A 72,089-nucleotide genomic window follows, 5' to 3' on the forward strand; every position below is an offset into this window, starting at 1 on the left:
GGTCATAATACCTGTACCTCATAATACCTGTACCTCATAATACCTGAACCACATAATACCTGTACCTGGTCATAATACCTGTACCTCATAATACCTGTACCTCATAATACCTGTACCTCATAATTCCTGTACCTCATAATACCTGTACCTCATAATACCTGAACCACATAATACCTGTACCTGCTCATAATACCTGTACCTCATAATACCTGTACCTCATAATACCTGTACCTGCTCATAATACATGTACCTGCTCATAATACCTGTACCTGCTCATAATGAACTGTACCTGCTCATAATACCTGTACCTGGTCATAATACCTGTACCTCATAATACCTGTACCTGCTCATAATACATGTACCTGGTCATAATACCTGTACCTGCTCATAATGAACTGTACCTGCTCATAATACCTGTACCTGGTCATAATACCTGTACCTCATAATACCTGTACCTGCTCATAATACCTGTACCTGCTCATAATACCTGTACCTGGTCATAATACCTGTAGCTCATAATACCTGTACCTGGTCATAATACCTGAACCTGCTCATAATACCTGTACCTGCTCATAATACCTGTACCTGGTCATAATACCTGTAGCTCATAATACCTGTACCTGGTCATAATACCTGAACCTCATAATACCTGTACCTGCTCATAATGAACTGTACCTGCTCATAATACCTGTACCTGGTCATAATACCTGTACCTGCATAATACCTGTACCTGCTCATAATACCTGTACCTGATCATAATACCTGTACCTGCTCATAATACCTGTACCTCATAATACCTGTACCTGCTCATAATACCTGTACCTGCTCATAATACCTGTACCTGCTCATAATATCTGTCCCTGGTCATAATACCTCTAACTGCTCATAATAACTGAACCTCATAATACCTGTACCTGCTCATAATACCTGTACCTGCTCATAAAACTGTACCTCATAATACCTGTACCTCATAATACCTGTACCTCATAATACCTGTACCTCATAATACCTGTACCTCATAATACCTGAACCACATAATACCTGTACCTGCTCATAATACCTGTACCTCATAATACCTGTACCTCATAATACCTGTACCTCATAATACCCAAACCACATAATACCTGTACCTGCTCATAATACCTGTACCTCATAATACCTGTACCTCATAATACCTGTACCTGCTCATAATACCTGTACCTCATAATACCTGTACCTGCTCATAATGAACTGTACCTGCTCATAATACCTGTACCTGGTCATAATACCTGTACCTGCATAATACCTGTACCTGCTCATAATACCTGTACCTGGTCATAATACCTGTAGCTCATAATACCTGTACCTGGTCATAATACCTGAACCTCATAATACCTGTACCTGCTCATAATACCTGCACCTCATAATACCTGTACCTGCTCATAATACCTGTACCTGCTCATAATACCTGTACCTGCTCATAATACCTGAACCTCATAATACCTGTACCTGGTCATAAAACCTGTACCTCATAATACCTGTACCTCATAATACCTGTACCTCATAATACCTGTACCTCATAATACCTGTACCTCATAATACCTGTACCTGGTCATAATACCTGTACCTGGTCATAAAACCTGTACCTCATAATACTTGTACCTCATAATACCTGAACCACATAATACCTGTACCTACTCATAATACCTGTATCTCATAAAACCTGTACCTCATAATACCTGTACCTGCTCATAATGAACTGTACCTGCTCATAATACCTGTACCTGCTCATAATACCTGTACCTGCTCATAATATCTGTCCCTGGTCATAATACCTCTAACTGCTCATAATACCCGAACCTCATAATACCTGTACCTGCTCATAATACCTGTACCTGCTCATAATACCTGTACCTGGTCATAAAACCTGTACCTCATAATACTTGTACCTCATAATACATGTACCTGGTCATAATACCTGTACCTCATAAATACCTGTACCTGCATAATACCTGTACCTGCTCATAATACCTGTACCTCATAATACATGAACCACATAATACCTGTACCTACTCATAATACCTGTATCTCATAAAACCTGTACCTCATAATACCTGTACCTGCTCATAATGAACTGTACCTGCTCATAATACCTGTACCTGCTCATAATACCTGTACCTGCTCATAATATCTGTCCCTGGTCATAATACCTCTAACTGCTCATAATACCGGAACCTCATAATACCTGTACCTGGTCATAATACCTGAACCTCATAATACCTGTACCTGCTCATAATGAACTGTACCTGCTCATAATACCTGTACCTGGTCATAATACCTGTACCTCATAATACCTGTACCTGCTCATAATGAACTGTACCTGCTCATAATACCTGTACCTCATAATACCTGTACCTGCTCATAATGAACTGTACCTGCTCATAATACCTGTACCTGGTCATAATACCTGAACCTCATAATACCTGTACCTGCTCATAATACCTGTACATGTTCATAATACCTGTACCTGCTCATAATACCTGTACCTGCTCATAATACCTGTACCTGCTCATAATACCTGTACCTGCTCATAATACCTGTACCTGGTCATAATACCTGTACCTGCATAATACCTGTACCTGCTCATAATACCTGTACCTGCTCATAATACCTGTACGTGTCATAATACCTGTACCTCATAATACCTGTACCTGCTCATAATACCTGTACCTGGTCATAATACCTGTAGCTCATAATACCTGTACCTGGTCATAATACCTGTACCTGGTCATAATACCTGTACCTCATAATACCTGTACCTGCTCATAATACATGTACCTGGTCATAATGAACTGTACCTGCTCATAATACCTGTACCTGGTCATAATACCTGTACCGCATAATACCTGTACCTGCTCATAATACATGTACCTGCTCATAATACCTGTACGTGTTCATAATACCTGTACCTCATAATACCTGTACCTGCTCATAATACCTGTACCTGCTCATAATACCTGTACCTGCTCATAATATCTGTCCCTGGTCATAATACCTCTAACTGCTCATAATAACTGAACCTCATAATACCTGTACCTGCTCATAATACCTGTAAAACCTGTACCTCATAATACCTGTACCTGGTCATAATACCTGTACCTCATAATACCTGTACCTCATAATACCTGAACCATAATACCTGTACCTGGTCATAATACCTGTACCTCATAATACCTGTACCTCATAATACCTGTACCTCATAATTCCTGTACCTGCTCATAATACCTGTACCTCATAATACCTGAACCACATAATACCTGTACCTGCTCATAATACCTGTACCTCATAATACCTGTACCTCATAATACCTGTACCTGCTCATAATACCTGTACCTGCTCATAATACCTGTACCTGCTCATAATGAACTGTACCTGCTCATAATACCTGTACCTGGTCATAATACCTGTACCTCATAATACCTGTACCTGCTCATAATACATGTACCTGCTCATAATACCTGTACCTGCTCATAATGAACTGTACCTGCTCATAATACCTGTACCTGGTCATAATACCTGTACCTCATAATACCTGTACCTGCTCATAATACCTGTACCTGCTCATAATACCTGTACGTGTTCATAATACCTGTACCTGCTCATAATACCTGTACCTCATAATACCTGTACCTCATAATACCCGAACCACATAATACCTGTACCTGCTCATAATACCTGTACCTCATAATACCTGTACCTGGTCATAATACCTGTACCTGCTCATAATACCTGTACCTCATAATACCTGTACCTGCTCATAATGAACTGTACCTGCTCATAATACCTGTACCTGGTCATAATACCTGTACCGCATAATACCTGTACTGCATAATACCTGTACCTGCTCATAATACCTGTAACTGCTTCATAATACCTGTACCTCATAATACCTGTACCTGCTCATAATACCTGTACCTGCTCATAATATCTGTCCCTGGTCATAATACCTCTAACTGCTCATAATAACTGAACCTCATAATACCTGTACCTGCTCATAATACCTGTACCTCATAATACCTGTACCTCATAATACCTGTACCTCTCATAATACCTGTACCTGGTCATAATACCTGTACCTGGTCATAATACCTGTACCTCATAATACCTGTACCTCATAATACCTGTACCTCATAATACCTGTACCTCATAAAACCTGTACCTCATAATACCTGTACCTGCTCATAATGAACTGTACCTGCTCATAATACCTGTACCTGCTCATAATACCTGTACCTGCTCATAATATCTGTCCCTGGTCATAATACCTCTAACTGCTCATAATACCCGAACCTCATAATACCTGTACCTGCTCATAATACCTGTACCTGCTCATAATACCTGTACCTGGTCATAAAACCTGTACCTCATAATACTTGTACCTCATAATACATGTACCTGGTCATAAAACCTGTACCTCATAATACCTGTACCTCATAATACCTGTACCTCATAATACCTGTACCTGCTCATAATACCTGTACCTGCTCATAATACCTGTACCTCATAATACATGAACCACATAATACCTGTACCTGCTCATAATACCTGTATCTCATAAAATCTGTACCTCATAATACCTGTACCTGCTCATAATGAACTGTACCTGCTCATAATACCTGTACCTGCTCATAATACCTGTACCTGCTCATAATACCTGTCCCTGGTCATAATACCTCTAACTGCTCATAATACCGGAACCTCATAATACCTGTACCTGCTCATAATACCTGTACCTCATAATACCTGTACCTGCTCATAATGAACTGTACCTGCTCATAATACCTGTACCTGCTCATAAAACCTGTACCTCATAATACCTGCACCTGCTCATAATGAACTGTACCTGCTCATAATACCTGTACCTGGTCATAATACCTGTACCTCATAATACCTGTACCTGCTCATAATGAACTGTACCTGCTCATAATACCTGTACCTGGTCATAATACCTGAACCTCATAATACCTGTACCTGCTCATAATACCTGTACGTGTTCATAATACCTGTACCTCATAATACCTGTACCTGCTCATAATACCTGTACCTGCTCATAATACCTGTACCTGCTCATAATACCTGTCCCTGGTCATAATACCTGTAGCTCATAATACCTGTACCTGGTCATAATACCTCTACCTCATAATACCTGTACCTGCTCATAATGAACTGTACCTGCTCATAATACCTGTACCTGGTCATAATACCTGTACCTCATAATACCTGTACCTGCTCTTAATACCTGTACGTGTTCATAATACCTGTACCTCATAATACCTGTACCTGCTCATAATACCTGTACCTGCTCATAATACCTGTACCTGGTCATAATACCTGTAGCTCATAATACCTGTACCTGGTCATAATACCTCTACCTCATAATACCTGTACCTGCTCATAATGAACTGTACCTGCTCATAATACCTGTACCTGGTCATAATACCTGTACCTCATAATACCTGTACCTGCTCATAATACCTGTACTGCTCATAATGTACCTGGTCATAATACCTGTACCTCATAATACCTGTACCTGCTCATAATGAACCCTGCTCATAATACCTGTACCTGCTCATAATACCTGTACCTGCTCATAATACCTGTACCTGCTCATAATACCTGTACCTGGTCATAATACCTGTACCTCACCTCCTCATAATACCTGTACCTGCATAATACCTGTACCTCATAAAACCTGTACCTCATAATACCTGTACCTGCTCATAATGAACTGTACCTGCTCATAATACCTGTACCTGCTCATAATACCTGTACCTGCTCATAATATCTGTCCCTGGTCATAATACCTGTAACTGCTCATAATACCCGAACCTCATAATACCTGTACCTGCTCATAATACCTGTACCTGCTCATAATACCTGTACCTGGTCATAAAACCTGTACCTCATAATACTTGTACCTCATAATACATGTACCTGGTCATAATACCTGTACCTCATAATACCTGTACCTCATAATACCTGTACCTGCTCATAATACCTGTACCTGCTCATAATACCTGTACCTCATAATACATGAACCACATAATACCTGTACCTACTCATAATACCTGTACCTCATAAAACCTGTACCTCATAATACCTGTACCTGCTCATAATGAACTGTACCTGCTCATAATACCTGTACCTGCTCATAATGAACTGTACCTGCTCATAATACCTGTACCTGGTCATAATACCTGAACCTCATAATACCTGTACCTGCTCATAATACCTGTACCTGTTCATAATACCTGTACCTGCTCATAATACCTGTACCTCTCATAATACCTGTACCTGCTCATAATACCTGTACCTGCTCATAATACCTGTACCTGGTCATAATACCTGTAGCTCATAATACCTGTACCTGGTCATAATACCTGTACCTCATAATACCTGTACCTGCTCATAATGAACTGTACCTGCTCATAATACCTGTACCTGGTCATAATACCTGTACCTCATAATACCTGTACCTGCTCATAATACCTGTACCTAATACCTGCTCATAATACCTGTACCTGCTCATAATACCTGTACCTGGTCATAATACCTGTACCTGCTCATAATACCTGTACCTGCTCATAATACCTGTACCTCATAATACCTGTACCTGCTCATAATGAACTGTACCTGCTCATAATACCTGTACCTGGTCATAATACCTGTACCTGCTCATAATACCTGTACCTGCTCATAATACCTGTACCTGCTCATAATACCTGTACCTGGTCATAATACCTGTACCTCATAATACCTGTACCTGCTCATAATGAACGATTCCTGCTCATAATACCTGTACCTGCTCATAATACCTGTACCTGCTCATAATACCTGTACCTGCTCATAATACCTGTACCTGGTCATAATACCTGTACCTCATAATACCTGTACCTCATAATACCTGTACCTCATAATACCTGTACCTCATAAAACCTGTACCTCATAATACCTGTACCTGCTCATAATGAACTGTACCTGCTCATAATACCTGTACCTGCTCATAATACCTGTACCTGCTCATAATATCTGTCCCTGGTCATAATACCTCTAACTGCTCATAATACCCGAACCTCATAATACCTGTACCTGCTCATAATACCTGTACCTGCTCATAATACCTGTACCTGGTCATAAAACCTGTACCTCATAATACTTGTACCTCATAATACATGTACCTGGTCATAATACCTGTACCTCATAATACCTGTACCTCATAATACCTGTACCTGCTCATAATACCTGTACCTGCTCATAATACCTGTACCTCATAATACATGAACCACATAATACCTGTACCTACTCATAATACCTGTATCTCATAAAATCTGTACCTCATAATACCTGTACCTGCTCATAATGAACTGTACCTGCTCATAATACCTGTACCTGCTCATAATACCTGTACCTGCTCATAATACCTGTCCCTGGTCATAATACCTCTAACTGCTCATAATACCGGAACCTCATAATACCTGTACCTGGTCATAATACCTGAACCTCATAATACCTGTACCTGCTCATAAAACCTGTACCTCATAATACCTGTACCTGGTCATAATACCTGTACCTCTCATAATACCTGTACCTGCTCATAATGAACTGTACCTGCTCATAATACCTGTACCTCATAATACCTGTACCTGTTCATAATGAACTGTACCTGCTCATAATACCTGTACCTGGTCATAATACCTGAACCTCATAATACCTGTACCTGCTCATAATACCTGTACGTGTTCATAATACCTGTACCTGCTCATAATACCTGTACCTGCTCATAATACCTGTACCTGCTCATAATACCTGTACCTGCTCATAATACCTGTACCTGGTCATAATACCTGTAGCTCATAATACCTGTACCTGGTCATAATACCTCTACCTCATAATACCTGTACCTGCTCATAATGAACTGTACCTGCTCATAATACCTGTACCTGGTCATAATACCTGTACCTCATAATACCTGTACCTGCTCATAATACCTGTACGTGTTCTAATACCTGTACCTCATAATACCTGTACCTGCTCATAATACCTGTACCTGCTCATAATACCTGTACCTGGTCATAATACCTGTAGCTCATAATACCTGTACCTGGTCATAATACCTCTACCTCATAATACCTGTACCTGCTCATAATGAACTGTACCTGCTCATAATACCTGTACCTGGTCATAATACCTGTACCTGCTCATAATACCTGTACCTGCTCATAATACCTGTACCTGCTCATAATACCTGTACCTGGTCATAATACCTGTACCTCATAATACCTGTACCTGCTCATAATGAACGATTCCTGCTCATAATACCTGTACCTGCTCATAATACCTGTACCTGCTCATACCTGTCCCTGGTCATAATACCTCTAACTGCTCATAATACCTGAACCTCATAATACCTGTACCTGCTCATAATACCTGTACCTCATAATACACCTGGTCATAATACCTGTACCTTCTCATAAAACCTGTACCTGGTCATAATACCTGTAGCTCATAATACCTGTACCTGCTCATAATGAACTATACCTGCTCATAATACCTGTACCTGCTCATAATACCTGTACCTGGTCATAATACCTGTACCTGGTCATAATACCTGTACCTGCTCATAATACCTGTACCTCATAATACCTGTACCTGCTCATAATGAACTGTACCTGCTCATAATACCTGTACCTGGTCATAATACCTGTACCTCATAATACCTGTACCTGCTCATAATGAACGATTCCTGCTCATAATACCTGTACCTGCTCATAATACCTGTACCTGCTCATACCTGTCCCTGGTCATAATACCTCTAACTGCTCATAATACCTGAACCTCATAATACCTGTACCTGCTCATAATACCTCTACCTGCTCATAATACCTGTACCTGCTCATAATACCTGTACCTCATAATACCTGTACCTGCTCATAATACCTGTACCTCATAATACCTGTACCTGCTCATAATACCTGTACCTCATAATACCTGTACCTGCTCATAATGAACTGTACCTGCTCATAATACCTGTACCTGGTCATAATACCTGAACCTCATAATACCTGTACCTGCTCATAATACCTGTACGTGTTCATAATACCTGTACCTCATAATACCTGTACCTGCTCATAATACCTGTACCTGCTCATAATACCTGTACCTGGTCATAATACCTCTCACTGCTCATAATACCTGAACCTCATAATACCTGTACCTGGTCATAATACCTGAACCTCATAATACACCTGGTCATAATACCTGTACCTTCTCATAAAACCTGTACCTGGTCATAATACCTGTAGCTCATAATACCTGTACCTGCTCATAATGAACTATACCTGCTCATAATACCTGTACCTGGTCATAATACCTGTACCTCATAATACCTGTACCTGGTCATAATACCTGTACCTGGTCATAATACATGTACCTGCTCATAATACCTGTACCTGCTCATAATGAACTGTACCTGCTCATAATACCTGTACCTCATAATACCTGTACCTGCTCATAATACCTGTACCTGCTCATAATACCTGTACCTGGTCATAATACCTCTCACTGCTCATAATACCTGAACCTCATAATACCTGTACCTGCTCATAAAACCTGGACCTCATAATACCTGTACCTGCTCATAATACCTGTACCTGCTCATAATACCTGTACCTTCTCATAAAACCTGTACCTGGTCATAATACCTGTAGCTCATAATACCTGTACCTGGTCATAATACCTCTACCTCATAATACCTGTACCTGCTCATAATGAACTGTACCTGCTCATAATACCTGTACCTGGTCATAATACCTGAACCTCATAATACCTGTACCTGCTCATAATGCCTGTACGTGTTCATAATACCTGTACCTGCTCATAATACCTGTACCTGCTCATAATACCTGTACCTGGTCATAATACCTGTACCTCATAATACCTGTACCTGCTCATAATAACTCTACCTCATAATACCTGTACCTGCTCATAATGAACTGTACCTGCTCATAATACCTGTACCTGGTCATAATACCTGTACCTCATAATACCTGTACCTGCTCATAATACCTGTACCTGCTCATAATACCTGTACCTGGTCATAATACCTGTACCTCATAATACCTGTACCTGCTCATAATGCCTGTACCTGCTCATAATACCTGTACCTCATAATACCTGTACCTGCTCATAATACCTGTACCTCATAATACCTGTACCTGCTCATAATACCTGTACCTGCTCATAATAAACGATTCCTGCTCATAATACCTGTACCTGGTCATAATACCTGTACCTCATAATACCTGTACCTGCTCATAATACCTGTACCTGGTCATAATACCTGTACCTCATAATACCTGTACCTGCTCATAATGAACTGTACCTGCTCATAATACCTGTACCTGGTCATAATACCTGTACCTCATAATACCTGTACCTGCTCATAATGAACGATTCCTGCTCATAATACCTGTACCTGCTCATAATACCTGTACCTGCTCATAATACCTGTACCTGCTCATACCTGTCCCTGGTCATAATACCTCTAACTGCTCATAATACCTGAACCTCATAATACCTGTACCTGCTCATAATACCTGTACCTGCTCATAATACCTGTACCTGCTCATAATGAACTGTACCTGGTCATAATACCTGAACCTCATAATACCTGTACCTGCTCATAATACCTGTACCTGCTCATAATACCTGTACCTGGTCATAATACCTGTACCTCATAATACCTGTACCTGCTCATAATACCTGTACCTCATAATACCTGTACCTGCTCATAATGAACTGTACCTGGTCATAATACCTGTACCTGCTCATAATACCTGAACCTCATAATGCCTGTACCTGGTCATAATACCTGAACCTCATAATACCTGTACCTGCTCATAATGACCTGTACCTGGTCATAATACCTGTCACCTCATAATACCTGTAACCTCATAATACCTGTACCTGGTCATAATACCTGGACCTCAGAATACCTGTACCTGCTCATAATACCTGTACCTGGTCATAATACCTGTAGCTCATAATACCTGTACCTGGTCATAATACCTCTACCTCATAATACCTGTACCTGCTCATAATGAACTGTACCTGCTCATAATACCTGTACCTGGTCATAATACCTGTACCTCATAATACCTGAACCTCATAATACCTGTACCTGCTCATAAAACCTGTACCTCATAATACCTGTACCTGCTCATAATGAACTGTACCTGCTCATAATACCTGTACCTGGTCATAATACCTGTACCTCATAATACCTGTACCTGCTCATAATGAACTGTACCTGCTCATAATACCTGTACCTGCTCATAAAACCTGTACCTCATAATACCTGCACCTGCTCATAATGAACTGTACCTGCTCATAATACCTGTACCTGGTCATAATACCTGTACCTCATAATACCTGTACCTGCTCATAATGAACTGTACCTGCTCATAATACCTGTACCTGGTCATAATACCTGTACCTCATAATACCTGTACCTGCTCATAATACCTGTCCCTGGTCATAATACCTCTAACTGCTCATAATACCTGAACCTCATAATACCTGTACCTGGTCATAATACCTGAACCTGCTCATAAACCTGTACCTGCTCATAATACCTGTACCTGGTCATAATACCTGTACCTGCTCATAATACCTGTACCTGCTCATAATACCTGTACCTCATAATACCTGTACCTGGTCATAATACCTGTACCTCATAATACCTGTACCTGCTCATAATACCTGTACCTGCTCATAATGCCTGTACCTCATAATACCTGTACCTGCTCATAATGAACTGTACCTGCTCATAATACCTGTACCTGGTCATAATACCTGTACCTGCTCATAATACCTGTACCTGCTCATAATACCTGTACCTGGTCATAATACCTGTACCTCATAATACCTGTACCTGCTCATAATGAACTGTACCTGCTCATAATACCTGTACCTGCTCATAATACCTGTACCTGGTCATAATACCTGTACCTGCTCATAATACCTGTACCTGCTCATAATACCTGTACCTGCTCATAATACCTGTACCTCATAATACCTGTACCTGCTCATAATGAACTGTGCCTGCTCATAATACCTGTACCTGGTCATAATACCTGTACCTCATAATACCTGTACCTGCTCATAATACCTGTACCTCATAATACCTGTACCTGCTCATAATGAACTGTGCCTGCTCATAATACCTGTACCTGGTCATAATACCTGTACCTCATAATACCTGTACCTGCTCATAATACCTGTACCTCATAATACCTGTACCTGCTCATAATACCTGTACCTGCTCATAATACCTGTACCTGCTCATAATACCTGCACCTGCTCATAATACCTGTACCTGCTCATAATACCTGTACCTCATAATACCTGTACCTGCTCATAATGAACTGTGCCTGCTCATAATACCTGTACCTGGTCATAATACCTGTACCTCATAATACCTGTACCTGCTCATAATACCTGTACCTGCTCATAATACCTGTACCTGGTCATAATACCTGTACCTCATAATACCTGTACCTGCTCATAATACCTGTCCCTGGTCATAATACCTCTAACTGCTCATAATACCTGAACCTCATAATACCTGTACCTGGTCATAATACCTGAACCTGCTCATAAAACCTGTACCTGCTCATAATACCTGTACCTGGTCATAATACCTGTACCTGCTCATAATACCTGTACCTGCTCATAATACCTGTACCTCATAATACCTGTACCTGGTCATAATACCTGTACCTCATAATACCTGTACCTCATAATACCTGTACCTGCTCATAATACCTGTACCTCATAATACCTGTACCTGCTCATAATACCTGTACCTGCTCATAATACCTGTACCTGGTCATAATACCTGTACCTGCTCATAATACCTGTACCTGCTCATAATACCTGTACCTGGTCATAATACCTGTACCTCATAATACCTGTACCTGCTCATAATGAACTGTACCTGCTCATAATACCTGTACCTGCTCATAATACCTGTACCTGGTCATAATACCTGTACCTGGTCATAATACCTGTGCCTGGTCATAATACCTGTGCCTCATAATACCTGTACCTGCTCATAATACCTGTACCTCATAATACCTGTACCTGCTCATAATACCTGTACCTGCTCATAATACCTGTACCTGCTCATAATGAACAATTCCTGCTCATAATACCTGTCCCTGGTCATAATACCTCTAACTGCTTATAATACCTGAACCTCATAATACCTGTACCTGCTCATAATACCTGTACCTCATAATACCTGTACCTGCTCATAATACCTGTACCTGCTCATAATACCTGTACCTGGTCATAATACCTGTACCTGCTCATAATACCTGTACCTGCTCATAATACCTGTACCTGGTCATAATACCTGTACCTCATAATACCTGTACCTGCTCATAATGAACTGTACCTGCTCATAATACCTGTACCTGCTCATAATACCTGTACCTGCTCATAATACCTGTACCTGGTCATAATACCTGTACCTGGTCATAATACCTGTACCTCATAATACCTGTACCTGCTCATAATACCTGTACCTCATAATACCTGTACCTGCTCATAATACCTGTACCTGCTCATAATACCTGTACCTGCTCATAATGAACAATTCCTGCTCATAATACCTGTCCCTGGTCATAATACCTCTAACTGCTCATAATACCTGAACCTCATAATACCTGTACCTGCTCATAATACCTGTACCTCATAATACCTGTACCTGCTCATAATACCTGTACCTGCTCATAATACCTGTACGTGTTCATAATACCTGTACCTCATAATACCTGTACCTGCTCATAATACCTGTACCTGCTCATAATGAACTGTACCTGCTCATAATACCTGTACCTGCTCATAATACCTGTACCTGCTCATAATACCTGTACCTGGTCATAATACCTGTACCTGGTCATAATACCTGTACCTCATAATACCTGTACCTGCTCATAATGAACTGTACCTGCTCATAATACCTGTACCTGCTCATAATACCTGTACCTGCTCATAATACCTGTACCTGGTCATAATACCTGTACCTGGTCATAATACCTGTACCTCATAATACCTGTACCTGCTCATAATACCTGTACCTCATAATACATGTACCTGCTCATAATGAACTGTACCTGCTCATAATACCTGTACCTGCTCATAATACCTGTACCTGCTCATACCTGTCCCTGGTCATAATACCTCTAACTGCTCATAATACCTGAACCTCATAATACCTGTACCTGCTCATAATACCTGTACCTGGTCATAATACCTGTACCTCATAATACCTGTACCTGCTCATAATACCTGTACCTCATAATACCTGTACCTGCTCATAATGAACTGTACCTGCTCATAATACCTGTACCTGGTCATAATACCTGAACCTCATAATACCTGTACCTGCTCATAATACCTGTACCTGGTCATAATACCTGTACCTCATAATACCTGTACCTGCTCATAATGAACGATTCCTGCTCATAATACCTGTACCTGCTCATAATACCTGTACCTGCTCATAATACCTGTACCTGCTCATAATACCTGTCCCTGGTCATAATACCTCTAACTGCTCATAATACCGGAACCTCATAATACCTGTACCTGGTCATAATACCTGAACCTCATAATACCTGTACCTGCTCATAAAACCTGTACCTCATAATACCTGTACCTGCTCATAATGAACTGTACCTGCTCATAATACCTGTACCTGGTCATAATACCTGTACCTCATAATACCTGTACCTGCTCATAATGAACTGTACCTGCTCATAATACCTGTACCTGCTCATAAAACCTGTACCTCATAATACCTGTACCTGCTCATAATACCTGTACCTCATAATACCTGTACCTGCTCATAATGAACTGTACCTGCTCATAATACCTGTACCTGGTCATAATACCTGAACCTCATAATACCTGTACCTGCTCATAATACCTGTACCTCATAATACCTGTACCTGCTCATAATACCTGTACCTGCTCATAATACCTGTACCTGGTCATAATACCTCTCACTGCTCATAATACCTGAACCTCATAATACCTGTACCTGGTCATAATACCTGAACCTCATAATACCTGTACCTGCTCATAATACCTGTACGTGTTCATAAAACCTGGACCTCATAATACCTGTACCTGCTCATAATACCTGTACCTGGTCATAATACCTGTAGCTCATAATACCTGTACCTGGTCATAATACCTCTACCTCATAATACCTGTACCTGCTCATAATGAACTGTACCTGCTCATAATACCTGTACCTGGTCATAATACCTGTACCTCATAATACCTGTACCTGCTCATAATACCTGTACCTGGTCATAATACCTGTACCTCATAATACCTGTACCTGCTCATAATGAACTGTACCTGCTCATAATACCTGTACCTGGTCATAATACCTGTACCTGCTCATAATACCTGTACCTGCTCATAATACCTGTACCTGGTCATAATACCTGTACCTGGTCATAATACCTGTACCTGCTCATAATGAACTGTACCTGCTCATAATACCTGTATCTGGTCATAATACCTGTACCTCATAATACCTGTACCTGCTCATAATGAACTGTACCTGCTCATAATACCTGTACCTGCTCATAATACCTGTACCTCATAATACCTGTACCTGCTCATAATGAACTGTACCTGCTCATAATACCTGTACCTGGTCATAATACCTGTACCTCATAATACCTGTACCTGGTCATAATACCTGAACCTGCTCATAATACCTGTACCTGCTCATAATACCTGTACCTGCTCATAATACCTGTAGCTCATAATACCTGTACCTGGTCATAATACCTGAACCTCATAATACCTGTACCTGGTCATAATACCTGTACCTCATAATACCTGTACCTGCTCATAATACCTGTACCTGCTCATAATACCTGTACCTCATAATACCTGTACCTGCTCATAATGAACTGTACCTGCTCATAATACCTGTACCTGGTCATAATACCTGTACCTGCTCATAATACCTGTACCTGGTCATAATACCTGTACCTCATAATACCTGTACCTGCTCATAATGAACTGTACCTGCTCATAATACCTGTACCTGCTCATAATACCTGTACCTGCTCATAATACCTGTACCTGGTCATAATACCTGTACCTGGTCATAATACCTGTACCTCATAATACCTGTACCTGCTCATAATACCTGTACCTCATAATACCTGTACCTGCTCATAATACCTGTACCTGCTCATAATACCTGTACCTGCTCATAATGAACAATTCCTGCTCATAATACCTGTCCCTGGTCATAATACCTCTAACTGCTCATAATACCTGAACCTCATAATACCTGTACCTGCTCATAATACCTGTACCTCATAATACCTGTACCTGCTCATAATACCTGTACCTGCTCATAATACCTGTACGTGTTCATAATACCTGTACCTCATAATACCTGTACCTGCTCATAATACCTGTACCTGCTCATAATACCTGTACCTCATAATACCTGTACCTGCTCATAATACCTGTACCTGGTCATAATACCTGTACCTCATAATACCTGTACCTGCTCATAATGAACTGTACCTGCTCATAATACCTGTACCTGGTCATAATACCTGTACCTCATAATACCTGTACCTGCTCATAATACCTGTACCTCATAATACCTGTACCTGCTCATAATACCTGTACCTGCTCATAATACCTGTACCTGGTCATAATACCTGAACCTCATAATACCTGTACCTGCTCATAATACCTGTACCTGTTCATAATACCTGTACCTCATAATACCTGTACCTGCTCATAATACCTGTACCTGCTCATAATACCTGTACCTGGTCATAATACCTCTCACTGCTCATAATACCTGAACCTCATAATACCTGTACCTGGTCATAATACCTGAACCTCATAATACCTGTACCTGCTCATAATACCTGTACGTGTTCATAAAACCTGGACCTCATAATACCTGTACCTGCTCATAATACCTGTACCTGGTCATAATACCTGTAGCTCATAATACCTATACCTGGTCATAATACCTGTACCTCATAATACCTGTACCTGCTCATAATACCTGTACCTGGTCATAATACCTGTACCTCATAATACCTGTACCTGCTCATAATACCTGTACCTGCTCATAATACCTGTACCTGCTCATAATACCTGTACCTCATAATACCTGTACCTGCTCATAATGAACTGTGCCTGCTCATAATACCTGTACCTGGTCATAATACCTGTACCTCATAATACCTGTACCTGGTCATAATACCTGTACCTCATAATACCTGTACCTGCTCATAATACCTGTACCTGCTCATAATACCTGTACCTGGTCATAATACCTGAACCTCATAATACCTGTACCTGCTCATAATACCTGTACGTGTTCATAATACCTGTACCTCATAATACCTGTACCTGCTCATAATACCTGTACCTGCTCATAATACCTGTACCTGCTCATAATACCTGTACCTCATAATACCTGTACCTGCTCATAATACCTGTACCTGGTCATAATACCTGTACCTCATAATACCTGTACCTGCTCATAATGAACTGTACCTGCTCATAATACCTGTACCTGGTCATAATACCTGTACCTCATAATACCTGTACCTGCTCATAATACCTGTACCTCATAATACCTGTACCTGCTCATAATACCTGTACCTGCTCATAATACCTGTACCTGGTCATAATACCTGAACCTCATAATACCTGTACCTGCTCATAATACCTGTACGTGTTCATAATACCTGTACCTCATAATACCTGTACCTGCTCATACATAATACCTGTACCTGCTCATAATACCTGTACCTGGTCATAATACCTCTCACTGCTCATAATACCTGAACCTCATAATACCTGTACCTGGTCATAATACCTGAACCTCATAATACCTGTACCTGCTCATAATACCTGTACGTGTTCATAAAACCTGGACCTCATAATACCTGTACCTGCTCATAATACCTGTACCTGGTCATAATACCTGTAGCTCATAATACCTATACCTGGTCATAATACCTGTACCTCATAATACCTGTACCTGCTCATAATACCTGTACCTGGTCATAATACCTGTACCTGCTCATAATGAACAATTCCTGCTCATAATACCTGTCCCTGGTCATAATACCTCTAACTGCTCATAATACCTGAACCTCATAATACCTGTACCTGCTCATAATACCTGTACCTCATAATACCTGTACCTCTCATAATACCTGTACCTGCTCATAATACCTGTACGTGTTCATAATACCTGTACCTCATAATACCTGTACCTGCTCATAATACCTGTACCTGCTCATAATACCTGTACCTCATAATACCTGTACCTGCTCATAATACCTGTACCTGGTCATAATACCTGTACCTCATAATACCTGTACCTGCTCATAATGAACTGTACCTGTACCTCATAATACCTGTACCTGGTCATAATACCTGTACCTCATAATACCTGTACCTGCTCATAATACCTGTACCTCATAATACCTGTACCTGCTCATAATACCTGTACCTGCTCATAATACCTGTACCTGGTCATAATACCTGAACCTCATAATACCTGTACCTGCTCATAATACCTGTACGTGTTCATAATACCTGTACCTCATAATACCTGTACCTGCTCATAATACCTGTACCTGCTCATAATACCTGTACCTGGTCATAATACCTCTCACTGCTCATAATACCTGAACCTCATAATACCTGTACCTGGTCATAATACCTGAACCTCATAATACCTGTACCTGCTCATAATACCTGTACGTGTTCATAAAACCTGGACCTCATAATACCTGTACCTGCTCATAATACCTGTACCTGGTCATAATACCTGTAGCTCATAATACCTGTACCTGGTCATAATACCTCTACCTCATAATACCTGTACCTGCTCATAATGAACTGTACCTGCTCATAATACCTGTACCTGGTCATAATACCTGTACCTCATAATACCTGTACCTGCTCATAATACCTGTACCTGGTCATAATACCTGTACCTCATAATACCTGTACCTGCTCATAATGAACTGTACCTGCTCATAATACCTGTACCTGGTCATAATACCTGTACCTCATAATACCTGTACCTGGTCATAATACCTGTACCTCATAATACCTGTACCTGCTCATAATACCTGTACCTGCTCATAATACCTGTACCTGGTCATAATACCTGAACCTCATAATACCTGTACCTGCTCATAATACCTGTACGTGTTCATAATACCTGTACCTCATAATACCTGTACCTGCTCATAATACCTGTACCTGCTCATAATACCTGTACCTGCTCATAATACCTGTACCTCATAATACCTGTACCTGCTCATAATACCTGTACCTGGTCATAATACCTGTACCTATAATACCTGTACCTGCTCATAATGAACTGTACCTGCTCATAATACCTGTACCTGGTCATAATACCTGTACCTCATAATACCTGTACCTGCTCATAATACCTGTACCTCATAATACCTGTACCTGCTCATAATACCTGTACCTGCTCATAATACCTGTACCTGGTCATAATACCTGAACCTCATAATACCTGTACCTGCTCATAATACCTGTACGTGTTCATAATACCTGTACCTCATAATACCTGTACCTGCTCATAATACCTGTACCTGCTCATAATACCTGTACCTGGTCATAATACCTCTCACCTAATACCTGAACCTCATAATACCTGTACCTGGTCATAATACCTGAACCTCATAATACCTGTACCTGCTCATAATACCTGTACGTGTTCATAAAACCTGGACCTCATAATACCTGTACCTGCTCATAATACCTGTACCTGGTCATAATACCTGTAGCTCATAATACCTGTACCTGGTCATAATACCTCTACCTCATAATAACTGTACCTGCTCATAATGAACTGTACCTGCTCATAATACCTGTACCTGGTCATAATACCTGTACCTCATAATACCTGTACCTGCTCATAATACCTGTACCTGGTCATAATACCTGTACCTCATAATACCTGTACCTGCTCATAATGAACTGTACCTGCTCATAATACCTGTACCTGGTCATAATACCTGTACCTCATAATACCTGTACCTGGTCATAATACCTGTACCTCATAATACCTGTACCTGCTCATAATACCTGTACCTGCTCATAATACCTGTACCTGGTCATAATACCTGAACCTCATAATACCTGTACCTGCTCATAATACCTGTACGTGTTCATAATACCTGTACCTCATAATACCTGTACCTGCTCATAATACCTGTACCTGCTCATAATACCTGTACCTGGTCATAATACCTGTCACTGCTCATAATACCTGAACCTCATAATACCTGTACCTGGTCATAATACCTGAACCTCATAATACCTGTACCTGCTCATAATACCTGTACTGCTCATAATACCTGAACCTCATAATACCTGTACCTGGTCATAATACCTGAACCTCATAATACCTGTACCTGCTCATAATACCTGTACGTGTTCATAAAACCTGGACCTCATAATACCTGTACCTGCTCATAATACCTGTACCTGGTCATAATACCTGTAGCTCATAATACCTGTACCTGGTCATAATACCTCTACCTCATAATACCTGTACCTGCTCATAATGAACTGTACCTGCTCATAATACCTGTACCTGGTCATAATACCTGTACCTCATAATACCTGTACCTGCTCATAATACCTGTACCTGGTCATAATACCTGTACCTCATAATACCTGTACCTGCTCATAATGAACTGTACCTGCTCATAATACCTGTACCTGGTCATAATACCTGTACCTCATAATACCTGTACCTGGTCATAATACCTGTACCTCATAATACCTGTACCTGCTCATAATACCTGTACCTGCTCATAATACCTGTACCTGGTCATAATACCTGAACCTCATAATACCTGTACCTGCTCATAATACCTGTACGTGTTCATAATACCTGTACTCATAATACCTGTACCTGCTCATAATACCTGTACCTGCTCATAATACCTGTACCTGGTCATAATACCTCTCACTGCTCATAATACCTGAACCTCATAATACCTGTACCTGGTCATAATACCTGAACCTCATAATACCTGTACCTGCTCATAATACCTGTACGTGTTCATAAAACCTGGACCTCATAATACCTGTACCTGCTCATAATACCTGTACCTGATAATACCTGTACCTGCTCATAATACCTGTACCTGGTCATAATACCTCTACCTCATAATACCTGTACCTGCTCATAATGAACTGTACCTGCTCATAATACCTGTACCTGGTCATAATACCTGTACCTCATAATACCTGTACCTGCTCATAATACCTGTACCTGGTCATAATACCTGTACCTCATAATACCTGTACCTGCTCATAATGAACTGTACCTGCTCATAATACCTGTACCTGGTCATAATACCTGTACCTGCTCATAATACCTGTACCTGCTCATAATACCTGTACCTCATAATACCTGTACCTGCTCATAATGAACTGTACCTGCTCATAATACCTGTACCTGGTCATAATACCTGTACCTGCTCATAATACCTGTACCTGCTCATAATACCTGTACCTGCTCATAATACCTGTACCTGGTCATAATACCTGTACCTCTCATAATACCTGTACCTGCTCATAATGAACTGTACCTGGTCATAATACCTGTACCTGGTCATAATACCTGTACCTGCTCATAATACCTGTACCTGGTCATAATACCTGTACCTCATAATACCTGTACCTGCTCATAATGAACTGTACCTGCTCATAATACCTGTACCTGCTCATAATACCGGTACCTCATAATACCTGTACCTGCTCATAATGAACTGTACCTGCTCATAATGAACTGTACCTGCTCATAATACCTGTACCTCATAATACCTGTACCTGGTCATAATACCTGAACCTGCTCATAAAACCTGTACCTGCTCATAATACCTGTACCTGGTCATAATACCTGTACCTGCTCATAATACCTGTACCTGGTCATAATACCTGTACCTCATAATACCTGTACCTGGTCATAATACCTGTACCTCATAATACCTGTACCTGGTCATAATACATGTACCTGCTCATAATACCTGTACCTCATAATACCTGTACCTGCTCATAATGAACTGTACCTGCTCATAATACCTGTACCTGCTCATAATACCCGTACCTGGTCATAATACCTGTACCTGGTCATAATACCTGTACCTCATAATACCTGTACCTGCTCATAATGAACTGTACCTGCTCATAATACCTGTACCTGCTCATAATACCTGTACCTGCTCATAATACCTGTACCTGGTCATAATACCTGTACCTGGTCATAATACCTGTACCTCATAATACCTGTACCTGCTCATAATACCTGTACCTCATAATACCTGTACCTGCTCATAATACCTGTACCTGCTCATAATACCTGTACCTGCTCATAATGAACAATTCCTGCTCATAATACCTGTCCCTGGTCATAATACCTCTAACTGCTCATAATACCTGAACCTCATAATACCTGTACCTGCTCATAATACCTGTACCTCATAATACCTGTACCTGCTCATAATACCTGTACCTGCTCATAATACCTGTACGTGTTCATAATACCTGTACCTCATAATACCTGTACCTGCTCATAATACCTGTACCTGCTCATAATACCTGTACCTGCTCATAATACCTGTACCTCATAATACCTGTACCTGCTCATAATACCTGTACCTGGTCATAATACCTGTACCTCATAATACCTGTACCTGCTCATAATGAACTGTACCTGCTCATAATACCTGTACCTGGTCATAATACCTGTACCTCATAATACCTGTACCTGCTCATAATACCTGTACCTGCTCATAATACCTGTACCTGGTCATAATACCTGTACCTCATAATACCTGTACCTGCTCATAATGAACGATTCCTGCTCATAATACCTGTACCTGCTCATAATACCTGTACCTGCTCATAATACCTGTACCTGCTCATACCTGTCCCTGGTCATAATACCTCTAACTGCTCATAATACCTGAACCTCATAATACCTGTACCTGGTCATAATACCTGAAACTCATAATACCTGTACCTGCTCATAATACCTGTACCTGCTCATAATACCTGTACCTGGTCATAATGAACTGTACCTGCTCATAATACCTGTACCTGGTCATAATACCTGTACCTGCTCATAATACCTGTACCTGGTCATAATACCTGTACCTCATAATACCTGTACCTGCTCATAATGAACTGTACCTGCTCATAATACCTGTACCTGCTCATAATACCTGTACCTGCTCATAATACCTGTACCTGGTCATAATACCTGTACCTGGTCATAATACCTGTACCTCATAATACCTGTACCTGCTCATAATACCTGTACCTCATAATACCTGTACCTGCTCATAATACCTGTACCTGCTCATAATACCTGTACCTGCTCATAATGAACAATTCCTGCTCATAATACCTGTCCCTGGTCATAATACCTCTAACTGCTCATAATACCTGAACCTCATAATACCTGTACCTGCTCATAATACCTGTACCTCATAATACCTGTACCTGCTCATAATACCTGTACCTGCTCATAATACCTGTACGTGTTCATAATACCTGTACCTCATAATACCTGTACCTGCTCATAATACCTGTACCTGCTCATAATACCTGTACCTGCTCATAATACCTGTACCTCATAATACCTGTACCTGCTCATAATACCTGTACCTGGTCATAATACCTGTACCTCATAATACCTGCCTGCTCATAATGAACTGTACCTGCTCATAATACCTGTACCTGGTCATAATACCTGTACCTCATAATACCTGTACCTGCTCATAATACCTGTACCTGCTCATAATACCTGTACCTGGTCATAATACCTGTACCTCATAATACCTGTACCTGCTCATAATGAACGATTCCTGCTCATAATACCTGTACCTGCTCATAATACCTGTACCTGCTCATAATACCTGTACCTGCTCATAATACCTGTACCTGGTCATAATACCTGTACCTGGTCATAATACCTGTACCTCATAATACCTGTACCTGCTCATAATACCTGTACCTCATAATACCTGTACCTGCTCATAATACCTGTACCTGCTCATAATACCTGTACCTGCTCATAATGAACAATTCCTGCTCATAATACCTGTCCCTGGTCATAATACCTCTAACTGCTCATAATACCTGAACCTCATAATACCTGTACCTGCTCATAATACCTGTACCTCATAATACCTGTACCTGCTCATAATACCTGTACCTGCTCATAATACCTGTACGTGTTCATAATACCTGTACCTCATAATACCTGTACCTGCTCATAATACCTGTACCTGCTCATAATACCTGTACCTGCTCATAATACCTGTACCTCATAATACCTGTACCTGCTCATAATACCTGTACCTGGTCATAATACCTGTACCTCATAATACCTGTACCTGCTCATAATGAACTGTACCTGCTCGTAATACCTGTACCTGGTCATAATACCTGTACCTCATAATACCTGTACCTGCTCATAATACCTGTACCTGCTCATAATACCTGTACCTGGTCATAATACCTGTACCTCATAATACCTGTACCTGCTCATAATGAACGATTCCTGCTCATAATACCTGTACCTGCTCATAATACCTGTACCTGCTCATAATACCTGTACCTGCTCATACCTGTCCCTGGTCATAATACCTCTAACTGCTCATAATACCTGAACCTCATAATACCTGTACCTGCTCATAATACCTGTACCTGGTCATAATACCTGTACCTCATAATACCTGTACCTGCTCATAATACCTGTACCTCATAATACCTGTACCTGCTCATAATGAACTGTACCTGCTCATAATACCTGTACCTGGTCATAATACCTGAACCTCATAATACCTGTACCTGCTCATAATACCTGTACCTGGTCATAATACCTGTACCTCATAATACCTGTACCTCATAATACCTGTACCTGGTCATAATACCTGTACCTCATAATACCTGTACCTGCTCATAATACCTGTACCTCATAATACCTGTACCTGCTCATAATGAACTGTACCTGCTCATAATACCTGTACCTGGTCATAATACCTGAACCTCATAATACCTGTACCTGCTCATAATACCTGTACGTGTTCATAATACCTGTACCTCATAATACCTGTACCTGCTCATACATAATACCTGTACCTGCTCATAATACCTGTACCTGGTCATAATACCTCTCACTGCTCATAATACCTGAACCTCATAATACCTGTACCTGGTCATAATACCTGAACCTCATAATACCTGTACCTGCTCATAATACCTGTACGTGTTCATAAAACCTGGACCTCATAATACCTGTACCTGCTCATAATACCTGTACCTGGTCATAATACCTGTAGCTCATAATACCTGTACCTGGTCATAATACCTCTACCTCATAATACCTGTACCTGCTCATAATGAACTGTACCTGCTCATAATACCTGTACCTGGTCATAATACCTGTACCTCATAATACCTGTACCTGCTCATAATACCTGTACCTGGTCATAATACCTGTACCTCATAATACCTGTACCTGCTCATAATACCTGTACCTGGTCATAATACCTGTACCTCATAATACCTGTACCTGCTCATAATACCTGTACCTGCTCATAATACCTGTACCTGCTCATAATACCTGTACCTCATAATACCTGTACCTGCTCATAATGAACTGTGCCTGCTCATAATACCTGTACCTGGTCATAATACCTGTACATCATAATACCTGTACCTGCTCATAATACCTGTACCTGCTCATAATACCTGTCTGTACCTGCTCATAATACCTGTACCTCATAATACCTGTACCTGCTCATAATGAACTGTACCTGCTCATAATACCTGTACCTGGTCATAATACCTGTACCTCATAATACCTGTACCTGCTCATAATACCTGTCCCTGGTCATAATACCTCTAACTGCTCATAATACCTGAACCTCATAATACCTGTACCTGGTCATAATACCTGAACCTGTACCTGCTCATAAACCTGTACCTGGTCATAATACCTGTACCTGGTCATAATACCTGTACCTGCTCATAATACCTGTACCTGCTCATAATACCTGTACCTCATAATACCTGTACCTGGTCATAATACCTGTACCTCATAATACCTGTACCTGCTCATAATACCTGTACCTCATAATACCTGTACCTGCTCATAATGAACTGTACCTGCTCATAATACCTGTACCTGGTCATAATACCTGTACCTGCTCATAATACCTGTACCTGGTCATAATACCTGTACCTGGTCATAATACCTGTACCTCATAATACCTGTACCTGCTCATAATGAACTGTACCTGCTCATAATACCTGTATCTGCTCATAATACCTGTACCTGCTCATAATACCTGTACCTGGTCATAATACCTGTACCTGGTCATAATACCTGTACCTGGTCATAATACCTGTACCTGCTCATAATACCTGTACCTCATAATACCTGTACCTGCTCATAATACCTGTACCTGCTCATAATACCTGTACCTGCTCATAATGAACAATTCCTGCTCATAATACCTGTCCCTGGTCATAATACCTCTAACTGCTCATAATACCTGAACCTCATAATACCTGTACCTGCTCATAATACCTGTACCTCATAATACCTGTACCTGGTCATAATACCTCTACCTCATAATACCTGTACCTGCTCATAATGAACTGTACCTGCTCATAATACCTGTACCTGGTCATAATACCTGTACCTCATAATACCTGTACCTGCTCATAATGACCTGTACCTGGTCATAATACCTGTACCTCATAATACCTGTACCTGCTCATAATGAACTGTACCTGCTCATAATACCTGTACCTGGTCATAATACCTGTACCTCATAATACCTGTACCTGCTCATAATACCTGTACCTGCTCATAATACCTGTACCTGCTCATAATACCTGTACCTCATAATACCTGTACCTGCTCATAATGAACTGTGCCTGCTCATAATACCTGTACCTGGTCATAATACCTGTACATCATAATACCTGTACCTGCTCATAATACCTGTACCTGCTCATAATACCTGTCTGTACCTGCTCATAATACCTGTACCTCATAATACCTGTACCTGCTCATAATGAACTGTACCTGCTCATAATACCTGTACCTGGTCATAATACCTGTACCTCATAATACCTGTACCTGCTCATAATACCTGTCCCTGGTCATAATACCTCTAACTGCTCATAATACCTGAACCTCATAATACCTGTACCTGGTCATAATACCTGAACCTGCTCATAAAACCTGTACCTGCTCATAATACCTGTACCTGCTCATAATACCTGTACCTGCTCATAATACCTGTACCTGCTCATAATACCTGTACCTGCTCATAAAACCTGTACCTGGTCATAATACCTGCCTCATAATACCTGTACCTGCTCATAATACCTGTACCTGCTCATAATACCTGTACCTCATAATACCTGTACCTGCTCATAATGAACTGTACCTGCTCATAATACCTGTACCTGCTCATAATACCTGTACCTGCTCATAATACCTGTACCTGGTCATAATACCTGTACCTGGTCATAATACCTGTACTGCTCATAATACCTGTACCTCATAATACCTGTACCTGCTCATAATACCTGTACCTGGTCATAATACCTGTACCTGCTCATAATGAACAATTCCTGCTCATAATACCTGTACCTGCTCATAATACCTGTACCTGCTCATAATACCTGTATCTGTTCATAATACCTGTATCTGTTCATAAAACCTGGACCTCATAATACCTGTACCTGGTCATAATACCTGTATCTGCTCATAATACCTGTACCTGGTCATAATACCTGTACCTGCTCATAATACCTGTACCTGCTCATAATACCTGTACCTGCTCATAATACCTGTACCTGGTCATAATACCTCTCACTGCTCATAATACCTGAACCTCATAATACCTGTACCTGCTCATAATACTTGAACCTCATAATACCTGTACCTGGTCATAATACCTGTATCTGTTCATAATACCTGTACCTCATAATACCTGTACCTGCTCATAATACCTGTCCCTGGTCATAATACCTCTAACTGCTCATAATACCTGAACCTCATAATACCTGTACCTGCTCATAATACCTCTACCTGCTCATAATACCTGTACCTGCTCATAATACCTGTACCTCATAATACCTGTACCTGCTCATAATACCTGTACCTCATAATACATGTACCTGCTCATAATGAACTGTACCTGCTCATAATACCTGTACCTGCTCATAATACCTGTACCTGCTCATACCTGTCCCTGGTCATAATACCTCTAACTGCTCATAATACCTGAACCTCATAATACCTGTACCTGGTCATAATACCTGAACCTGCTCATAAAACCTGTACCTGCTCATAATACCTGTACCTGCTCATAATACCTGTACCTGCTCATAATACCTGTACCTGCTCATAATACCTGTACCTGCTCATAAAACCTGTACCTCATAATACCTGTACCTGCTCATAATGAACTGTACCTGCTCATAATACCTGTATCTGCTCATAAAACCTGTACCTCATAATACCTGTACCTGCTCATAATGAACTGTACCTGCTCATAATACCTGTACCTGGTCATAATACCTGTACCTGCTCATAATACCTGTACCTGCTCATAATACCTGTACCTGCTCATAATACCTGTATCTGTTCATAATACCTGTATCTGTTCATAAAACCTGGACCTCATAATACCTGTACCTGGTCATAATACCTGTATCTGCTCATAATACCTGTATCTGTTCATAAAACCTGGACCTCATAATACCTGTACCTGCTCATAATACCTGTACCTGCTCATAATACCTGTACCTTCTCATAAAACCTGTACCTGGTCATAATACCTGTAGCTCATAATACCTGTACCTGGTCATAATACCTGTACCTGCTCATAATGAACTGTACTTGCTCATAATAGCTCTATCTGCTCATAATACCTGTACCTGCTTATAATACCTGAACCTGCTCATAATACCTGTACCTGGTCATAATACCTGAAACTGATAATACCTGAACCTGCTCATAATACCTGTACCTCATAATACCTGTACCTCATAATACCTGTACCTGCTCTTAATGACCTGTACCTGCTCATAATTACCTGTTCCTCGTAGTAATACCTGAATCTCATAATACATGTACCTGCTCATAATACCTGAAACTGATCATAATACCTGAAACTGATAATACCTGAACCTTCTCATAAAACCTGAACCTCATAATACCTGAAACTGCTCATAATACCTGAACCTCATGATACCTGTACCTGTTCATAATTACCTGTACCTTCTCATAATACCTGAACATCATAATATCTTAAACTGCTCATAATTACCTGTACCTTCTCATAATACCTGAACCTTCTCATAATACCTGAACCTCATAATATCTTAAACTGCTCATAAGCCACCCATCATCAGGTGCATAAAAAGTCAGCTCTGTCTCAGACACACTTGCGGTGAATAACCAATGGCGATATCCTCCAAGCCCAATGCAACCATGGGTTTTGGATGCAACTCGTCTATAACGCACATGGCTCTATTTATATGGATAAGAGCGTCTGCTAAATGACTTAAATGTAAATGTTTATATGAACATAGACCATTTGAAGTAATTGCTTGCACCAGTGCAGTGAAATGCATCAATGGTAAAATGTACAATGTTAAAGAGTGATAATTGATTAACCTATAAGAAGTAGTCTAGGCCCAAGTGAAATATTTGATATAACCTATAGTGTAATAAGAATAACAATGACAATGATAAGAATAAGTACAAATAATAACATACCCTACATGTACAGTACATGAGAAACCTACAGTGCCTTCAGAATGTATTCACACCCTTTGACTTTTCCCTAATTTTGTTGCGTTACAAATTGAATTAAAAATATATACATTTAGATTTTTTCAGTCACTTGCCTACAAACAATACACCATAATGTAAAGGTGTAATTCTGTTTTTTTTTTTTTTTCTCAAAAAAATGAAAATCTGAAATGTCTTGAGTCAGTAAGTATTCAACCCCTTTGTTATGGCAAGCCTCAATTAGTTCAGAAGTAAACATTTTATTAAAAAGTAAAGTAAGTTGCATGGACTGTGTGCAATAATAGTGTTTAATATGATTTTTTTTTATTGACTCCCTCATCTCTGTACCCCACACATACAATCATCAAAAGGAGGAGATCACAGGAGTTGCTTGCCAAGAAGACAGTGAATGTTCCTGAGTGGTCTATTTACAGTTTTAACTTAAATCTTTAACTTAAATCAAGGCCTGAAAATGGCAAGGCCTGAAAATGACTGTCTGAGCAACAAATCAAATCAAATTTTATTTGTCACATACACATGGTTAGCAGATGTTAATGAGAGTGTAGCGAAATGCTTGTGCTTCTAGTTCCGACAATGCAGTAATAACCAACAAGTAATCTAACTAACAATTCCAAAACGACTGTCTTATACACAGTGTAAGGGGATAAAGAATATGTACATAAGGATATATGAATGAGTGATGGTACAGAGCAGCATACAGTAGATGGTATCGAGTACAGTATATACATATGAGATGAGTATGTAAACAAGGTGGCATAGTTAAAGTGGCTAGTGATACATGTATTACATAAGGATGCAGTCGATGATATAGAGTACAGTATATACGTATGCGTGTGTGACGGCCCTGAATTTTTCTGAACCGTCTCAGTGCAGCTCCTTCCAATAGGGCGCTTTCCCTTTAATTCCCAATTAAATAGCCAGCATCAGCTGCGCGAAAGGGGGGTTCCGAAGCTTCTCTATTCCGTTTGTTTTGTTGCTGTTACACGTGTGTTTTGTAGCCTAAGAGAGTTTACCCAGGATCGGATCCACTCTTTGCGTCCCTGGACTACACCTCTCCGTTCTTCGTGGCCTTTCTCCGCTGGAGATCTGTTGGCGGATTGGATTGTCTGACTGACCGACTGACTACCACCTTTTTGTATACGGTATTTCATTTGTTTGGATGTGATGTATACTGTGATTTATGTAGTTAGTTGTAGTTGAGGACTTAATTAAGAGTTGATCCGCTTTAAAGTTCTGTGGTAAAGTAATTGTTATATTGATTGTATGTTTAATACTGGGTTTACGCTACACGGAATGAACGGACAAACATCGCGTGACAAGTCACTTGAGTTCACTGAACTCCTTTACCGGGCTGGACTCTTTTTAGGCCCGAGGTACAGGACATTTCTGGAGGAACCAGAACTCATTGTGATATTATTAGATGTGTGTGTGTAAGCATTGTTGTTGCTAATACAACCCACGCAACGGAATATAGTTGTTTTTGAAGTTCTTTCCAATGTTTAAAACATTGGAAAGAACTTCAAAAACAACTATATTCTTTTACATAAGTCCTTTGTATTGGTGTAGACTTGACGGACCAGATGTATTGGTGTAGACTTGACGGACCAAACTAAAAGGAGAAACCAATGTTTTCTCTGGTAGGCACAACCTACCTGGCACCCCTATAAATAATAACCTCAATTCAAAACCGTTACAATATGAGATGAATAATGTAGGGTAAGTAACATTATATAAGGTAGCATTGTTTAAAGTGGCTAGTGATATATTTACATCATTTCCCATCAATTCCCATTATTAAAGTGGCTGGAGTTGAGTCAGTGTCAGTGTCAGTGTGTTGGCAGCAGCCACTCAATGTTAGTGGCGGCTGTTTAACAGTCTGATGGCCTTGAGATAGAAGCTGTTTTTCAGTCTCCCGGTCCCAGCTTTGATGCACCTGTACTGACCTCGCCTTCTGGATGATAGCGGGGTGAACAGGCAGTGGCTGGGGTGGTTGATGTCCTTGATGATCTTTATGGCCTTCCTGTAACATCGGGTGGTGTAGGTGTCCTGGAGGGCAGGTAGTTTGCCCCCGGTGATGCGTTGTGCAGACCTCACTACCCTCTGGAGAGCCTTATGGTTGAGGGCGGAGCAGTTGCCGTACCAGGCGGCGATACAGCCCGCCAGGATGCTCTCGATTGTGCATCTGTAGAAGTTTGTGAGTGCTTTTGGTGACAAGCCAAGCTTTTGGTGACAATTTCTTCAGCCTCCTGAGGTTGAAGAGGCGCTGCTGCGCCTTCTTCACGATGCTGTCTGTGTGAGTGGACCAATTCAGTTTGTCTGTGATGTTTATGCCGAGGAACTTAAAACTTGCTACCCTCTCCACTACTGTTCCATCGATGTGGATAGGGGGGTGTTCCCTCTGCTGTTTCCTGAAGTCCACAATCATCTCCTTAGTTTTGTTGACGTTGAGTGTGAGGTTATTTTCCTGACACCACACTCCGAGGGCCCTCACCTCCTCCCTGTAGGCCGTCTCATCGTTGTTGGTAATCAGGCCTACCACTGTTGTGTCGTCCGCAAACTTGATGATTGAGTTGGAGGCGTGCGTGGCCACGCAGTTGTGGGTGAACAGGGAGTACAGGAGAGGGCTCAGAACGCACCCTTGTAGGGCCCCAGTGTTGAGGATCAGCGGGGAGGAGATGTTGTTGCCTACCCTCACCACCTGGGGGCGGCCCGTCAGGAAGTCTAGTACCCAGTTGCACAGGGCGGGGTCAAGACCCAGGGTCTCAAGCTTGATGACGAGCTTGGAGCGTACTATGGTGTTGAATGCCGAGCTGTAGTCGATGAACAGCATTCTCACATAGGTATTCCTCTTGTCCAGATGGGTTAGGGCAGTGTGCAGTGTGGTTGAGATTGCATCGTCTGTGGTAAGCAAATTTGAGTGGGTCTAGGGTGTCAGGTAGGGTGGAGGTGATATGGTCCTTGACTAGTCTCTCAAAGCACTTCATGATGACGGAAGTGAGTGTCACGGGGTGGTAGTCGTTTAGCTCAGTTACCTTAGCTTTCTTGGGAACAGGAACAATGGTGGCCCTCTTGAAGCATGTGGGAACAGCAGACTGGTATAGGGATTGATTGAATATGTCGGTAAACACATCGGCCAGCTGGTCTGCGCATGCTCTGAGGGCGCGGCTGGGCATGCCGTCTGGGCCTGCAGCCTTGCGAGGGTTAACGCGTTTAAATGTCTTACTCACCTCGGCTGCAGTGAAGGAGAGTCCGCATGTTTTCGTTGCAGGCCGTGTCAGTGGCACTGTATTGTCCTCAAAGCGGGCAAAAAAGTTATTTAGTCTGCCTGGGCCCAAGACATCCTGGTCCGTGACTGGGCTGGATTTCTTCTTGTAGTCCGTGATTGACTGTAGACCCTGCCACATGCCTCTTGTGTCTGAGCCGTTGAATTGAGATTCTACTTTGTATCTGTACTGACGCTTAGCTTGTTTGATAGCCTTGCGGAGGGAATAGCTGCACTGTTTGTATTCGGTCATGTTACCAGTCACCTTGCCCTGATTAAAAGCAGTGGTTCGTGCTTTCAGTTTCACGCGAATGCTGCCATCAATCCACGGTTTCTGGTTAGGGAATGTTTTAATCGTTGCTATGGGAACGACATCTTCAATTGACGTTCTAATGAACTCGCACACCGAATCAGCGCATTCGTCAATATTGTTATCTGACGCAATACGAAACATATCCCAGTCCACGTGATGGAAGCAGTCTTGGAGTGTGGAGTCAGCTTGGTCGGACCAGCGTTGGACAGACCTAAGCGTGGGAGCCACTTGTTTTAGTTTCTGTCTGTAGGCAGGGATCAACAAAATGGAGTCGTGGTCAGCTTTTCCGAAAGAGGGGCGGGGCAGGGCCTTATATGCGTCGCGGAAGTTAGAGTAACAATGATCCAAGGTTTTTCCACCCCTGGTTGCGCAATCGATATGCTGATAAAATTTAGGGAGTCTTGTTTTCAGATTAGCCTTGTTAAAATCCCCAGCTACAATGAATGCAGCCTCCGGATAAATGGATTCCAGTTTGCAAAGAGTCAAATAAAGTTTGTTCAGAGCCATCGATGTGTCTGCTTGGGGGGGGGGTATATACGGCTGTGATTATAATCGAAGAGAATTCTCTTGGTAGATAATGCGGTCTACATTTGATTGTGAAGAATTCTAAATCAGGTGAACAGAAGGATTTGAGTTCCTGTATGTTTCTTTCATCACACCATGTCTCGTTAGCCATAAGGCATACGCCCCCGCCCCTCTTCTTACCAGAAAGATGTTTGTTTCTGTCGGCGCGATGCGTGGAGAAACCCGCTGGCTGCACCGCCTCGGATAGCGTCTCTCCAGTGAGCCATGTTTCCGTGAAGCAAAGAACGTTAGTCTCTGATGTCCCTCTGGAATGCTACCCTTGCTCGGATTTCATCAACCTTGTTGAGACTGGACATTGGCGAGAAGAATGCTAGGGAGTGGTGCACGATGTGCCCGTCTCCGGAGTCTGACCAGAAGACCGCCTCGTTTCCCTCTTTTTCGGAGTCGTTTTTTTTGGTCGATGCATGGGATCCATTCCGTTGTCCTGTTTGAAAGGCAGAACACAGGATCCGCGTCGCGAAAAACATATTCTTGGTCGTACTGATGGTGAGTTGACGCTGATCTTATATTCAGTAGTTCTTCTCGACTGTATGTAATGAAACCTAAGATGACCTGGGGCACTAATGTAAGAAATAACACGTAAAAAAACAAAAAACTGCATAGTTTCCTAGGAACGCGAAGCGAGACGGCCATCTCTGTCGGCGCCGGAGTGCAATCAATCAATCAGCAACCAACTTGGCAGAGCTTGAAGAATTCAAATAACAATGTGCAAATGTTACACCATACAGGTGTGGAGAGCTCTTAGAGACTTACCCAGAAAGACTCACAGCTGTAATCGCTCTTAGAGACTTACCCAGAAAGACTCACAGCTGTAATCGCTCTTAGAGACTTACCCAGAAAGACTCACAGCTGTAATCGCTCTTAGAGACTTACCCAGAGAGACTCACAGCTGTAATCGCTCTTAGAGATTTACCCAGAAAGACTCACAGCTGTAATCACTCTTAGAGACTTACCCAGAAAGACTCACAGCTGTAATCACTCTTAGAGACTTACTGTAACGGCGTTCTTCTATCTCCTCCTCTGACGAAGAGGTAGAACAAGGATCGGACCAAAATGCAGCGTGTTGATGATTCATGATATATTTTAATGCAGGAAAAACAATACAAGCGGAAACGACAAAATAAATGAAAAGTGAAAAACCGAAACAGCCCTTATCTGGTGCAAACACAAAGACAGGAACAATCACCCACGAAAACACTCACAGAATATGGCTGCCTAAATATGGTTCCCAATCAGAGACAACGATAATCACCTGTGACGACCCTCCCACTCTGTCTGCCGTATTCTCTCTTTGTTCTTGTTTCCTTATTAGGATGCCGGTGGGCGGAGTTGGGAGGGTCGTCAGCTACATGGGAAACACCTGGGCCAGGTGTCTCCCAGGATAAATAGACCTCTTCCACATTCATGGAGGAGACTCTCTCCATGCAGACACCTTTTGTAGATTGTGTTGTGGTTCTTGGTGGCCTTTTGTTTGCTTTGGCACCTTTCATCAACCTGCATTATCACATTCATTCATGCATGCAAAACACTCACTTACACTACTTATTACTGATTACACACACCATTGTATATTATACTTAGTTGCTTTTGTTAATAAATACATATTTTGCTACTCCTTATCTCCACGTTGTCTCCCTTTGTTACGGGCTTTGAGCCGGTTCGTGACACACCTGACTCTGATTGAGAACCGCCTCAGGCAGCCATAGACTACGTAACACCCCACAAAACTCCTAAGACAAAAACACACCACAATAACCCATGTCACACCCTGGCCTGACCAAATAAATAAAGAAAACACAAAATACTAAGACCAAGGCGTGACACTTACCCAGAAAGACTCACAGCTGTAATCGCTCTTAGAGACTTACCCAGAAAGACTCACAGCTGTAATCACTCTTAGAGACTTACCCAGAAAGACTCACAGCTGTAATCACTCTTAGAGATTTATCCAGAAAGACTCACAGCTGTAATCACTCTTAGAGACTTATCCAGAAAGACTCACAGCTGTAATCACTCTTAGAGACTTACCCAGAAAGACTCAACAGCTGTAATCACTGCCAAAAGGTGCTTCTACAAAGTATTGACTCAGTGGTGTGAATACTTATGTAAGTGTATTCCTGTGTTTAATTTTCAATACATTTGCAACAATGTCAACATTTTTATTTCACTTTGTCATTGTGGGGTATTGCGTGCAGATGGGTGAGAATTTATTTAATTCAGGCTGTGACACAGCAAAATGTGAAATAGGTCAAGGGATATGAATACTTTCTGAGGAAACTGTAAATGCCTATTAGCCGAAAGTCTATTGTATAGTGCATCCTTTTAGCCTCTAGAATGTACATAGTCTGAAGTTTGTCGGGAGGTGAGCACATTCTCACCTCAATAAATGCCAACTTTTGTTTTGAAAACTAGCGTGCACCTTTTGGTGTATGCTTTGTACTTAGGCCCCTGCAAAGGAAGGAGGGAGACGGGACTAGTGTGACAGTTATGGAGAAGACCAAAAGAATGTGGAGGGGAGCATGACAGAGTTAGAGCAAGGACCAATGGAAGGTGGTCGGTGGCGAGTGATGGTGTATCTGATTGGCTGTGGCAGCGGTAATGGTAAGTGAGAGGTAATTAGACATAAAAGACTATTGTGCAGCACTCCATCCGCTAAACAGAGCCCAGCCACACTACCAACACATTTATCTTCATCCATTTAGCAGGAGGCACAGGGGCAGGGCCAACATAACAGATCGTCTCCATCTGTCTTTTACATGTTAGTCATTTAGCAGACGCTCTTCTCCAGAGCGACTTACAGTTAGTGCATTCATCCTTAAGATAGCTAGGTGGGACAACCACATATCACAATTCCAGCTTGAACTTTCAACTAATCTGTTCTAGACCATTGTTACTCAACTCCCAAGCAAGAAGAGAAGGCACTCCCTCACCCACCCCCCTTTGAGCAAATCAGATCATGACACTATACTCCTGCTTCCTGTTTTACAAACAAAAGCTCAAACAGGATGTCTCAGACTTTTATGCAGGAGTGCTGAGGGCTTGTTAGCTGCTTTCCTCCTGGCTACCACAACCCCGGCCAACAGCTCCGCACCCCCCGCAGCTACTTGCCCAAGCCTCCCCAGGTACACCTTCACCCAAATCCAGATAGCAGATGTTCTGAAAGAGTTGCAAAACCTGGACCCGTACAAATCAGCTGGGCTAGACAATCTGGACCCTCTCTTTCTAAAATTATTTGCCGCCATTGTTGAAACCCCTATTACCAGTCTGTTCAACCTCTGTTTTTCGTATCGTCCGAGATCCCTAAAGATTGGAAAGCTGCTGCAGACCCACTGGCTCCAGGTCATCTATAGGTCTATGCTAGGTAAAGCCCCGCCTTATCTCAGTTCACTGGTCATGATAACAATACCCACCCGTAGCACACGCTCCAGCAGGTATATCTCACTGGTCATCCCCAAAGCCAACACCTTCTTTAGCCGCCTTTCCTTCCAGTTCTCTGCTGCCAAAGACTTTAGCGAGTTGCAAAAATCGCTGAAGTTGGAGACTTATATTTCCCTCACTAACTTTAAACATCAGCTATCTGAGCAGCTAACTGATCGCTGCAGCTGTACATAGCCCATCTGTACATAGCCCATCTGTAAATAGCCCACCCAATCTACCTACCCCATCCCCATATTGTTTGTATTTACTTTTCTGCTCTTTTGCACACCAGTATTTCTACTTGCACATCATCATCTGCTCATCTATCACTCCAGCGTTAATTTGCTCAATTGTAGTTACTTTGCTACTATGGCCTATTTATTGCCTTACCTCCTCTTGCCATTTGCACACACTGTATATAGACTTTCTTTTTTACTATTGTGTTATTGACTGTACGCTTGTTTATTCCATGTGTTGTTGTTTGTGTCGCACTGCTTTGCTTTATCTTGGCCAGGTCGCAGTTGAAAATGAGAACTTGTTCTCAACTAGCCTACCTGGTTAAGTAAAGGTGAAATGTATATATTTTTAAACAAACACGAGAGGTGTGGCATCCCTCAAAGTGGAACCCCTAACCCTGGAACCCCTAACCCTGGAACCCCTAACCCTGAAACCCCTAACCCTGGAACCCCTAGCGATGCACAGTTCCACCTGACAGTTCACCTGTGCCAGAGGGGTTCAGCACTTGGAAGATGCGAGAGGGACACCCAGAGGCACCAGCACGCAGCTGGGATAATGCCATCCGACTCTCAACACAGTGTTCCAGCTGCTGGCAGAATTGTGCTCTCCCATTGGCCTTCACAGCCACATGGAGGTGCACAAGTGTCAAAAGTGCTAACGCACCCCTACCCTCATCCACAAGAGGAGGATTCATCATCATAGTCTTCAGTGGACAGGCAAGATGGATATGCCAGGAGCCCATCGTTCACAACCCACAACTCCCAGCAGGGTCCCATTCCGCTCAGCCACCCTGCAAGGACACTTGATGGGATCGGGCATCAGAAAGCTAGCAGAACTATGGCTGAAGAAATCCCCCAAAAAACTGGCACAGCAATCAGGACTCTTCTCTCTTAGGTTGCTGGAGAGACTTATAGGTCCAGGAGGCATTGCCTGAGCCCATGAGGATGGTGATTAAGCAGCCACAGGGGAGGGAGGGCCACCATCGTTTCCTACACTGCATGTGACAGCAGAGACTGGAAAGACTGGGGTATGACGGGAGGGTCCGGAGGAACTGTTTTAAAAAAGACTAACATTATGCAGATACTATACATGATATACTGTATACATACACAGAGTGTACAAAACATTAGGAACACCTGCTCTTTCCATGACATAAACTGACTGGGTGAATCCAGGGGAAAGATATGATCCCTTATTGATGTCACCTGTTAAATCCACTTCAATCAGTGTAGATGAAGGGGAGGAGACGGGTTAAAGAAGGATTATGTATGTATACCATTCAGAGGGGGAATTGGCAAGACAAAAGATTAAAGTGCCTTTGAACGGGTATGGTAGTAGGTGCTAGGCGCACCTGTTTGAGTGTGTAAAGACCTGCAACTCTGCTGGGTTTTTCATGCTCAACAGTTTTCCACGTGTATCAAGAATGGTCAACCAAAGGACATCCAGCCAACTGCAGGCCAGTGGGCGAAAACGGGTAATTGAAGAAAGAGGTACAAAAAAGGTTGAAACGAATTGCGCAGAGCAACAGATGGGCTAGTTAGTCAACTGACAGTCCAGTACAACATTGGTGCCCTAAGAGTCATAAACAAATGCACAACTCATAGTACCTAGACATGGTTCGGGTTCCACTTCTTTTAGCAAAAAAAACAACAAACTGCGATTGCAGTGGGCTAAGGAACAAACAAATATTGGACACAGGAGAATTGGAAAAACATTGGTCTGGTCTGATGAATCTGCTGTTTCATGCTGATGGGAGGACTTAGGGTATGGAGAAAACCACATGTACATGCATCCATCGTGCTGCATGTCAACATTGCAGGCATAATTTTTTTAAACATTTATTTAACTAGGCATGTCAGTTTAGAACAAATTCTTATTTTCAATGACAGCCTAGGAACAGTGGGTTAACTGCCTGTTCAGGGATAGAATGACAGATTTGTACCTTGTCGGCTTGGGGATTTGAACTTGCAACCTTTTGGTTACTAGTCCAACACTCTAGGCTACCCTGCCACCCCATTGCCAATCAGGTGTATTTCCTTCATGGCAGCAGTGTATATATCTACTAATGGATTTGCCCCAGCAGGATAATGCCCCAATGCCACAAGGCTTGGATTGTCCAGGAATGGTTCCACAAACAGGCTGTAGGGTATTTTGGAACTCCATTCAGCTTTATTTTTTACTGCTAATGTTAATGTTCATGTTTCTAATAAGTGAATTGCCTTATCTATCTCGTAGCCTATATTCATTACCAAAATGACCTAGCTGTAAGGGGCTGTCTATTGTTCTGATACAGTACAGCAGAGACAGGCTACAGATTTCAAAAGCACTCAATGATCTCTGAGTCTCTGCATTTTGACTTTGTTTATTGTGGTATAGCGTGATTATATAAGCAGAATTCAATATAATTTAAATCCAAGAAACCCCCAAAACTGTAGCCTTCTCGACGATTTCAATTGTCCCTTAATCACTTTATTCTGGCACCAGGTCTGCTGTGATTCCAACACTTTTGCTTTTCTGTTTCTGATATTTTACCTAGTTTGCAAGTGATCACTAGTCATCATCACCACCAAAACCATCCTCATTGCCATCATCGCCACCAACACATCGTCATCATACTCATCATGAGTTGCAACCTCTGCAACCACTGTGATTGTTATTATTGTCTGACCCTGCTGGTCATCTATGAATGTTTGAACTTCTTGGCCATGTTCTGTTATAATCTCCACCCGGCACAGCCAGAAGAGGACTGGCCACCTTTCAGAGCCTGGTTCCTCTCTAGGTTTCTTCCTAGGTTCTGTCCTTTCTAGGGAGTTTTTCCTAGCCACCGTGCTTCTACATCTGCATTGCTTGCTGTTTGGGGTTTTAGGCTGGGATTCTGTACATCGGCTGATGTAAAAAGGGCTTTATAAATACATTTGATTGATTGATTGATTTGATCATCATCACCACCATAATCATCACCAATACCATAATCATCACCAATACCATCATCCATACCATCACCATCATCATCATAACCAATACCATCACCAATACCATAATCATCACCAATACCATCATCCATACCATCACCATAATCATCACCAATACCATAATCATCACCAATACCATCATCATCATCACCATCATCATCACCAATACCATCACCAATACCATAATCATCAATACCATAATCATATAATAATATATATCATATAATATCACCATCATTAGCAGACATTTTATCATTACAGTCATCATACATTCTACATCATCAACACTCACCCTGGCATCACCATGCTCATCAACTGAGCTATCATCAAGGACCATCATCCAATACCATCACCATCATCAACAATATCATCACCAATACATATCATCCCCAATACCATCATCATCATCATCATCACCAATACCATAAATCATCAACATATCATCATCATCATCATCACCAATATCACCATCACCATCATCAACATCACCATCATCATCACCATCATCAACATCACCATCATCAACATATCATCATCAATAACATCATCATCATCATCATATCATCATCATCATCATCACCATCATCCATACCATCATCATCACCAATACCATCATCAACATATCATCACCGATACCATCATCAACATATCATCACCAATACCATCATCATCACCATCATCACCAATACCATCATCATCATCACCAATACCATCATCACCATCATCGTCTCTCTCACTGAAGAGGAGTGTTAGGCAAGGACCCTGATATAGCAGACAGCTATTTGAGGAATGAGGAGTAGAGGAGCTTGGGAGAAGCAGACAGGAATAGATGAGCAACGAAAAATGGTGCCTTCGGGGCTTACGATGACTGTAGCAGTTAGTAATAAGAGAAATGATGTGTTTGGAGTCACAGAGACGTTTCTAGCTGGTGTAATATATGCAATGCCAGTGATTTTACACAGGAAAAGTGAAGAAGACTTGACAAGCTCTAAAAGAGGTCATGTCAGACCGTGCTGCCACACTGCAGAACCAATGGCAGTGTTTCTTGTGAGTAATTTGAATGGTGACATATACTGACTAAGGTTCTAATATCTCTGTAGCGCTGCATATTGTTATACATGTCCTTACTTTATGTCCTTTTGCTTATGAGGTGAAAGTGAATACTCGTTGGTACTTACCTGAAATAATTCAACACCATTGATAACTACCAGATACTTCACATAGTGAAGCTTGTATCAATGAATCACAAAGATACGGAAAATGTAATTACTGTTTTAACAAGTCATTTCTAACTATCTGGTAAACACCGGGTTGTAAAATAAAGCCGTTTTACTAGCCTTCTCCATCCTCCCAACAGTAGGTCTATGCCAGGTCCCTGGCAGTATAACAAAGGGGACACTTGAGGCCCAGCACTTCATGCTCTGACAAATCATGACAGAGGCCCGACACTTCATGTTCTGACAAACCAAGATAGAGGTACAATTTTCAGAGAATATGATTCACTCATGCCTCGTGGCAGTCAAGGAAGAAGATTATATATTAACAGTACCAGTTAAAAGTTTGGACACACCTACTCATTCCAGGATTTTTCTTTATTTTTACTATTTTCTACCATTGTAGAATTATAATGAAGACATCAAAACTATGAAATAACACAAAAAGTGTTAAATAAATCAAAATATATTTTAGATTTGACATTCTTCAAAGTAGCCACACTTTGCCTTGATGACAGCTTGGACACTCTTGGCATTCTCTCAACCAGCTTCATGAGGTAGTCACCTGGAATGCATTTAAATTAACAGGTGTGCCTTGTTAAAAGTTAATTTGTGGAATTTCTTTCCTTCTTATTGTGTTTGAGCCAATCAGTTGTGTTGTGACAAGGTAAGGGTGGTACACCTCAGAAATTGCAGCTTAAATAAATGCTTCTCAGAGTTCAAGTAACAGACACATCTCAACATGAACTGTTCAGAGGAGACTGTGTGAATCATGGTCGAATTGCTGCAAATAAACCACTACTAAAGGACACCAATAATAAGAAGAGACTTGATTGGGCTAAGAAACACAAGCATTGGACATTATTAGACTGTTGGAAATGTGTCCTTTGGTCTGATGAGTCCAAATTTGAGATTTTTGGTTCCAAACGCTGTTTCTTTGTGAGATGCAGAGTAGGTGAATGGATGATCTTCGCATGTGTGGTTCCCACCGTGAAGCATGGAGGAGGAGGTGTGATGGTGTGGGGTTGCTTTGCAGGTGACACTATCAGTGATTTATTTAGAATTCAAGGAACACTTAACCAGCATGGCTACCACAGCATTTTGTAGCGATATGCCATCCCATCTGGTTTGGGTCTAGAAGACCAGTATCCCGGAGTCGCCTCTTCACTGTTGACGTTGTGTTGGCATGACACGGTGTGTTGGCATAGCCAGTTGAGGACTTGTAAAGCATCTGTTTCTCAAACTAGACACTCTAATGTACTTGTCATCTTGCACAGTTGTGCACCGGGACCTCCCACTCCTCTTTCTATTCTAGTAAGAGCCAGTTTCTGCTGTTCTGTGTAGGGAGTAGTACACAGCATTGTACGAGATCTTCAGTTTCTTGGCCATTTCTCAGAACAAGAATAGACTGATGAGTTTCAGAAGAAAAGTCTTTGTTTCTGGCCATTTTGAGCCTGTAATTGAACCCACAAATGCTGATGCTCCAGATACTCAACTAGTCTAAAGAAGGCCAGTTTTATTTCTTCTTTAATCAGAACAACAGTTTGCAGCTGTGCTAACATAATTGTAAAAGGGTTTTCTAATGATCAATTAGCCTTTTAAAATGATAAACTTGGATTAGCTAACACAACGTGCCATTGGAACACAGGAGTGATGGTTGCTGATAATGGGCCTCTGATATTCCATTAAAACTCAGCCGTTTCCAGCTACAACAGTCATTTACAACATTAACAATGTCTACACTGTATTTCTGATCAATTTGATGTTATTTTAATGGACAAAAAATGAGTTTTTCTTTTAAAAACAAGGACATTTCTAAGTGACCCTAAACTTTTGAACAGAAGTGTATATATATATATATTTTTTTCTGACTCTTGAACAATTGTACAATATTACAAATGCAAATATTATTCACTGTTATAGACAAACATACATCAGAAATAAATGTATTTCTAAATTTACAGTATCAAATAATCTTGAAATATTTTAAGGTAATTGCAGTTCCATTAGTGAGCAGAAGATTTTTTCTTTGTACATGCAGTAAACACATCTTAATGTGTCAGTTACAGTACCTCTATAACCTGATATTATTTCCTGTCATCTATGTGGGCCATTATGCGGAATGCATATCTGTGCAGACAGGTGGGTAGACAACAACATGATTTAATGTGTGTGTGTGTGTGTGTGTGTGTGTGTGTGTGTGTGTGTGTGTGTGTGTGTGTGTGTGTGTACGTGTATGCGTGTGCTGGTTACGGTTGTGTTTAGCTGTGTGGTCTTCCTTGCCTCGGATATTTGACCCACATGCTTGGATGTTTTCCCTGATAACACATTATGCTTAGTCTGATGTTAGCTACAGCTGTCCTTTTCGCAGTTGTCTTTCATTGTTAGCAAGTAGGAGAAGCGTTCACCAACGATTAAAGTGAACGTTAGGTGAAACTGACAGGCCACCTCTACGGCTGTCAGCTATCTGAAGCAGAACTAGGATGAGAAGATTAAAATACTTAGACACTTAACCCTCACTGTTGAAAGCATTAGTGTTGACCTATCAGAAAAGACACAAGCGCAAACCCACCTAAAGACACAGTCACAGTCACAGTCACAGTCACACTCACTCACACTCAGTCACAGTCACACTCACTCACACTCAGTCACAGTCACACTCTTCACACTCACAGTCACACAGTCACACACACACACACACACACACACACACACACACACACACACACACACACACACACACACACACACACACACACACACACACACACACACACCCGTGCAATTGCAAAGATACTTTTCTGACCACTACTACTGATTCATGTTTTACTACAGTACACGCTTTCAAACTATCATATCGCATCAGAATAACCTTCATAAATGTGTTAAGTCCTGGCGGCAGGCATTAATTAAGGAAATGACTGAAGTGCTCTAAATTTCGCCGTGTGTGTTAAGTCTCTGTCCTTCAAAAACCCTGATGCCGAAACGTAAGGCAGGAGAGATTACCACGACCTTTATAGAGCGACTGGAAGTAATCCTTCTCAGTGTATCTTCCACACAATCTGCGTTCTCTTTTTTTACTCTCAAGGAACTGATTTCAGGTGGCTTTCAACTGGTTGCGTGTGTGCACTTAAAACAGTGAACAGTGGTCCCCATAAATAATGCTACAGAGTTGTGGAAAGCGAATGAAATATACAACTGTCTCCTCCTTACTGCAGAGTAAGCACAGATGGTCCTCGGATCAAGGACCCTTGGATGTATTGCAGGAGACTGCTCCAACAGAAGACATCACTTGATATCTGGAAAACCATTATAGTGACTTGTATGAATAATAGCATCGCGACCTTAAGACAAAAGGCCACTTTTCTGGATCTCTGTGTGTTAAATCCTGTAATACATTGTCATTAGGATGACTTGGAAGATTGACTGTATCTATGATTTAAAAAAAAAAACATACCTACATTGTATTCAGTGTATTCCCACTGGACACAGGTGTCAATTCAACATCTATTCCAAGTTGGATCAACGTCATTTTGTTAAAATTATGTGGGTTTTCCTCAAATGTGAAGATGACCCCCCCCCCTTCTCTCTGAAGGAGTCTCCTCTGTTAAGCAGAATAGATATTTAGGTCCAAATCTTATCTTAATCTTATTTAATCCGTTATTTACACTGTCCACATTATACAAAAGTATGTGGACACCCCTTCAAATGAGTGGATTCAGTTATTTCAGCCACCCACCCTGGCTGTCAGGTGTATAAAATCAAGCACACAGCCATGCAATCTCCATAGGGAAAAAACATCTTACTGAATCAGCTAAATATGTCTGCCTTCTGGACTGGAGCACTGAGTTCAGACACAGAGGATTTACACAGGCAGCGTAATTCTGATCTTTTTTTCTTCTAATTGGCCATTTGACCAGTAAGATCAGCTCTGAAAAAAATCTGTTGTGATAAGATCTGATGTGATTGGTCAAAAGACAAATTAGTGGAAAGAAAATATCAGAAGTGTGCTGCCGTTGAAGTCGGTAGTTTACATACACTTAGGTTGGAATCATTAGAACTCGTTTTTCAACCACTCCACAAATTTCTTGTAATTAACAAACTATAGTTTTGGCAAGTCATTTAGGACATCTACTTTGTGCATGACACAAGTCATTTTTCAAACACTTGTTTACAGACAGATTTTTTAATTTACTGTATCACAATTCCAGTGGGTCAGAAGTTTACATACACTACAGTCGTGGCCAAAAGTTTTGAGAATGACACAAATATACATTTTCACAAAGTCTGCTGCCTCAGTTTGTACGATGGCAATTTGCATATACTCCAGAATGTTATGAAGAGTGATCAGATGAAATGAAAGTAATTGCAAAGTCCCTCTTTGCCATGCAAATGACCAGAATCCCCAAAAAACATTTCCACTACATTTCAGCCCTGCCACAAAAGGACCAGCTGACATCATGTCAATGATTCTTTCGTTAACACAGGTGTGAGTGTTGAAGAGGACAAGGCTGGAGATCACTCTGTCATGCTGATTGAGTTCGAATAACAGACTGAAAGCTTCAAAAGGACGGTGGTGCTTGGAATCATTGTTCTTCCTCTGTTAAACATGGTTACATGCAAGAAAACACGTGCCGTCATCATTGCTTTGCACAAAAAGGGCTTCACAGGCAAGATATTGCTGCCAGTAAGATTGCACCTAAATCAACCATTTATCGGATCATCGCAAACTTCAAGGAGAGCAGTTCAATTGTTGTGAAGAAGGCTTCAGGGCGCCCAAGAAAGTCCAGCAAGCTCCAGGACCGTCTCCTAAAGTTTATTCAGCTGCAGGATCGGGGCACCACAAGTACAACGTTTACTCAGGAATGGCAGCAGGCAGGTGTGAGCGCATCTGCATGCACAGTGAGGTGAAGACTTTTGGAGTATGGCCTGGTGTCAAGAAGGGCAGCAAAGAAGCCACTTCTCTCCAGGAAAATCATCAGGGACAGACTGATATTCTGCAAAAGGTACAGGGATTGGACTGCTGAGGACTGGGGTAAAGTCATTTTCTCTGATGAATCCCCTTTCCGATTGTTTGGGGTATCCGGAAAAAAAGCTTGTCTGGAGAAGACAAGGTAAGCGCTAACATCAGTTCTGTGTCATGCCAACAGTAAAGCATCCTGAAACCATTCATGGGTGGGGTTGCTTCTCAGCCAAGGGAGTGGGCTCACTCACAATTTTGCCTAAGAACACAGCCATGAATAAAGAATGGTACCAACACATCCTCTGAGAGAAACTTCTCCCAACCATCCAGGAAAGTTTTGGTGACAAACAATTCCTTTTCCAGCATGATGGAGCACCTTGCCATAAGGCAAAAGTGATAACTAAGCGGATCGGGGAACAAAACATCTATATTTTGGTTCCATGGCCAGTAAAATCCCCAGACTTTAATCTCATTGAGAACTTGTGGTCAATCCTCAAGTTGCGGGTGGACAAACAAAAAAACACAAATTCCGAAAAACTCCAAGCATTGATTGTGCAAGAATGGGCTGCCATTAGTCAGGATGTGGCCCAGAAGTTAATTGACAGCATGCCAGGGCGGATTGCAGAGGTCTTGAAAAGAAGGGTCAACACTGGAAATATTGACTCTTTGCATCAACTTCATGTAATTGTCAATAAAATCCGGAGACACTTATGAAATGCTTGTAATTATACTTCAGGATTCCATAGTAACATCTGACAAGAAATATATACAGACAGTGAAGCAGCAAACTTTGTGGAAATTAATATTTGTGTCATTCTCAAAACTTTTGGCCACGACTGTAAATTTACTGTGCCTTTAAACAGCTTGGAAAATTCTAGAAAATGATGTCATGGATTTAGAAGCTTCTGATAGACTAATTGACATCATTTGAGTCAATTGGAGTATGTATAACTGTGGATGTATTTCAAGGCCTACCTTCAAACTCAGTGCTCCTTTGCTTGACATCATCGGAAAATCAAAAGAAATCAGCCAAGACCTCAGAAAAAAATTGTAGAGCTCCACAAGTCTGGTTCATCCTTGGGAACAATTTCCAAATGCCTGAAGGTATCACGTTCATTTGTACAAACAATAGTACGCAAGTATTAACACCATGGGACCACGAAGCCATCATACCACTCAGGAAGGAGACGTGTTCTGTCTCCTAGATATGAACATACTTTGGAGCAAAAAGTGAAAATGAATCCCAGAACAACAGCAAAGGACCTTGTGAAGATGCTGGAGGAAACAGGTACAAAAGTATCTATATCCACAGTAAAACGAGTCCTATATTGACATAACCTGAGAGGCCGCTCAGCAAGGAGGAAGCCACTGCTCCAAAACCGCCATAAAAAAAAGCCAGACTACGGTTTGCAACTGCACATGGGGACAAAGATTGTACTTTTTGGAGAAATGTCCTGTGGTCTGATGAAACAAAAATAGAACTGTTTGGCCATAATGACCATCGTTATGTTTGGAGGAAAAGGGGGGGGGGCTTGCAAACCGAAGAACACCATCCCAACCATGAAGCACAGGGTTGGCAGCATCATGTTGTGGCGGTGCTTTGCTGCAGGAGGGACTGGTGCACCTCACAATATAGATTCATGGGGCAGGAAAATGATGTGGATATATTGAAGCAACATCTCAAGACATCAGACAGGAAGTTAAAGCTTGGTCGCAAATGGGTCTCCAAATGGACAATGACCCCAAGCATACTTCCAAAGTTGTGGCAGAGTGGCTTAAGGACAACAAAGTCAAGGTATTGGTGTGGCCATAATAAAGCCCTGACCTTAATCCTATAGAAAATGTGTGGTCATATCTGAAAAAGTGTGTGCGAGCAAGGAGGCCTACCAACCTGATTCAGTTACACCAGCTCTGTCAGGAGGAATGGGCCAAAAATCACTCAATTTATTGTTGGAAGCTTGTGGAAGGCTACCCGAAACGTTTGACCCAAGTTAAGCAATTTAAAGGCAATGCTACCAAATATGAATTGAGTGGCCAAACTTGATGAAAGACTTAAAAGCTGAAATCAATCATTCTCTCTACTATTATTCTGACATTTCACATTCTTAAAATAAAGTGGTGATCCTAACTGATTTAAGAGAGGGATTTTTTACTTGGATTAAATATCAGGAATTGTGAAAAACTGAGTTTAAAATGTATGTAAACGTCCGACTTCAACTGTATCTGTGTAAACACAACCAGAGTTTCGACACTCAGAGGCGCAACAGAGCGAGAGTTCCAGGAACACTCGGGAAACAGACCAAGCAAAACAGGCCGGGGTAGGAGAATTGAATGAGAGGAGTTAAAAATTATTCCTTAGTTGTTAATTTTTTTATCTAAATCTGAAGGTACAACCAAGATTCGAGCCGCTGTAGATGAACATGTTATCACTCCCACTTCGTGAAAATGACAAACTGACAGGGTATAATTTATTAAAAAACTATTTTATATTGAAGGAGTGCATATTATTTGACGACCTGCAAATAAGCAGTGCGGCGCAAAGTCGCCCGTTAGAAACATGTCATCAGATCTACGCATGAGATTAGTTGGCCAACGTCACCATGACGTCAGTTTTTGCACCTCTTCGTGTTGTTACCGTCTTTGGTTCAACCCTTGACTGTTCTCACCCGTCCCTCTCTAATGGATTAACCAAGGAAACCACAAGACCAGTTGGATATTTGCGACATGCCGAGATCATGGGAGGTGTGAATTTACAGTCTTTTATCTTTGAAATACTTGTAACTTAGGGTTGGGACATGGCCAGGTGGGTTGGAACATGGCTAGGTTGGTTGAGACATGGCTAAGTGGGTTGGGGTGTGACTAAGTGGGTTGGGACACGGCTAGGTGGATTGGAACATGGCCATGTGGCTTGGAACATGGCTAGGTTGGTTGAGACATGGCCAGGTGGTTTGGAACATGGCATGGTGGGTTGAGACATGGCTAAGTGGGTTGGGACGTGACTAAGTGGGTTGGGACACGGCTAGGTGGGTTGGGACGTGACTAAGTGGGTTGGGACGTGGCTAGGTGGGTTGGGACGTGACTAAGTGGGTTGGGACATGGCTCGGTGGGTTGGGACATAGCCAGGTGGGTTGGGACATGACCAGGTGGGTTGAGACATGGCCAGGTTGGTTGACACATGGCTAGGTGGGTTGGGACATAGCCAGGTGGGTTGGGACATGGCCAGGTGGGTTGGGACATGGCCTGGTGGATTGGGACATGCCCAGGCGGGTTGAGAAATGGCTAGGTGGGTTGATACATGGCCAGGTGGGTTGAGACATGGCCAGGTTGGTTGAAACATGGCCTGGTGGATTGGGACATGCCCAGGCGGGTTGAGAAATGGCTAGGTGGGTTGATACATGGCCAGGTGGGTTGAGACATGGATAGGTGAGTTGAAACCAGGTTGGGACATGGCAAGACATGCATCACCACCCTGGATGGTTCCAACCTTGAATATGGGACATCTATAAGTACCTAGGTGTCTGGCTAGACTGCAAACTCTCCTTCCAGACTCCATCAAACATCTCCAATCAAAAATCAAAAAGAGTGGCTTTCTATTCCGGCCTGTGTTGTAAAACTGACTATGGCCAGGTGGGTTGAAACTGGATGGTCTAGTGCCATGTTTTGTTGAAACATGGCTATGGTGGGTTACATATTCGGACATGGCTCCAGGTGGGTTACAACATGGCTAGGTAAAGATTCACTGGTCACGAATCCGAGCAGGGCCAACACCTTGGGACATGGCTGTGACTGGAACGAATTGCAAAAATCGCTGAAGTTGGAGACTTTTATCTCCCTCATGTATTAGACTTCAAACATCAGCTTCCGAGAGACATGGCAGCTGTAGGTGATTCATATGTTCCCATTAGACTTTTCTGGTTTGAGACATATCAACCTGGCCCATGATTCATATGTTAATCTATTAGACTCATGGTTTTGCACACATTGGACATTTTTTTCTAGGTTAGATTCATATGTAACTAGAACTCAGGGTTGGGACATTGCTATCTTGGCCAGGTCGCATTCATATTGTTCTAAATAGAGATCATGGCTCGGAGATTCATATGTAATAGAGTCAGGGTTGGGACATGGCTAGGTGATTCATATGTAATAGAGTCAGGGTTGGGACATGGCTAGGTGATTCATATGTATTAGACTCAGGGTTGGGACATTGCTAGGAGATTCATATGTAATGGAGTCAGGGTTGGGACATTGCTAGGAGATTCATATGTAATAGAGTCAGGGTTGGGACATTGCTAGGAGATTCATATGTAATAGAGTCAGGGTTGGGACATTGCTAGGAGATTCATATGTAATAGAGTCAGGGTTGGGACATGGCTAGGTGATTCATATGTAATAGAGTCAGGGTTGGGACATGGCTATGTTCATATGTAGAGTCAGGGTTGGGACATGGCTAGGAGATTCATATGTATTAGACTCAGGGTTGGGACATTGCTAGGAGATTCATATGTAATAGAGTCAGGGTTGGGACATTGCTAGGAGATTCATATGTAATAGAGTCAGGGTTGGGACATTGCTAGGAGATTCATATGTAATAGAGTCAGGGTTGGGACATTGCTAGGAGATTCATATGTAATAGAGTCAGGGTTGGGACATGGCTAGGAGATTCATATGTAATAGAGTCAGGGTTGGGACATTGCTAGGAGATTCATATGTATTAGACTCAGGGTTGGGACATTGCTAGGAGATTCATATGTAATAGAGTCAGGGTTGGGACATTGCTAGGAGATTCATATGTAATAGAGTCAGGGTTGGGACATTGCTAGGAGATTCATATGTAATAGAGTCAGGGTTGGGACATTGCTAGGAGATTCATATGTATTAGACTCAGGGTTGGGACATGGCTAGGAGATTCATATGTATTAGACTCAGGGTTGGGACATTGCTAGGAGATTCATATGTATTAGACTCAGGGTTGGGACATGGCTAGGTGATTCATATGTATTAGACTCTGGTTTGAGACATGGCAAGGTGATTCATATCTATTAGACTCAGGGTTGGGACATGGCTAGGTGATTCATATGTATTAGACTCAGGGTTGGGACATGGCTAGGAGATTCATATGTATTAGACTCAGGGTTGGGACATTGCTAGGAGATTCATATGTAATAGAGTCAGGGTTGGGACATGGCTAGGTGAATCATATGGATCTGGCTTCAGATTCAATGTATTGGTAGATCCTTTGAGATCCCCCAAGGACAAAACATTCCTCCGCTCGAATAAAACACTCTTGTTGTTTGGATTTTCAAACCCAAACAACGGGCCCTCAGATCCTCATAGTTTACCTGCTGCACCATTGAGATAATCTTGACTGGCTGCATCACCTCTTGGTACGGCAACTGCAAGGCGCTACGGATAATGATTTGTACGGCCCAGTACATTACTGGGGCCGAGCTCCCTGTCCCTCAGGACCTTTATACCAAGCGGTGTCAGGGGAAGTCCCAAAATATTGTCAAAGACTCCAGCCAGCAATACCAGTGCACCAAGTCTGGATCCAAGAGGATCCTGAACAGCTTCCACTCCCTAGCCACAAGACTGCTAAACAAGAGCGCTGAATAGCTGATCAAATGGCTACCCAGACAATCTGCATTGAGCCTTTTTTGGCACCAATTATCTTGCACTGACTCTATGCGTACACGCTGGACTCTACCCACCCATACGCTGGACTCTACCCACACACTGGACTCTACCCACCCACACGCTGGACTCTACCCACCCATACGCTGGACTCTACCCACACACTGGACTCTACCCACCCACACGCTGGACTCTACCCACCCACGCGTTGGACTCTACCCACACGCTGGACTCTAACCCCCCACACGCTGGACTCTACCCACACATTGGACTCTACCCACACACTGGACTCTACCCACCCACCTGCTGTGCTCTATCCACCCACACGCTGGACTCTACCCACCCACACGCTGGAATCTACCCACACACTGGACTCTACCCACCCACCTGCTGGACTCTACCAACACACTGGACTCTACCCACCTGCTGGAATCTACCCACACACTGGACTCTACCCACCCACCTGCTGTGCTCTACCCACCCACACACTGGACTCTACCCACCCACATGCTGGACTCTACCCACACACTGGACTCTACCCACCCACCTGCTGGACTCTACCCACACACTGGACTCTACCCATCCACCTGCTGGACTCTACCCACCCACACACTGGACTCTACCCACACCTGCTGGACTCTACCCACCCACCTGCTGGACTCTACCCACCCACAGGCTGGACTCTACCCACCCACACACTGGACTCTACCCACACACTGCTGGACTCTACCCACCCACACTGCTGGACTCTACCCACACACCTGCTGGACTCTACCCACCCACACGCTGGACTCTACCCACCCACCCGCTGGACTCTACCCACCCACCTGCTGGACTCTACCCACTCACACACTGGACTCTACCCACACACTGGACTCTACCCACCCACACACCTGCTGGACTCTACCCACACACCTGCTGGACTCTACCCACCCACACGCTGGACTCTACCCACCCACCTGCTGGACTCTACCCACACACCTGCTGGACTCTACCCACACACCTGCTGGACTCTACCCACACACCTGCTGGACTCTACCCACCCACCTGCTGGACTCTACCCACCTACCTGCTGGACTCTACCCACCCACCTGCTGGACTCTACCCACCCACCTGCTGGACTCTACCCACCCACCTGCTGGACTCTACCCACACACCTGCTGGACTCTACCCACACACCTCTACCCACACACTGGACACACACACACACACACACAACACACACACACACACACACACACACACACACACACACACACACACACACACACACACACACACACTACACCCCCCACACACACGCTACATATTCCCAAAAGCACATAACATACTGACACCACACACACATACACACTCACTCACACATACTGTCTATTATCTATCCTGTTGCTTAGGTACTTTATACCTAACTACTATGATACAAAACAACAACAAAAATTGACTTCTGAATGCACTGGGCCTGTATTAAGGATCCCCCCCCACACCCTCCCCACCCCCTCATTCACCGCTATTTGCATGCCCATGCAGCTGATAATGACCCATCAAAACTAATAGTTCAAACACAATAGCTGTATCCAGAAGAGGCCATTACATTGACAATAGTCTGATGGGTGACAATATTATCAATTGTCAAGACTGCTAAACAGCGTGAAATTGACACAACGGCAGAGTAGCTGAGCATTTCATTTTTACTGATTTCCTTATATGAACTGTGGCTCAGGAAAATCTTTAAAATTGTTGCATTTTGTGTTATTATTTTTGTTTAGTTCATACATACAAATAACATTTCTACAATGATTGCAATAGTTACATTTCCAATAATTCATATCGTCTTTCTAACAATGTACATTCACTCATTTCACAGGAGACAGTTGCCAACCTCTGCACCCTTGATTGCTGACCCACATCAGGTACCCAACAACATCAGCAGAGGAACACTGATGCCTTGTGCCAAATCTGCAGACTTGTCGAGAGAACATTTGGGCTTCTGAAGTTGAGGTTCAGATGTCTGGACCACTCAGGAGGTGCCCTACAGTACTCGTCCACTCAGGAGGTGCCCTACAGTACTCGTCCACTCAGGAGGTGCCCTTACAGTACTCGTCCACTCAGGAGGTGCCCTACAGTACTCGTCCACTCAGGAGGTGCCCTACAGTACTCGTCCACTCAGGAGGTGCCCTACAGGAGGTGCCCTACACTCGTCCACTCAGGAGGTGCCCTACAGTACTCGTCCACTCAGGAGGTGCCCTACAGTACTCGTCCACTCCCTACAGGGAGGTGCCCTACAGTACTCGTCCACTCAGGAGGTGCCCTACAGTACTCGTCCACTCAGGAGGTGCCCTACAGTACTCGTCCACTCAGGAGGTGCCCTACAGTACTCGTCCACTCAGGAGGTGCCCTACAGTACTCGTCCACTCAGGAGGTGCCCTACAGTACTCGTCCACTCAGGAGGTGCCCTACAGTACTCGTCCACTCAGGAGGTGCCCTACAGTACTCGTCCACTCAGGAGGTGCCCTACAGTACTCGTCCACTCAGGAGGTGCCCTAGGAGGTGCCCTAGTACTCGTCCACTCAGGAGGTGCCCTACAGTACTCGTCCACTCAGGAGGTGCCCTACAGTACTCGTCCACTCAGGAGGTGCCCTACAGTACTCGTCCAATCAGGAGGTGCCCTACAGTACTCGTCCACTGCCCTACAGTACTCGGAGGTGCCCTACAGTACTCGTCCACTCAGGAGGTGCCCTACAGTACTCGTCCACTCAGGAGGTGCCCTACAGTACTCGTCCAATCAGGAGGTGCCCTACTCAGGAGGTGCCCTACAGTACTCGTCCACTCAGGAGGTGCCCTACAGTACTCGTCCACTCAGGAGGTGCCCTACAGTACTCGTCCACTCAGGAGGTGCCCTACAGTACTCGTCCACTCAGGAGGTGCCCTACAGTACTCGTCCACTCAGGAGGTGCCCTACAGTACTCGTCCACTCAGGAGGTGCCCTACAGTACTCGTCCACTCAGGAGGTGCCCTACAGTACTCGTCCACTCAGGAGGTGCCCTACAGTACTCGTCCACTCAGGAGGTGCCCTACAGTACTCGTCCAGGAGGTGCTCAGGAGGTGCCCTACAGTACTCTTCCACTCAGGAGGTGCCCTACAGTACTCGTCCACTCAGCAGGCGCCCTACAGTACTCGTCCACTCAGGAGGTGCCCTACAGTACTCGTCCACTCAGGAGGTGCCCTACAGTACTCGTCCACTCAGGAGGTGCCCTACAGTAAGTACTCGTCCACTCAGGAGGTGCCCTACAGTACTCGTCCACTCAGGAGGTGCCCTACAGTACTCGTCCACAGGAGGTGCAGGAGGTGCCCTACAGTACTCGTCCACTCAGGAGGTGCCCTACAGTACTCGTCCACCCTACAGTCAGGAGGTGCCCTACAGTACTCGTCCACTCAGGAGGTGCCCTACAGTACTCGTCCACTCAGGAGGTGCCCTACAGTACTCGTCCACTCAGGAGGTGCCCTACAGTACTCGTCCAATCAGGAGGTGCCCTACAGTACTCGTCCAATCAGGAGGTGCCCTACAGTACTCGTCCAATCAGGAGGTGCCCTACAGTACTCGTCCAATCAGGAGGTGCCCTACAGTACTCGTCCAATCAGGAGGTGCCCTACAGTACTCGTCCAATCAGGAGGTGCCCTACAGTACTCGTCCAATCAGGAGGTGCCCTACAGTACTCGTCCAATCAGGAGGTGCCCTACAGTACTCGTCCAATCAGGAGGTGCCCTACAGTACTCGTCCACTCAGGAGGTGCCCTACAGTACTCGTCCTATCAGGCTGTCTGACAGGAGGTGCTGCTGCTCACTCAGGAGGTGCCCTCAGTACTGTTGCCCTGCCTTACTCAGGAGGTGCCCTATTCGACCACTGGAGGTGCATTTATGAACATTTGGAGGTGCCCTACATCTTGGTCAGGAGGTGCCCTACAGTCTGTTATAGGAGGTGCCCTCTACCCGGCACAGCCAGAACCCAGAGAGTGCCCTACAGTACTGGAGGTGCCCTACCCCACATAGCCCGGTTCCTCTCTAGGTTTCTTGCCCTACAGTTTTGGCCTTTCTAGGGAGTTTTCCTAATCAGCCCTACAGTACTCTTCCACTCAGGAGGTGCCCTACACCTGCCATTGGTGCCCTACAGCTGTTTCAGGGGTTTTAGGCTGGGTTTCTGTACAGCACTTTGCCCTAGATATCAGGAGGTGCCCTACAGTACTGTCCACGAAGGGCTATAGTAAATAGGTGATTTGATTTGATTTATCAGGAGGTGCCCTACAGTACTCGTCCAATCAGGAGGTGCCCTACAGTACTCGTCCAATCAGGAGGTGCCCTACAGTACTCGGCCATTAACCGTGGTGTTGTGCTGCCATCAGTACTGGGCTATATTCCTCAAGCCCTGGGCAGGATAGGGATCGACAGAGTGGGGACTAGGGAACAGGCAATGAAGGGTCTGATAGTGACCAGGCACCTGAGTGGTGCAGTAGTCTAAGGCACTGCATCTCGTTGCTTCACCGCAGTCCCTGGTTCGAATCCAGGCTGCATCACATCTGGTTGTGATTGGGAGTCCCACAGGGCTGTGTGCAATTGGCCCAGCGTTGTCCTGTTTGGCTGGGGTAGGCCATCATTGTAAAATAAGAATTGTTCTTAACTGACTTGCTTAGTTAAATAAATGTTTAAAAAATGTATTAATTAAACCTGCCCTAGCTGGGGATAGCAGACAAGATGTCAGAAGGAACTGTCAAAAGCAGAAAAACATTTGACCTGAGGGGTATTGTTTGAGATTGATGAAATTATGTGGATTTTACAGGTGATTTGACTCTAATACAATCATAAGTTCCAAAAAATAGTATAGAATTCCTGTGTTACCTTCTCATGATCCTCACATTTTGGAGATTTAACAAACTGCAACTAAACCGTGAGGAGTGCATCTGTTACTTGAGTGTGACAGCTGTGTTCATGGTTGCTTGGCTCACTTCAACAATGTTGCCCACTGTAGTTTGAAAGAAGACACTTTGCATAAAACGCTAAGGGTACACATACCTTCGTCTCTACAGATGGTCAATGAATGTGTGAATACAATGTGTTGGGAAAATTCTTTCAGAAGGTCACAAGCATTGTAAAACTGTTAAAATATCACATCGCTAACGTGACGCCAAGAGATTATCAGGAAGATGAAAATAACGTAAATATAGCCAGGTGACTCTTGTTGGCTATATTTTTTTGTTTAGTGCTTTTAGATTGGGCAGGACGATTTGAAAAGAGAATTACGTTCCTACGACCTGGCTCAAGGTTCCAGCATGAAGTATTACTGAAGGCCCGCACAGACTAGATGATTTTAACAGTCTTATGGCACGATTTTGATTTCCACGTCGTAAACAATTGTCGGACATCTTGGCTTGTCCAGTGTGAAAGGGCCTACTGACCAAGTACCACTATGTGCAGTCATAGATTCCCACAAAGTTCTGCCAGTGTCAGAAATGTTGACCCTTTATCATGCAGTGTGGCCGGTGTTATGAGCCGATCCCGGTGACTGACCAATTATCATGGTCAAGTTATATTGATATATTGACCAAGTTGTTCTAACGATTGGTAGGGTTACGTCTGGTTATAAAAATATGTTATGCGTTTGACATAAAGCAACTGTACTAGTTGTTAATGCTCTGGTCTTGTCTCATCTTAATTACTATCCGGTAATATGGTCAAGTGCAGCAAAGAAAGACCTAGCAAAGCTGCAGCTGGCTCAAAACAGAGCAACATGCTTTGCCTTTAACTGCACTTACAGAACTAACATCAACAATATGCATGCCAGTCTTTCCTGGTTGAGGGTTGACAGGAGATTATTATTAACATTTATTTAACCAGGCAAGTCCGTTAAGAACAAATTCTTATTTTCAATGACGGCCTAGGAACAGTGGGTTAACTGCCTGTTCAGGGGCAGAACAACAGAATAGTACCTTGTCAGCTCAGGGGTTTGAACTTGCAACCTTCTGGTTACTAGTCCAACTCTCTAACCACTAGGCTACCCTGCCACCCCCTAAATGTTTCTCTTCAGTTTTTATGATAAATATTACTGTGATGAAAATTCCAGATTGTCTGCATAATCAAATAACATTCAGCTCAGACATTCATACATACCTGACAAGACATGCCACCAGGGGTCTATTCAGACATTCGCTAGGCTGGTGCTAGCACTTAAAATACAGATTTGCTAGGCTGGTGTATTAGATCTGTGTATGTGATAGCGCCAGCCTAGCGAATCTGTATATTAAGTGCTAGCGCCAGCCTAGCTAATCTGTATATTAAGTGCTAGCGCCAGCCTAGCTAATCTGTATATTAAGTGCTAGCTCCAGCCTAGCGAATCTGTATATTAAGTGCTAGCGCCAGCCTAGCTTAAGTGCTAGCACATACACAGATTCACTCAGCTGGTGCTAGCACTTAATATATAGATTCGCTAAGCTGGTGCTAGCGCATAAAATACAGATTCGCTAGGCTGGCGCTAGCACTTAATATACAGATTCGCTAGGCTGGCGCTAGCACTTAATATACAGATTCGCTAGGCTGGAGCTAGCACTAAATATACAGATTCACTAAGCTGGTGGTAGCACTTAACATACAGATTCGCTAGGCTGGTGCTAGCACTATACAGATTCACTAAGCTGGTGGTAGCACTTAACATACAGATTCGCTAGGCTGGTGCTATCACATACACAGATCTAATACACCACTGGAACACTGAATAAGGTGTTTACATGTCCTAATCATTTGATAGATTGCTCAGAAAACCAGGTGTTTTAATCAGCGTATGTTTACTTAGATTTACGCTGATTTAGATAAGCAGAGTAAGGTGTTAACATAACTATTGCATAATCTTCCAACTGCCATAATCAGTTTAATATTGAATTATTAGTGTGCATGTAATCATACTCATTGTTTTGTTACTTGTTTTTTTGTGGACCCCAGGAAGTGTAGCTGCTGCTTCTGCAAAAGCTAATGGGGATCCTAATAAACAAATGAATAATGAACAACCAGGTCTCTAACACGAGGATGACCACATGGCACTTCTCTCAGAATGACTTGATCATCACCGTGATGGACTACAAGGTCTCCAACACCAGGCTGACCAAACGCCACTTCTCTCAGAACGACTTGATAATCACCATGATGGACGACAAGGTCACTTCACTCTCAGAATGACTTGATAATCACCATGATGGACTTGATAACACCAGGATGACCACATGGCACTTCTTTCAGAACGACTTGATAATCACCATGATGGACTACAAGGTCTCTAACACCAGGCTGACCAATGGCACTTCTCTCAGAACGACTTGATAATCACCATGATGGACTACAAGGTTTCTAACACCAGGCTGACCAAATGGCACTTCTCTCAGAATGACTTGAGAATCATCATGATGGACTACAAGGTCTCTAACACAGGATGACCACATGGCTTCTTTCAAAACTACTTTGACCAGGAATCACCAGAACGACTTGATAATTACCATGATGGACTACAAGGTCTCTAACACCAGGATGACCACTTTTTCAGAATGACTTGATAATCACCATGATGGACTACAAGGTCTCTAACACCAGGCTGACCACATGGCACTTTTCTCAGAACGACTTGATAATCACCATGATGGACGACAAGGTCCCCCTACTTTGATAATCACAGGCTGACCATAATTACCGTGATGGCACTTCTCTTTCAGAACGACTTGATAATCACCATGATGGACTACAAGGTCTCCAACACCAGGCTGACCAAACGGCACTTCTTTCAGAACGACTTGATAATCACCATGATGGACGACAAGCCCCCCCCCATACCAGGCTGACCAAACGGCACTTCTCTCAGAACGACTTGATAATCACCAGAGCCACGGACAGCTAAATTGGATGTGATCGTGGCTAATGTTTACTTTCGACACTCGCTGGTGCTTGAGGTGGAACATCAAAATGATGCAGGTATTGTTATTGTACTGAATTGTATCAGATGTCAAATTGTATCGTTCTAATTATTCAGTTGGTGTTATCAGTGGGATTTTTTTTCCAATAAACTGCCAGTAATAATACTGTTATTTCTATCATTGATAATATAATAATATAATAATTTATATGCTGCCAGTAATAATACTTTTAACATTTGACTGCTTATTTCTATCATTGATAGAGCATAACCTTCCTAGCCAACGTGGATAATAGGAATGGGAGTGGTTTGTGACTATGTTCAAAAGAGCAGCCGCTCACCTATTTGTCAACTCTTCCCGTAGTTACGCCTCTAACACCACCTAAACAAGAGTTTTGCGCTTGTCGGCTAACGCCGGTTACCGCTGATCTGATTGAATACTAAAATGAACCGAACCAAGTAATATGGAACAAACACCTGGCGAGGGCTCTATAACGATGAGATTTTGGGGACTCTACATTCAACAGTGTCAATCTGTTTCTGGCACAAACCAGGCGTCTTATTGTAGGTGTGACAGTCTTTGTCTTGGGGCAGAGGTTCGTTTGATTTATTACACTGTGTCACAGTCATATAATCTTAGTGTTTTCTTCACTCGGTTTGATCCCTGTTCCACTGTCTCGGCCCCTCATCCATATTTCGGGCCCATCTCTCATCCTGCGCCCGGTAACCCAGAGAAGATCCATCATCATTACATCTGCGACAGGTCTATTACCTCCAATGACTAAGAGAGAAAGAGGAGGGGGGGGAGAAATACACTTTTTCAAAGGAGGCAAAAACAGGTAAGGTCCATATTTATTTATTTTTATTTAACCTTTATTTAACTAGGCAAGTTAGTTTAAGAACAAATTATTATTTATAATGATGGCCTACCAAAAGGCAAAATGCCTTCTGTGGGGACGGGGACTGGGATTAAAAATTTCAAATAAATATAGGGCAAAACACACATCACGACAAGAGAGACAACTCAACACTACATAAAGAGAGACCTAAGACAACAACATAGCAAGGCAGCAACACATGACAACACAGCATGGTAGCAACACAACATGACAACAACATGGTAGCAACACATGATAACACAGCATGGTAGCAACACAACATGACAACAACATGGTAGCAGCACAAAACACTGTGCAAACATGATTGTGCACAGACAACAGCACAAAGGGCAAGAAGGTAGAGGCAACAATTCATCACGCAAAGCAGCCACAACTGTCAGAAAGAGTGTCCCTGATTGAGTCTTTGAATGAAGCGATTAAACTGTTCAGTTTGAGTGTTTTTTTTGCAGCTCGTTCCAGTCGTTAGCTGCAGCGAACTGAAAAGAGGAGCGACCCAGGGATGTGTGTGCTTTCAGGACATTTAACAGAAAGTGTCTGGCAGAACAGGTGTTGTATGTGAAGGATGAGGGCTGCAGTAGATATCTCAGATAAGGGGGAATGAGGCCACATGACCATTTGGAAGACCTTGTTTATGTTTGGGTTGACTTAAATGGACCGATTCCTTATTAAGCCCAAATCAGAGTCCGCAGCCACGATAGTCAGGCCCATTATTACATATTTACTAACCGCCGAGACTTGACATATACAAGAAGCTGCCAACGATGTACTGTGGTGAAGCTGTGAAACAGCTTGCAAGAAATGCCACTATTTACTTTCACCTGTGCTTACTTGTGAACTCTGTCCAGATTCTGATTTATTTTTATTTTTAAAGGCAGAGCCGAGTGTACAAGCATCCGTTTTACGGGTTGAGTTGAGGGGAGTTCATAGGGGAGTTGAGAGTTCATAGCGTTTGAGAGTTCGGGGGGAGTTGAGAGTTCAGTTAATGCATTGAGAGTTCATAGCCGGGAAATTCTGCTGCGACTAGTGTGGAATGTAGGTGGAGTTTTTTAAATAAATTAATTTGGAAGTCGTCACCATGACTACACGACTGATGAACCCCGAAGCTCAGCCAGGTGCACCTAGATCTCAATCCACCTCAGCAGGTCAGTTGGCTGAATGTTAGTTAGCTATAGTATGTTCTTATCTGCAACTGTGGAGTTTGTCTAACAATCCTAGAGCCAAATTTACCCTCATGCCTCTTCATCCAGTCCTACTAATATTATGTAATCCCACACATTCATTTTCTCTCTAAATCCCTCGTTCTTTTTCTCAGACACTGCAGGTGATGAACAAATGTAAAAGCTAGCCCTCTGGCAAGAGCTTCGGAAAAGAGAAGAAAAAGAGGGCGATTGAGTCAAGGTTGGGGGTGAACAGGCCCTAGCTGAGAATCCTCAGCTAAATCACATCTCAAAAGGAGTTGAGTGGGGACGAGAGTGTGTGGACTGTATCTCCACCTACATCAGGTCACTGTCAGTTGATAATATATTTTTTAAAGTACATTACTAAAACCTTACTGGGTACCTACCTCTGTTACTGCATGCTTTTCTTTGCTGAAATCCATATGTTTTAATAAAATGTTCATCAACTACAAGCACCGACTGTTTCCTCATTGTTCTTAGATGCCAATTGAATCTTCGGTGACATAGGCCTTCACCTCCAAATAGTCATTGTCCAATCAAATCACATAATCTAAAGATGTTGTGTCAACCAATCAAATTTAGCATATCATTACAGGTGTGAATAAACAATTCATTTGACTTGCCACATTTTCTGTAAAGAACAAATGTTGTGATATATACTGAGATATCAAGAGAGAGAAAGATATGTTTTTTTTATTTTACAAATTAAACATTTTATAGCGTAACATCATCTGATTAATAAGATGAACAAAATATATATCCAGTGCTTAGTTTTGTTTGAATCTCAACTACAGTAGCTGGCTAGTTTGTAAAGCTTAACCTAGCATCTGGGTGTAGCTACACCTACACTACCCTAGCTTAGATTTGTTCTAAGCAAACAGCTGGAGCCAGGGCTTTCTCCTATAGAGCTCCATTTTTATGGAATGGTCTGCCTATCCATATGAGAGACGCAAACTCGGTCTCGACCTTTAAGTAATAATAAGTCTTTATTGAAGACACATCTCTTCAGTAGATCCTATGATTGAGTGTAGTCTGGCTGTGAAGGTGAACGGAAAGGCACTGGAGCTACGAACCACCCTTGCTGTCTCTGCCTGGCCGGTTCCCCTCTCTCCACAGGGAGAGTTGATCAAATGTGAGAGGTACTCCAATGTTGAAATAGTGTTCAGAAGGCCTTATTTGGACAATTACACTGCAAACTTTAATTACTTTGATTATAAGACATTGGGGGGGTGGGGGGCGTGCTATGCTGACATAGAAGACTTGTTGAACCATTGCAGCAACGACCTGGGGAATAGTTACAGGGGAGAGGAGGGGGAGCCAATTGTAAACTGGGGATTAGTAGGTGACCAGGACACCAGGGTTAACACCCCTACTCTTACAATAAGTGCTATGGGATCTTTAATGACCTCAGAGAGTCAGGACACCCATTTAACATGGCAGTGGGATATTTTTTTAGACCAGAAGAAAGAATGCCTCCTACTGGCCCACCAACACCACTTCCAGCAGTATCTGGTCTCCCATCCAGGGACTGACCAGGACCAACCCTGCTTAGCTTCAGAAGCAAGCCAGCAGTGGTATGCAGTGTGGTATGCTGCTGGCATGGGTTTTTGAGCCGAAACCTCTCGGCCAAGCGAAAAAAAAGGTGACTGTTACGTGCGCTTTTCTTCAGGATCGATTAAACGACGTGTGTGTTTCTGTTCGTCCTCAAGATTTCTGTGCACCTTTATAACATGTTAAAGCTTAATTATGAACATAGTTTGACAAGTTTACTCAACATATAATATGTAATTTCAACGTTTTGGTGTGCATCCACTTGAATTTTGCCTACATTTCGACCGAAATGTGACTATTTTGAGAACCGAAAGACGCAGACTTGAAAACTAAACGCTGGTTTGGTAAGTATAATCCCTTCCAGGTCTTCTGATGGAAGAACAGCAAAGGTAAGGGAATATTTATGTGGTAAATTTGGGTTTCTGTCGACTCCAAGATAGAGGAGCGATAATGCTAATTTTGGAGCGCCGATTCCTAGTATAGCCTAGTGAACGCAACCTGTAACGTTAAAAATAAATGTAACACAGCGATTGCATTTAGAAGAAGTGTATCTTCCTATACATATGTAAAACATGCATATTTAGTCAAAGTTTATGATGTGTATTCCTTGTTAGCTGACGTTATCTGCCGGAGCTATCGGCATTTCTCCTGACATTTTAGTAGCATTTTTTGAACGATGCATCATTGTAAACAGAGATTTATGGATATATATTGCAGATTATTGAAAAAAATGAATGTACTGTGTAACATGTTATATTACTGTCATCTGATGAAGATTTCAAAAGGTTAGTGAAATGATTTTTCTTTTAATCCTGCGTTTGTTGATTGCATATTTTTTCCTACTTGGCTATGCAAATGAGCCATGTCTGTGGTGGTGGTTTGACATAAATATGTGCTATGTTTTCGCCGTAAAACATTTTAGAAATCTGACTTGCTGGGTAGATAAACAACTTGTTTATCTTTCATTTGGCAGGTTCCTTGATAACACATTTGAATTCCTCTGACCCTCGATCAACATTGGAGTCGTGTCCCGCAACAAGGCAGGTTCCTTGATAACACATGACCGTGGAACCTTTCTAGCACAGCGATTGAAATACTTAAGGGGAGGGATATAAATACTTAAGGGGAGGGATTTAAATACTTAAGGGGAGGGATTTAAATGTGCTGAGTGTAATTAGTGATGGTGTAAAGCTGTGATATGCTGTGATATGCTGACTGTGGAACCTGTCTAGCCCAGCGATTGAAATGCTCGTGAAGAGGGAATGACAAATTCTCAACTTCAACCAAGGGGACTCTCTCTTCTGCAGTACCTTGATGGGACAGGGGTGGTCAGCATTCCAAGGACTGAGGAACCATTCACAATGTTGTCATACAAGGATGCAATCATTAAGCCATACAAAAAAAAAGGGTTAAGATGGTCACACCATGGATCGTTTAGCTATTTGATTTTGGATAGCAGGACCCCTTTAGGTATCAAACAAATATTTTGAATTTGATAAAATGTTGACTTTGACCTAAACTACTATAGCCCATAGAAACATTGAATAAAACATTCATAAATGGCAAAAAAAATACAACAGATTTATACCTATGAGATATTAGTCAGGAAATATTTGTGTTTTTTGGGAGCTACGTCATTGCTCTCTCTCTCGCTCTGCTATGTGTGCATCATATTCATCTTACTAGCTGCAACTCAAATGGCTCTGAATTTCATTGGTTGAACTCGAATTGCTAGGGGGGCTGAAAGATTTGGTGAAAATGGTTCAACATAGCTTCCTGTAACGGCTCTCTTCTATCTCCTCCTCTGACGAAGAGGTAGAACAAGGATCGGACCAAAACGCAGCGTGATGATGATTCATGATATTTTAATGAAGGAAAAACTATACATACAGAAACTACAAAAATAACGAAATTAAATAACGAAAACCAAAACAGCCCTATCTGGTGCAAACACAAAGACAGGAACAATCACCCACGAAACACTCACAGAATATGGCTGCCTAAATATGGCTCCCAATCAGAGACAACGATAATCACCTGACTCTGATTGAGAACCGCCTCAGGCAGCCATAGACTACGTAGACACCCCACAAAACCGCAAGACAAAAAACACACCACAATAACCCATGTCACACCCTGGCCTGACCAAATAAATAAAGAAAACACAAAATACTAAGACCAAGGTGTGACACTTCCAGAAAAAAGAGTCCAGTTGAAACTATGGATTTCGTGGCTAATTGAGTTAAAACAGTAATTCTACTCATAGATTATGCATGTATGAACTACACATTGACCCATCCAGCCCAAAGTGGGTGGTTTAAAAAATACTTAAGTATTTTAAGCATGTATTTAACCCTTACACTCGTGGGATTTGGCCTATGTATAGGGCTACATTTCATGTTTCTTACAGAAGAAACATTGTAGTAATTAAAATAAACATTTACATTTACATTTAAGTCATTTAGCAGACGCTCTTATCCAGAGCGACTTACAAATTGGTGCATACACCTTATGACATCCAGTGGAACAGCCACTTTACAATAGTGCATCTAAACAGTTGAGATTATGGGAAAATTATTAGACTAAAAGGTGAGGACACAACAGTTCACCTGACACAAAACTGAATCCAAATGACAGGAACTGACTTGTTGGAAAGGTGGGTGAAAGTCACTGAGCTCTTCAGTATGGTCCATTCTACTGTCAATGTTTGTCTATGGATTTTTAATGTCTGTGTGCTCGATTCTACATACCTGTCAGTAACGGGTGTGGCTGAAATAGCCAAATCTAATCTAATTTGAAGGAGTGTCCACATACCTTTGGCCGTGCAGTATATTTGAACTATGGGCTTTCAGTTTGTTTGTCGCTTTTACGCCTGCAACTCTCCAACCTGAAAAATATATTAAAATAACCCCAGGGTATCTCTTAAGAAGAACTAACCTATCTTACAGTTAAATAAACAATATGGAAGCAAAACTCCACTTCAGTTGGTTAATGAATTGGTTTATGTAACGTCCAGCTCAGTGGCTGGAAGCTACCACAACGTAGACAATGTTGCAACTTTTGGTAAAAGCTTCACATTTCAAAGACACACATGCAGGTATCAATCGGACAACATGGCTGCCGTCAAATCAATTAAGAGACTTTTAAAAAAGAAAAGCAAAAGCCACCGATGCAATAATGTATTTTTCACCAATGTTTCAACAGCGAAGCAGAGTCTTTATCAGGGTATAAACCAGCATTGGGACCAACATAGACACTAGACACTAAGACAACATTTAAATTGGGTCCTCTTCAAATAATCTGGTCCTCCATAACAACCTTGCTCATCCTCGCCATCTCAGTGTGTTATCACGTCCTTATCTCTGTGAACAGTGTGGTGGAGGCTCGCGTCCATATACCATCCTGATGTATTCTTACCTCTGCACAGCCAACATCAGATAAAATACGCTATTGCAAAGGATTGCTTCTCTCTCCTCTATAATCAGATAGAGAAACAGGCTTTACATACCATTTCATTCTCTGATTAGTTTTGTACAAACTGTAAAGGTCGACACTTTAGATAAATGCAACACTTGTTATTTCTCTGTTTTCCTGTACGTGTTGTGTATTTCAAGTATAGAAATAGACAACAGTGGTCCAAGGTTACAGGAACACAAGGTCCCCTTTTTCGATAAGCCCAGTGGTTCAACAAGTTTGGAAATTGAGAAAATAAACTTTAAAATGTAGTGTCTGAGAAAACTGGTCTGGACTTTGCCATCATAGAAGTATCAGTTCTCAGATGTTTGCCAGTGTTGATGTTATCATCGGCATACTTGCTGGCCGGCTTGAAATGCTACTGAGTTACGGTACCGCCGTATCAGCATATGAAATGCTACTGAGTTACTGTACTGTGGTATCAGCATAAGAAATGCTACTGAGTTACTGTACCACGGTATAAGTCTAATAAATGCTACTGAGTTACTGTACTGTGGTATCTGCATAAGAAATGCTACTGAGTTACTGTACCGCGGTATCAGTATAATAAATGTGACTTGTTTCAGGAAACTAAGCATATGTCATGCGTCACTACTTCACCGGAGAGGCATTTGAACGTACACAGCAAAATGCTTTTTTGGTTGTAACCCATATTACTAGACTGTTCAACCTCTCTGAGATCCCCATAGATTGGAAAGCTGCCGCAGTCATCCCCCTCTTCAAAGGGGGTGACACTCTAGACCCAAACTGCTACAGACCTATATCTATCCTACCCTGCCATTCTAAGGTCTTCGAAAGCCAAGTTAACAAATAGATCACCGACCATTTAGAATCCCACCACACCTTCTCCGCTATGCAATCTGGTTTCCGAGCTGGTCTTGGGTGCACCTCAGCCACGCTCAAGGTCCTAAACAATATCATAACTGACATCAATAAGAGACAATACTGTGCAGCTGTATTCATCGACCTGGCCAAGGCTTTTGACTCTGTCAATCACCACATTCTTATTGGCAGACTCAACAGCCTTGGTTTCTCAAATGACTGCCTCGCCTGGTTCACTAACTACTTCTCAGACATAGTTCAGTGTTTCAAATCGAAGGACCTGTTGTCCGGACCTCGGGTAGTCTCTCTGGGGGTGCCACAGGGTTCAATCCTCAGGCCGACTCTTTTCTCTGTATACATCAATGATGTCGCTCTCGCTGCTGGTGATTCTCTGATCCACCTCTACGCAGACAACACCATTCTGTTTCCTTCTGGCCCTTCTTTGGACACTGTGTTAACAAACGTCCTGACAAGCTTCAATGCCATAAAACACTGCTTCCGTGGCATCCAACTGCTCTTAAATGCAAGTAAAACTAAATGCATGCTTTTCAACCAATCGCTGCCCACACCTGCCCACCCGTCCAGCATCACTACTCTGGACGGTTCTGACTTTCAATATGTGGACAACTACAAATACCTAGGTGTCTGGTTAGACTGTAAACTCTCCTTCCAGACTCACATTTAGCATCTCCAATCCAAAATTAAATTTAGAATCGGCTTCCTATTTTGCAACAAAGCATCCTTCTCTCATGCTGCCAAATATACCCTTGTGAAACTGACTATTCTAATGATCCTTGACTTTGGCGATGTCATTTACAAAATAGCCTCCAACACCCTACTCAGCAAATTGGATGCAGTCTACCACAGTGCCATCTGTTTTGTCACCAAAGCCTCATATACCACCCACCACTGCGACCTGTATGCTCTCTTTGGCTGGCCCTCGCTTCATATTCATCGCCAAACCAACTGGCTCCAGGTCATCTATAAGTCTTTGCTAGGTAAAGCCCCGCCCTACCTCAGTTCACTGGTCACCATAGCAGCACCCACCTGTAGCACGCGCTCCAGCTGGTATATTTCACTGGTCACCCCCAAAGCCAACTCCCACTTTAGCCGCCTTTCCTTCCAGTTCTCTGCAGCTAATGACTGGAACTGCAAAAATCACTGAAGCTGGAGACTCATATCTCCCTCACTAACTTTAAACACCAGCTGTCAGAGCAGCTCACAGATCACTGCACCTGTACATAGCCCATCTGTAAATAGCCCATCCAACTACCTCATACTGTTATTTATTTGACTTATTTTAGTCCTTTACATCCCAGTATCTCTACTTGCACATCATCATCTTCTGCACATCTATCACTCCAGTGTTTAATTGCTAGTTTGTAATTACTTCGCCACCATGACCTATTTATTAGCTTACCTCACTTATCCTACCTAATTTGCACACACTGTATATAGACTTTTTTCTATTGTGTTATTGACTATATGTTTGTTTACTCCATGTGTAACTCTGTGTTGTTGTTTGCGTCACACTGCTTTGCTTGATCTTGGCCAGGTTGCAGTTGGTACTTATACCAGCCGTTTCCCCCTGCTCCTGTCTTTCTCTAGTTCCTGTTTTATAGCTTTCACGGTTTTTGACCATTCTACCTGACCCTGACCCTGAGCCTGCCTGCAGTTATTTATCTTATAACACCACGCTGGATTACTGTCCCTAAGCCTGCCTGTCGTTCTGTACCTTTCAGACTCTAGTCTGGACTACTGACCTCTGCCTGCCCTTGACCTGAGAGACCTGCCTGTCGTTCTGTACCTTTCAGACTCTAGTCTGGACTACTGACCTCTGCCTGACCTCTGACCCGTCGTTTGCCTGCCCGACCGGTTTCTGTAATAAAATTGTGTTACTTCGAAACTGTCTGCATCTGTGTCTCTCCTGAGCCTTGATACAGCGGTTGAAACCAAAAATCTCAAATTTTGAGTCATTGGACTTCCACTGGTCTAATGTTGCTCCTGTTTCTTGGCCCAAGCAAGTAGTGGTTTCTTTGCAGCAATTAGACCATGAAGGCCTGATTCAAGCAGTCTCCTCTGAACATTATTTTGGCTGCAAATTCTGAGGCTGGTAACTCTAATGAACTTATCCTCTGCAGCAGAGGTACATTCTGGGTTTTCCTTTCCTGTGGCGGTCCTCATGAGAGCCAGTTTCATCATAGCGCTTGATGGTTTTTGCGACTGCACTTAAAGAAACTTTAAAAGTTTTACAGATTGACCGACCTTCATGTCTTGAAGTAATGATGAACTGTTGTTTCTCTTTGTTTATTTAAGCTGTTCATGCCATAAAATGGACTAGGTCTTTTACCAAATAGGGCTATCTTCTGTATACCAACCCTACCTTGTCATAACACAACTGATTGGCTCAAACGCGTTAAGGAAAGAAATTCCACTAATTAACTTTTAACAATTATATTGTTATACTTTTAACATGGCACAACTTTTAATTGGAATACATGCAAGACTGTTGGAAAAGCATTCCAGGTGAAGCTGGTTGAGAGAATGCAAGGGTGTGCAAAACTGTCATCAAGGTAAAGGGTGGCTATTTTGAAGAAAATGTGATTTGTTTAACACTTTTTTGGATAATAGATAATACCATATGTGTTATTTCATAGTTTTGATGTCTTCATTGTTATTATTTTTGTGTTCATACTTTTTTTTCATACTTTTTCATAACGAACAATGACAAGTTTGATGTCGGACGACAATAGAATGCTCATGATGTCACTGTGACAACTGTCTCCAGACATGTCAATAGAATGCTCATGATGTCACTGTGACAACTGTCTCCAGACATGTCAATAGAATGCTCATGATGTCACTGTGACAACTGTCTCCAGACATGTCAATAGAATGCTCATGATGTCACTGTGACAACTGTCTCCAGACATGTCAATAGAATGCTCATGATGTCACTGTGACAGCTGTCTCCAGACATGTCAATAGAATGCTCATGATGTCACTGTGACAACTGTCTCCAGACATGTCAATAGAATGCTCATGATGTCACTGTGACAACTGTCTCCAGACATGTCAATAGAATGCTCATGATGTCACTGTGACAACTGTCTCCAGACATGTCAATAGAATGCTCATGATGTCACTGTGACAACTGTCTCCAGACATATCAATAGAATGCTCATGATGTCACTGTGACAACTGTCTCCAGACATGTCGATAGATGTAGTATAAACCAGCTTTTAGTCTTGACATCTGTGGTTGTTTAGTACACTACAGAACTCACTCTGTTTAGCACATGGCCTCACATGTGAATCCTTAAAGAGATGGGTGGGGCTAAGGCTTAAGAGGGTGTGAACGTGTGTAGACAAAGGGGAGCACTTCAGTAGGTACCAAAACATTCAAGGGCTATTTTCTCAAAAGTCGGGTTACACATTTATCAACTTTCAAAGCAGAATTACGTTTGTTTCTCAACTGTAGTGTATGATACACAATTTTTTTTTTTAGATCTGAGTCTCTACTTTTATCCAATGTAAAAAAAACACAATTTCAAAATGTTGCTACATAGGACCGAATCGAGCCAGTCGTTCCCAAA

The 72,089-nt window shown here is 42.4% G+C and overlaps 2 long non-coding RNA genes across 2 annotated transcripts; both read left to right on the top strand.

Annotated features, from left to right (window-relative positions):
- The first annotated feature begins 30,986 nt into the window (after positions 1-30,986).
- Positions 30,987-54,783, top strand: LOC127910707 (uncharacterized). The gene is made up of 3 exons (XR_008075905.1): positions 30,987-31,173; positions 36,604-36,792; positions 54,493-54,783. It is a non-coding gene; the product is annotated as an uncharacterized LOC127910707 (long non-coding RNA).
- Positions 54,784-55,246: 463 nt separating this feature from the next.
- Positions 55,247-57,412, top strand: LOC127910708 (uncharacterized). The gene is made up of 3 exons (XR_008075906.1): positions 55,247-55,289; positions 56,126-56,386; positions 56,920-57,412. It is a non-coding gene; the product is annotated as an uncharacterized LOC127910708 (long non-coding RNA).
- The last annotated feature ends 14,677 nt before the right edge of the window (positions 57,413-72,089 follow it).

Source organism: Oncorhynchus keta, chromosome 22 (assembly GCF_023373465.1).
Source record: "Oncorhynchus keta strain PuntledgeMale-10-30-2019 chromosome 22, Oket_V2, whole genome shotgun sequence".
NCBI classification, from domain to species: domain Eukaryota; kingdom Metazoa; phylum Chordata; class Actinopteri; order Salmoniformes; family Salmonidae; genus Oncorhynchus; species Oncorhynchus keta.